Source organism: Heteronotia binoei, chromosome 19 (assembly GCF_032191835.1).
Source record: "Heteronotia binoei isolate CCM8104 ecotype False Entrance Well chromosome 19, APGP_CSIRO_Hbin_v1, whole genome shotgun sequence".
Taxonomy (NCBI): Eukaryota; Metazoa; Chordata; class Lepidosauria; order Squamata; family Gekkonidae; genus Heteronotia; species Heteronotia binoei.
This window is the reverse complement of record NC_083241.1, coordinates 32239161-32295430: the sequence shown is the minus strand read 5'-3', so window position 1 is coordinate 32295430 and position 56270 is coordinate 32239161. Positions and strand designations below refer to the sequence as shown.

The 56270-nt window shown below is 47.5% G+C and overlaps 1 protein-coding gene across 1 annotated transcript; it reads right to left on the bottom strand.

The window, feature by feature from the left end:
* Nucleotides 1-18543: 18543 nt before the first annotated feature.
* On the bottom strand, nucleotides 18544-55366 carry CD276 (CD276 molecule). The gene is made up of 7 exons (XM_060260279.1): nucleotides 55222-55366; nucleotides 41507-41857; nucleotides 39930-40226; nucleotides 27527-27667; nucleotides 25324-25356; nucleotides 22644-22679; nucleotides 18544-19406 (listed from the first exon to the last, which is right to left on the bottom strand). Exons 1-7 carry the CDS (start codon nucleotides 55268-55270, stop codon nucleotides 19384-19386), a joined length of 930 nt encoding a protein of 309 aa, XP_060116262.1. The 5' UTR covers nucleotides 55271-55366; the 3' UTR covers nucleotides 18544-19383.
* Between the last annotated feature and the right edge of the window lie 904 nt (nucleotides 55367-56270).

Sequence of the window (56270 nt, the reverse complement as noted above, 5' to 3'; positions counted from 1 at the left end):
GCACGTATTTGCCTCATCGTCAGCAAAAGTGCTCAAAAAGGTTCTTAAACAGCGGCTAGATTTCCTCCCCGAAGCGCTGGCGTCTTTCTGCAGACGCCAGTTAAAATGATTATGAGTCTTATTATTATTATTTTAAATGGGGCCCGTGATTTCATGGTTGGGTTCTTCTGTCCGGGGAAAATCAATTTGTTTACCCATCAGGGTTATGACACACCACGACAGAAGGTGAATCCATCAAGTCCCAAAATTCATTATAAAACATCCCTATTGATCTTTCGCTGCAAATAAGGGGAGATTTCTCTTTGCGGCAGAAACGAATTGAGTTTCCCACATGCCCCTGTGCATGCAGGCGCACACACAGACCAGAGGAGACATTCAATTAAAAAGAACTTCATAATGGCCTTTGGACTGTATAGAAAATTATCTCCTTTTAATTATTTAATTAGCCCGGGGGATAGTTAATGAGCATCGCAAATGTTTCGTGGTAATGTGCCGCTTACAGCAAGCTCCAGACACAGGTGAGTGAGTATAATGTATACCCGGCTTCATTATTAATACTTGCAAGCAGATTACATTGCCAGCTTCCACAGTCTCCTAATGATGCGGTTATTCAGATGCTGGTGTTTGCAAGCCACTGAAGAATGATAAAATACAAGAATACGGATGGGGGTGGGGGGGGGCAATTTGCAAAATGCAGGGATGCTTGTTCTCTTGTGGCTGTGTAGGTTCGGTGGTGGAGCTAGTTTCGCTCATTATCAAGAGATGTGCACTGGTGCCTGTGGGAAACAGAGAAGCTTCAAGGGGAGATTACAATGGGGGGATGGCAGAATTTGAGTTCATTCACAAATTCAGAACAATGGACCCTCCAGGTTTCTCGTCTTGCTCCTGTTCATCCCCTAAGCATTTCTCTGGGAAGAAAGGCAGCACGATGTAGCCCAATCTCTCCAGATCTCGGAAGCTAAGTAGGGTCAGTACTTGATCATATGTGAAACTGCCTTCTACTGGAATCAATGTCAGTATTGTCTACTCAGACTGACAGTGGCTCTCCAGGGTCTCTGGTGGAGGTCTTTCACATCACCTGCTGCCTGGTCCTTTTCACTGGAGATGCCAGGGATTGTACCTGGGACCTTCTATGTGCCAAGCAGATGCTGTTCCACTGAGCCATAGCCCCTCCCCAAAAAAGGAGACCAGACCACCACGGAAGACTCTTCAAAGAAAGTCAATGGCAAACTACCTTTGTTTCTCACTTGACATGAAAGCCTCTTGCTGGAGTCACCATAAGTTGGTTGCAACTTGACAGCATTCAACACAAGTATTTTGCCTCTGCTCTAATCATGTGCTTTGCTCCTCTGCATCCTGAGTTCTTTCTTTGCAATCCCCCTCTCACCTTCTGACTGAGATATAAGAAGTCAGGGATCTCCATTCCAGCTCGTACAACCGTCCTCTTCCAACTTGCTTTTAAGGTGGAATCCTGGTAATGACATCTAGCCATCTTTATATATATGTATTGAACTGTAGCACCTTCAATTTATACTGGTTTTAATTTATTTACTTAACTTAATTTATGAATTTGTATTTTAACTGTATTTTATTGTATTAACTGTATTTTATTGTAATCATGGTATGCGCCATGTCCTGTGAGCCGCCCTAAGCCTGCCTCGGCGGGGAGGGCGGGATATAAATAAAAAAATATTATTATTATTATTATTATTATTATTATTATTATTATTATTATTATTATTATTATCTGATGAAAAAAGCTTGAGAGCCAGTTTGGTGTAGTGGTTAAGTGTGTGGAAGAACTGGGTTTGATTCCCCACTCCTCTACATGCAGCTGCTGGAACGGCCTTGGGTCAGTCATAGCTCTCACAGAATTGTCCTTGAAAGAGCAGCTTCTGGGAGAGCTCTGTCAGCCCCACCTACCCCACAGGGTGTCTGTTTGGGGGGAGCAAGGTAAGGGAGATTATAAACCACTCTGAGATTCAGTGTGAAGGGCAGGGTATAAATCCAGTGTCATCATCTTCTTTTTTTGTAGGGAAAGCCCAGCATGAACTCATTTACATATTAGGCCACACCCTCTGACATCACCATTGTTTTGCACAGGGCTTTTTGTAGAAAAGATAGAGCTCCGTGGCGCAGAGTGTTAAAGCTGCAGTACTGCAGTCCTAAGCTCTGCTCACGACCTGAGTTCGATCCCCGGTGGAAGCTGGGTTTTCAGGTAGCCGGCTCGAGGTTGACTCAGCCTTCCCTCCTTCCGAGGTCAGTAAAATGAGTACCCAGCTTGCTGGGGGGAAAGATAACTGGGGAAGGCAATGGCAAACCACCCCATAAAAAAAAGTCTGCCGCAAAAACGTTGTGAAATCAACGTCACCCCAGAGTCAGAAACGCCTGCTGCTTGCACAGGGGACCTTTCCTTTTGTAGAAAAAGCCCAGCATTAACTCATTTGCATATCAGGCCACACTCCCTGACACCAAGCCAGATGGAACTGCGTTCCTGCTCAAAAAAAAGCCCTGTCTTCTTCTATTCTAAAAGCCTTGATCAAGCCAGTTTGGTGTAGTGGTGAAGTGCGCAGACTCTTATCTGAGAGAACTGGGTTTGATTCCCCACGCCTCCACTTACAGCTGCTGGAATGGCCCTGGGTCAGCCTTAGCTCTTGCAGAGCTGTCCTTGAAAGGGCAGCTTCTGGGAGAGCTCTCTCAGCCCCGCCTACCTCACAGGGTGTCTGTCGTGGGAGAGGAAGATAAAGGAGATTGTGAGCCGCTCTGAGACTCTGAAAGAGGAGTGGAGGGCAGGATATAAATCCAATATCTTCTTCTTCTTCCTGACCTTACCGTGTCCTAAGAGCAGCCCTGATGATCATAGGTCCAACCTCAGATGGAGATGGATGAGGCATCTTCATGTCATGTGTCACAATGGCAGTGTTTACTCTGCAAGATTAGAACAGTTTTCCACCATGTGGGAGAGGAAGATGGATGGGCCTAGAAGCATTTTTTCCCCAGTGGTTATTCAAGGCTGCTCTGTTGATGTCTCTGCTATTCATCTATGCCTAGCATTCCCCCTACTGAAGCAACTGTGCCCACATAGCAAGTCCCACATAGCAAGTCCTACTGCCTATTTGTTTTGCGGCCCGAGATTTCAGTCTGGGGAAGGATATGACCAACTGGAGATGCCAAGATGGGGAGGGGCTGTGGCTCAGTGGAAGAAGGTCCCTGGTTCAGTCCCCGGCATCTCCAGTTAAAAGGAAGAGGTAGTAAATGATGGGAAAGACCTGTCTCTGAGTCCCTGGAGAGCTGCTGCCAGTCTGAAGATACAATACTGACTTGATGGACCAGGGATCTGAATCTATATAAGGAAGTTTCATCTTCAAATATCTACATGCGACACATGGATTCTGCCAGTGCGTCACAGTGTCTCCTCAAACCTTTACTCACCCCCTGGGTCCTAGGATCTATGGGGTGGGATGAAGGGAACCTCACACACACAAACTCACTCTGAGTTCTACAAGTGTGTTCTCTCTCTCTCTCTCTGGAAGTGGCAAGAAGCACTCAGCAGTTCAGTGGCCTGGTAGATTATATCAATACCTACTCCCTGGTAGGAAAACCAACTACTAGGGGATTTGGTGCTAGGAAGTCTCTAGGTGATACCTGGAGATTTCTCCCAAGATGCACCTGTGACCTGGGCAGACTGTGTCAAGGGGTGGAGGGAGCGATGTAAAATGGGTGGAGACGATGTTAAGAAAACTTCCTTGCAAGGGGAAGTTATCACTCATCCTTGAGATGCTGAGCTGGATAGACTTCTTGTCTGAGGATGCGAGCAGGCAGCCATCGTTTTTTCTGACCATGCAGTCTCCCAAGTAATGGAATGTAGAGAGAAGAAGAAGAATTGCAGATGTATACCCCGCCTTGAGTCAGAGACTCAGGGTGGCTTACAATCTCCTTTATCTTCTCCCCCCCCACAACAAACACCCTGTGAGGTGGGTGGGGTTGAGAGGGCTCTCACAGCAGCTGCCCTTTCAAGGATAACCTCTATGAGAGCTATGGCTGACCCTAGGCCACTCCAGCAGGTGCAAGTGGAGGAGTGGGGAATCAAACCCGGTTCTCCCACATAAGAGTCCACACACTTCACCACTACACCAGACTACACCAAAGGAACCTTTGTAACCCTTTCAGACTATTACTGCCTGCCCTACTTTTACACCAGTTAAGGTATTTCTCGAACAGGGAAAGGGGATTGCGTTTATGACTAATTTTCTTTTGAAATTCATGTGCTGATCTAGTGATGTGCTTATGGATGCTGGTAAATATTTTCTCTTCAGTACATCTTTTTTTTATACTTTGGAGGTTGGTTCTCAGTGTCTGTACCACCCCAATCCCCCACTGTCTAGGACATGCTAGTGCAAGAGGGGCCCCTGGGTTGGGAGGAAAGCAGTCTGTGTGCACATGGCTATTTCTCCAGGGGAACCAGAGCTGGATTAACAAATAGGCCAAGTAGGCACCAGCCTATGGGCCCCCATGCCTTTATGAGCCCTGGGCCAGCTTCCCTCCCCCCCCCTTCACAATTTCCCCCCTGCCTGTAGCCATCCCAGCCTGCATGCATTAGGAGACAATTTGCAAGGGGGCCTCCAAGATTTCAATTGCCTAGGGGCCTCCACAGAGTTTAATCTGGCACTGAGGGGAACCACAAAGCTGTAATTGGTCCCTGTGGTAACCAGGCTCTGGGTAAGAGAGGACATAGAGGTGGGGCCGCAGTTTGGAAAGGGAAGCTAGGGGCCCTTTTCCCACTAGCAGGAACCACCCCCCCCCCCCAAATGGCAGGTTGCAGCAATGAATTGCTCTAGTGGAAGGGGAAAGTACCCTGCTCCAGGAGTGGGCAACGCCCAGGAGGGGTGGACAGAACAAGGTCTGTGAGCCCAAGCAGGCCTCTTCTGTTACTAGTGAGAAAGACAACCTTTCAGCATATTTTCATATAATCTTAGGGAGACTCTGCACACCACATACCTCTCACTTGCTTTTTACTTTAGTAAAGCATGGCAGGCTTCACTCTACCAGCACATTCCTGCTTCTTTTATAGGGAACAACATAGTGCTTAGCTGTAAATGTCATTCAAGTGGTCACCTGGATATTCACACCGGCAGACTTTGTGCTGGCTGGAGTCAAGATTCTGAAACATCTAGAAAAAGGATTTTGGTGGGAAAATATTCTCCCTCCAGATGCACTGCCTAGGATCGTGCAAAATGTCATGTGGGTTGGCCTTTTTCTGAGTGTCTGGCTATGACACGATGCTGGCCTGTAACAATATGCCAACATTTTGGAATAAAATTCTGGAGGAATTCCTGCTCCCCAAGCCTAGCTCTAAACGTTTCCAAATTGTGTTCAGTTTTGAGCACCGCATTTTAAGAAGGATATAGACAAGCTGGAACGGATCCAGAGGAGGGCGACAAAGATGGTGAGGGGTCTGGAGACCAAGTCCTATGAGGAAAGGTTGAAGGAGCTGGGCATGTTTAGCCTGGAGAGGTGATATGGTCACCATCTTCAAGTACTTGAAGGGCTGTCATTTAGAGGATGGTGTGGAATTGTTTTCCGTGGCCCCAGAAGGTAGGACCAGAACCAATGGGTTGAAATTAAATCAAAAGAGTTTCCGGCTCAACATTAGGAAGAACTTCCTGGCAGAAGGATTCCTCAGTGGAACAGGTTTCCTCAGGAGGTGGTGGGCTCTCCTTCCTTGGAGGTTTTTAAACAGAGGTTAGATGGCCATCTGACAGCAATGAAGATCCTGTGAATCAGATGGCCATCTAACCTTTGTTTAAAAATGGGGTGGGGGGGGGAGCGTTTGTGAGTTTCCTCCATTGTGCAGGGGGTTGGACTTGATGACCCTGGAGGTCCCTTCCAACTCTATGATTCTATAAATTGTGGCTCCACACTAGTGCAGAGTCTGTCCAAGTCACCCACAAAGACCAGGAACAAGTCAGATAATGTGGTTGGTCTTGAAGGTTCCAATATCCTCCTGTTTTTCCTTTATGCAATAAATTTCCCTCAGGGGGATGCCTTTCTGGGTACAAAAACCTTGTCAGACTGTAAAAGCCATGACAATGTTCTTGCTTCTGCTGTACAGATCAAAACACTGTCCACCCTGAAGGCTTCACAAGACCCCTTTTTCTTACAAAAGGAAATAATATCTGACCTGTCTTTAGCGTGCCATTACAGTGCCTCTTTCTTTTAAATATAATGAAATCTCCTCTGGCATCAAGCTACCAGAAGACCTCTGCTTATTTCTTTTTTAAAAATTTAATAAAAGTAGATGTGTTATGAAGCCACCACGAGAGCCGATTTGTTTAATATAGAATAAATGTTGTCAGGTTTAAAGCCCAGCACCTCTTTCAGGTAGATGCAATAAAATCTTGTATGCCATGAGTGGCAATTTCTGTTCTCTTTAAAAGGAAATAAAAACAACCAAGAGAAAACCCTGGTTAGTTAGTTACCGGTAGCTATTTCTCCCAGTGATTAGTTAGCTAACTATTTCTCCCAGAAGTTAAGGGAATCCTCTTATATATTTTAAACAGTCATATATTACACCACAAAAATCCTTTTTGAATAACTGAAAAAAATCCTCAGTATTCTGAAAAACCTCACGCGAGGAAACAGTTCCCTCATGACAAAAGAGAAAATAGCTGAATTTTTGTTCAGCGTACCCCCACATTTTTCTTTTACAATAATTCACAAAGTCCGCAAGTATTTTCAAACTCAGCATTGTGAGTGAGGAAAAACATCTTTGGAAGCATTTCCCTCATGACAAAAGAGATAAGTTTCCATGAGGGTTTTCTTTATTTTAGAGGTTTCCCCAAATGTCCATATTTTTGTTTTGGAATATTTGAAAAAGTCCTCGGGCTTTTCAAACTCAGCATTTTGAGTGAGGAAAAACCTCATCTAAGAAAGCAGTTCCCTCGTGACAAAATAGTAACCCCCAAAATAGTTTCTTAGTAACCACCACCACCCTTCTCAGTTTTTCTATTAGAATAATTGATAAAATCCTCAGGCTTTTAAAAAGAATAATTGACAAAAAAAAAATTGTGTATAATATACTCATGTCATTTTGACTGAGGAAAAGCCTCGCCTTGGGAAGTATTTCCCGCACATGACAAAAGACATAGCAGTTCCCATGAGAGTTCTTTTCTTCCCAGTGCTCCTCCAAATTTCTGTATTTTTCCACTGGAATACTTGAAAAAGTCCTTAGGCTTTTCAAACTCAGCCTTTTGAGTGAGGAGAATCAAGAAGTAGTTCCCTCATGACAAAAGAGAAAATTGTTTCCAAGGATTTTTAATCAGTACTGAATCAGACCATTGGCCCATCACAGTTGGTATTGCTTACTCAGGCTAGCAGCAGCTCTCCCACCTCCTAGAACCTACGGCCCTGGTGTGAGTAAAGGCGTGGGGAGATTCTCTGGCACAGCAGCAGGATTCATGCGCTGCATGCAGATATATTAAGATGAAGCAACTTTGCATTGAATTTCCCAGCTTTGAGTTAGCTACCCTAGGGAGGGTGGGAAGGCAGCTCAATGTGTTTTCAATGCGCTTTCCCTCCTTTTTAAAATGTGCCTCTAAATACACTGGTGAGGAAAGGGCTACATATTACAAACAAAACACACAAGGAGAAGCGGTTTGATTGTGTGACTAATTTCTTTCTTTCCAAAGCCGGAGACACCTTAAAGACTAAGGACATTTATTTCAATATGAGCTTTCGTGAGTCACCAGCTGCTCACTTCTTAAGATACGTGGAAGGAAATTAAAGTGGGGATTCTATTTAAAGGGACGATTACACGGGGAGAGGAGGAGAGGGGATGAGACAGAGAGGTGGGTGTGAAATCTCTCCTGAGCCTTTCTGGCGTAAATGACTTGGAAGAGGATCATGTATATGGCTGCAATCCTAGACATAGCTGCCTTGGCAGTGACCGTACAGAATAAAAAAGGCTTACTTCTGTTTAGGATGGTTCTTTGTGTATAATATAATCATGTCATTATTGGATGTCCCATCCTCCCAATGGCACCTGGGTTTTGGCCACCATGTGACAGTGTTGGGTTAGATAGTCCATTGACCTGATCCAACATGGCTTCTCTTATGTTCTTGTCCTGTTGACTGCATTGATTTACACTGTGTAATCCATCTTCAGTCTTAGTGGGAAAAGGCAGGCTATGCATAGATTTTTTTAATGAAGTAAATAAACCAGCTTTTTAAAAAAGGGAATTAGAGACATTAAAATTTTAATAAATTCGTGAAAGTGGCATCCATCAATAACTCTTAGCTGCTCTAGCTCAATGGAACCTTCATTCTTAGGGAAGTATACCTCAGAATGCCATCTACTGAGTCTGAAGCATCCTGGTTCTATAAAGTTTTCCCAGTAGAGGGGGCCACTCCTGCCAGTTTTGTCTAGGCTCTGCCAGTGCTTCACAGGCCGGTGGAGGGGGAAATGCCAGAGTCAAACAAAACCCAAAAGTGATGTCATCATATTGGGCTCACACACTAGCATTCAACTAAAATGAAATGGTTTCACCACAGAGTTTAGAACATATCTTAGAACATAACTTTAATGTGATGATACCACTTCAGGTTTTGTGCCGGAAATGATGTCATACACCAGCCCTTCTGTCCCCACCTCCTACTTCCTCCCAGCAATTTTCCAGTCATATATATTGGACAAAGTGAGCTCTGAGTCATGAAAGCCTGCTAATGCTGGAGCCGTTTTTAAGGTGCCACTTGATCACTGTTTTACCTTACCCACTGTTAGAGGAGGCTGGCTGCAGAATCTCTGCATGATTCCCTACTCAGAGCCTGCCTTCCAACTACCCTGTGCTGGGGAAGATAACTGGGATAATGTGATCAGCTCATTCAGTGACTTTTGATATACAGCAATAGCAAAAGTTTCTGTCATCAGAGGAGGCTCCCTCAGAAGAGTTACTCATTCAGGAAAGCAGCAGGAACACTCCTTGGAGTTGGGTAATTTCTTTTTTGTTGTTTTTGTTGTTCAGTCACACAGTCAAGTCCGACTCTTTGTGACCCCATGGACTAAGTCATGCCAGGCCCTCCTGTCTAACACCATCCTCCAAAGTCTGCTCAAATTTATGTTAGCTACATCAGTAATGCTGTCCCCTTCTTCTTTTGCCTTCTGTCTTTCCCAGCATCAGGGTCTTCTCCAGTTAGTGCTCCCTTCTCATTTGGTGGCCAAAGTATTTGCACTTTAGTTTCAGCATCTGACCTTCCAGTGAACAGTCAGGGTTGATCTCCCTTAGGACTGACTGGTTTGATCTTGCAGTCCATGGGACTTTAAAAAGTCTTCTCCAGCACCGCAGCTCAAAAGCATCTATTCTTGTAATTTCTTACACCTGCACAAAGTACAGCTTCTCAGTTGAACAAGTAAAATCAGCCTCCAGTTTTCTATGTAAAAGAAAGTGAGCCAAACTAGACGAGGAACAATATCGGTAAGTAGACCCTCCAACCGAAAAGCAGGGATGAGCCATTTTGAATTCTGTTGCTTGATAAATGGAATGTTATTCTGACTAGGATAGCGAATGGAACTTAATAACGTTTGTATGATTTGTTTTTATAAGAACCGAAGATGACCGTGGACATAAATGTTTTAAAAAACAAAACAAAAATCCATGCTGTAAATTCTGACTTGATATCTGGTGAAATGTTGACGTCCCCCCATAATTTATTTATGTACTTTATTTATATCCCATCTTTCCCAAAGCAGTTTACATCATTCTCCTCTCCTCTGTTTTATCTTCACAGTGACCCTGTGAGGTAGATTAGGCACACCCTGCCCCCAGATTGGCAGTACAGAGAACCTGAGAGCCAGCTTGGTGTAGTGGTTAAGAGTGGTGGACTCTAAACTGGAGAACCAGGTTCAATTCTACACTCCTCCACATGAAGCCAACTGGGTGACCCTGTGTCACGATCCTGGACCTAGTGAGGCCTGCAGGCCCCAGGGAAGCCTGCTTAGGAGTTACTTGGAAGAGCCTACATTTCCCAGCATCCCTCCTGTCCCTCTGATTGGGTAGCAAGGGTTTTGGAGGGAAACAGGCCCAGAGAGGGGTGGAGCCTGGGAAGCGAATATATAAAGGCCAAGCCCAGGGAGGGCGCAGGAGTGTTCTTTTCCTGGAAGGCTGAGCTGGTTGGAGGCTGTAGCCTGGAGAGCTTGAAGCAGAGGAAAAGGTCCCTCACCCAAGGGAAGTGGTAAGTGTTGGTTAGTAGTTTAGGGACTGTAAGATAGACACGTTAGGGCATTTGTTTATTTTCCCTTCACCCTTTTACTGGTTAATTATATTTCACTAAAATAATTTTGTTGTTGTTCACTCTGCCCGTTCCTCACGCCTATTATTTGGCCTAAGCTACAGGAGGCCTGAAGGGCTTGGGAGGGGACTCTGGGCCTTCTCAAGAGGAACTCTTAACCCAGAGTGGTGGCAGCAATTGGCAATACCCCCCCGAGTCGTGACACCCTGGGTCGGTCACAAGTTCTCTCAGAGCTGTTCTCTCAAGAGCAGTTTCTGTCAGAGCTCTCTCAGCCCCACTTCCCTCACAGGGTGTCTGAGAAAGGGAAGGAGATTGTAAGCCGCTCCGAGACTTCATCAGGTAGTGAAGAGCAGGGTATAAAACCAATTCTTCTTCTGAAAGAACAAAGAGGTTTTGTGCGGCGTGTGGCCTAAGCCCCCTTCATTTCCCAACTGTATTCCTCAGTCTGCCTGCATCCCCCAAGTCCCCCCACCCAAGGATCAGAATTTTTGAATCTCAGAGTTTTGAAATGGAAGAGCCCCCCCCCCTCTGGGCCATGACAGCCAACAGCTGTTTTGCTCAAGATGTCAATATGTCAATGAACGGTAGATGGTGATTTAAACAATTTGAAGCCAACAAAGCTCTCTTGACTACTACTTGGCTGGCAGACAGGTATTAAGCCGCCAGACTAGTGCCATTTCCCCCCAAAAAACCAACCCGTTAGCTGTCACACAGGGAACTTTTTTTGTACACCCAGTAATCCAGTACAACCCGTCTTGGTTCCAGCCTGTGAATTCCGTCTTCTCCCTTGTTGGCTTGTAAATCAGATGCTCGGCTCCTCTGGATCATTAAATACTCTAATACGCTGTGTCCTCTGAGGCCGTGTTTGTCTTGGCGTATGCTTCCAAAACAAAAACAACCTCTTAGCGATAACCCCCATCGCACACACAGAGAGAGGCAATGTTAAGTATCACGAAAGCTCTACTTCCTCTCATTTCTCCGTATGGTCAAATCCCTTCCTCCCCCACTCAAATTCCAAGAATTTTGTATGCATCGCCTTGAAATTCCAGTGTCTAACCTAATTCCAGTGTCTAACCTAGCATATTGATACACTGATGTTATTTACTTGGGGGAGGACTCTGGGGGGGGGGAGGAATCACTAATTGCTGCTATTGTGAATGCTCTCTGTACTTCTGAATTTCATCTAAGCCTATTTCAATGTCATATCGAGCGCTATTCCCTGCTGTTTACAATTCTTTTTCTGGACATAATGAGAACCCATTATGCACATCTGATGAAGTGACCTCCAGTCCAGGAAAGCTTGTGCTAGAACAGGGGTGGCCAACTGTGGCTCGGGAGCCACATGTGGCTTTTTCACACATATTATGTGGCTCTTTAAGACCCCACTGCCCTGTTGGCCGGCTTGGAGAAGGCATTTCTCTCTTTAAATCACTTCTCCAAGCCAAGCTTGCTGGTGGCTTGGAGAATGCATTTAAAGTAGCTTTCCACCTCTCCCTCCCTCCCCATTTATTTTCCTTCCTCCCTTCTCTCCCTCAAACATCTGATGTTCATATCTTGCAGCTCTTAAGCCTCTGACATTCATGTCTTGTGGCTAGAATAAAATCTTTAAGATGCCACATTTTAGCAATAGTGAGTTGGAGATACGGGAAGCTTGTTAGCACCCTCTGCAATGAATAAAAATCTGTAATATCTTGGACTCTGTTAGCACCACAAAGAGATCCCATAGGGTATGTTCCCCTCTGAGGAACCCTGACCATATTTAGATTTTTAAAAAACAAAAAACAGTTCCTCCATACAGGGCAGCATTTCTGCTTGCAAGATTCAACTCTGTTCCTTCCCAAGTCATGCAAAGGTTGTATGCAAAGGACCCCATGCTGTGACTGTGACTGTGCTTTTGGATGGATAGAAACTTTGGAGCAGTGCTTAGCAGTTTTCGGGACTTGTGGAATACCCCTCCTTTCTCTAATAACAAGGGCTTGCTAACATCAGATAAACTCAAGAAACTTTTGCCAGGCATGGATTTCAGAGGTACACTGGCTGTAGCCAAATTCTGTGCTCAGGTAATTAAATCTAAAGCGCAGTAATTGATTGGTTATTTCAATGTTTTGTTGTTGTAGCTGTATCTAATGCGCCATTGCTCAAAACCTGTGAGCTAAATGAGCAGTATCACTAAAGTAAAGTTTAAGATGTGACAAGAGTTCTACGTATTTAGGGACTTGTACATGGTAACTTTAGATTTAGAATATTGCACTGATGTCCATTATCCAGTTCTTCTCTTCAAGTCTGCCACTCATTGCTCACCCAGATCTCGATACTATTCTTTCTTTATATTTCTGCACCTCCCCTCTTGAGACTGAGGGCTATGTCTCCTTTTTAACCTGCTCATTCAGCAGTGGAATAACTTTGTCTTTTCCCATGTATATTCTTCATGCAAGAAACACTGGTGGTGACAAGCACAACAGTCTTTCGTTATACCAGGGGTCCTCAACCTTTTTGTGCATGTGGGCATCTCTGGAATGTGGAAACAGCACAATGGGCACAGCCACAACATGGCTGCCTCAGGAGGCGGAGCCAGCCACAAAATGGCTGCCACAGCTTGCCTCCAGTCACTCAGTGAAGATCCTTGTGGTGTGGTGGCAGCTGCTGCCAAAGCAACTTTTTAAAAATTGGCGCAGCCAGGGTTTGTTTCTTTGCAGCAGGAATTCCTTTTGCCTATTAGGCCACACACCCTTGATGTAGCCAATTCCCTGCTGTTTACATTTCTGCTTGCAAGATTCAGCTCTGCATGCAAAGGTTGTACGCAAAGGAACCCATGTTCTAACTGTGACTGTGCTTTTGGATGGATAGAAACTTTGGAGCAAGAGCTTACAGGGTTCTTATTACAGAGTGTACTGTAAGCTCTTGGAGGATTGGCTACATCAAGGGTGTGTGGCCTAATATGCAAAGGAGTTCCTGCTACAAAAAAAAAGCCCTGCACACAGCCAATCAGAAGCCTCGCTGGCCTCACCCACTTTCTAAAAATCCTTGGTAGGCACCTGGAAAGGGTGTCATGACATCCAGATGGACACCACATTAGGAACCCCTGTCTTATATTGTCCAGAAGCCACCAGTGTGAGGCACCAGCCTGGCTATGCCTGTAAACGGTGGAAGCCCCAGGGCTTTTCTTGTAGCAGGAACTCCTTTGCATATTAGGCCACACCCCCAGTGTAGCCAATCCCCCTGGATCTTACAGTAGGCCCTGTATTAAGAGCCCTGTAAGCTCTTGGAGGATTGGCTCCATCAGGGGTGTGTGGCCTAATCTGCAAAGGAGCCCCTGCTAGAATTCTATCCCTGGACCCTGTACTAAGAGCCCTGTAAGCTCTTTGAGGGTTGGCTCCATCAGGGGTGTGTGGCCTAATATGCAAAGGAGCCCCTGCTAGAATTCTATCTCTGGACCCTGCACTAAGAGCCCTGTAAGCTCTTGGAGGATTGGCTACATCAGGGGTATGTGGCCTAATATGCAAAGGAGTTCCTGCTACAAAAAATGCCCATATATGCGCAAGGAATAGGGGCAACAAAGGTGTAACACTGCAAGACAGCCAGCAGAACCTCTGGAGAAAAACCAGCCAGGAGCTCTCCGAGAGAAATAGCCCATGCCACCAGAAACAGAAGGTCCTTAACAACAGCCAGGATGATGCAGAGAAATCAAGAGGCAGGTGGTATGCCCTTATCTACAACACAGGCCTCACAAGAACACCTGGCGGGGGACAGACAAAGAGAATACACCGTAATGCCCATTATACCAATCTGCTACAATTAAGATGGAGAAAAGCTCTCCGACGCATTTCCTAGCTGATCCAGCCCACCAAAGATTTTCTCTGTTAAATGGAATTGATTTATTCATTATGCACAAGATGCCAATTTTTTTTCCTGCCTCGGCTGTGGAAACACAAAAACACACCAAAAAAAAAAAAAACCCTTCAAAGCTGAATTTGCAAAGGGCAACGTGACATCTGGTAAGAGGAACTCTTTAACAAGATTTGTGCTTTGAGGGATGGATTTTTTCCTTAGGTCTAAGATGGTACATTCATCGATGAGGGCCAAACATCCCCATGCCCGTCCTGCACGCCTGAAAAAGCTCAATGGGCAATGGGGTGCTTTCAAAACTGTGCACACACCTGAGAACATAATCACGCAGGTACCTGCCCCTGACCTGGACAGCCCAGGCAAGCCCAGAAATCATACATACCTTGGCAGATATCAGAAGCTAAGCAGAGCTGGCCCTGGTTTGTATTTGGATGGGAGACCACCAGGGCTTTTTTTTTTTGTAGCAGGAACTCCTTTGCATATTAGGCCACACACCCCTGATGTAGCCAATCATCCAAGAGCTTACAGGGCTCTTAGTATAGGGCCCAGAGATAGAATTCTAGCAGGAACTCCTTTGCATATTAGGCCACACACACCTGATGGAGCCAACCCTCCAAGAGCTTACAGGGCTCTTAGTACAGGGTCCAGGGATAGAATTCTAGCAGGGGCTCTTTTGCATATTAGGCCACACACCCCTGATGGAGCCAATCGTCCAAGAGCTTACAGGGCTCTTAGTACAGGGTCCAGGGATAGAATTCTAGCAGGGGCTCCTTTGCATATTAGGCTACACACCCCTGATGTAGCCAATCCTCCAAGAGCTTACAGTAGGCCCCGTACTAAGAGCCCTGAAAGCTCCTGGAAGATTGGCTACACATGAGGGGTATGGTCTAATATGCAAATGAGTTCCTGCTATTAAAAAAAAGCCCTGGAGGCCACTGAGGAAGTCCACGGTTGCAACGCAGAGGCAGGCAACTGCAAGCCACCTGTGTGCCTCTGGCCTTGAAAACCCTATGGGGTGGTCAGACGTCAGATGCAACTTGATGGCACTTTCCACCACCCCCACCTGCTCCTGAGGACATAAGAAGAGCCCAGCTGGGTCAGACCAATAGTCCATCTAGTCCAGCATAGTAGTCAACACACACAGGTCTTGCACAGTAGTCAGCCAGTTCCTCTGGATGACCAACAACAGAGCATAGAGGCGGAGACCTTGCATGATAAGAACATAAGAAGAACCCTGCTAGATTAGACCAGCAATCCATCTAGTCCAGCATCCTGTCTCACACAGTGGCCAACCAGTTCCTCTGGAGGGCCAATAACAGAGAGCCAGTTTGGTGTAGTGGAGGAATAAGAAGAGAAGAAGCAGGGCTGCTGGGGTCAGGCCCATGACCCCTGGGAAGATGGGGCTGACACACAGCTAACAGTTACCCCTTTTGGTAATAATAATAATAATAATAATAATAATAATAATAATAATTTTATATCCCGCCCTCCCCCGCCAAAGGCTAATAGAAGGGTAAGTCAACCCAGCCTACCTCTCAGGGTTGTTGTCAGGACAAAACTGTGAAATTTTTAAACAGGTTTTCAAACAGAGGCTAGATGCTCTTAAGGGTGCTGCCGGGTTAGATTGGATAAACATATGGAGCAGAGGTCCATCAGTGGCTATTAGCCAGAGCATATTGTTGGTGTAGTGGTTAAGTGCACGGACTCTTATCTGGGAGAACCGAGTTTGATTCCCCACTCCTCCACTTGCACCTGCTGGAATGGCCTTGGGTCAGCCATAGCTCTGGCAGAGGTTGTCCTTGAAGAGGCAGCTGCTGTGAGAGCCCTCTCCAGCCCCACCCACCTCACAGGGTGTCTGTTGTGGGGGAGGAAGATAAAGGAGATTGTGAGCCGCTCTGACACTCAGAAATTCAGAGTGGAGGGTGGGATATAAATCCAATAACAACAACAGGGCATAGAGGCTGAGGCCTTCCTCTGATTAGAACATCAGAAGTGCCCTGCTAGATCAGGCCAGTGGTCCATCTAGTTCAGCATCCTGTCTCACAGTGGCCAACCAGTTCTTCTGGATGGCCAACAACACAACATAGAGTCTGTAATCACACACACTAAATAATGCACTTTCAATCCACTTTACAATGGGATTTTACTGTGTGAACTTGCAAAATCCAGTTGGAAAGTGCATTGAAAGTGGATTATTCAGTGTGTGTGATCACAGTCAGAGAGTGAGGCCTTGCCCCAGTTTTGCCTCCTGGAGTCTTACTGTCTCTGAAGATGGAAGTTCCCTTTAGTCATCATGACCAGTGGCTACTGATAGACCCATTCTCCATGAATCAGTTTAATCCCTTTTAAAGCCATCCATGCAGATCTACTTTCCCCATAAATTACTCCTCCCAATCTCCTCCAGTCTCCCTGTCAAGTTGATGGAAACAGTAGTTTTTGAATGTGTCAGATGACAAAGATCACGCATGGTTTGTGTTCATATGCTCTCGGAGCTAAATCAAGCTGGTCCAGAGATGCAGAAGATCCAGAGCAGAAAAATGCCAAAACATGATCAAAATAAAAATAATAATTTTCTGCCTCCCACTCTGCCCTGGCATCAAAAACTCCAGAAATCAAACATCCCTTCCCTGGAAACAGGATACATTCTCCAAAAGAACTGAATCCAAAAGCCACCAAGTACTCCAAATTCTATCATTTTAAATATTTATTTGTTTTGAACTTGTAAAAAAAAACCCTAAACAGCAAGTTACTAGCCCTCATTAGTCCAAAAAAAAAAAAAAAACCCTGAAAAGGTTTGCAGCATAGAAGTTAGAAACAGGCAGGGTTCTGGGCCAGGGTGGAATTCTAGCAGGAACTCCTTTGCGTATTAGGCCACACACCCCTGATGTAGCCAATCCTCCAAGAGCTTACAAAAATAAACCTTGTAAGAAAAACCTTGGAGAGCCGGTTTGGTGTAGTGGTTAAGTGTGCAGACTCTTATCTGGGAGAACCGGGTTTGATTCCCCACTCCTCCACTTGCAGCTGCTGGAATGGCCTTGGGTCAGCCATAGCTCTGGCAGAGGTTGTCCTTGAAAGGGCAGCTGCTATGAGAGCCCTCTCCAGCCCCAACCACCTCACAGGGTGTCTGTTGTGGGGGAGGAAGGTAACGGAGATTGTGAGCCGCTCTGAGACTCTTCGGAGTGGAGGGCGGGATATAAATCCAATATCTTCATCTTCTTAAGCTCTTGGAGGATTGGCTCCATCAGGGGTGTGTGGCCTAATACGCAAAGGAGCTCCTGCTAGAATTCCACCCTTGGTTCTGGGTAAGGCATATGGTAATCCATGAGTCAGCTGACGTCATGATTTCATCTAAACATTCCTATGTATCTACTCAACTGTGAAGGGCTCTGTAACAGGCATCCCCAAAATGATGCCCATGACTCTGAGCACCATTCCAGGTGCCCGCCTAGTGTTTGCAGACAGTGGGAGGAGCCAGGTGGGGCTTTTGTCCAGTAAGGCTTCTGATTGGTTGTGTAGATTTTTTTTTTTAATGTTGCTTTGGCAGCAGCGGCCACCACAACACACGAATCTTTACTGCATGACTGGAGGAAAGTTGCAGCAATCATTTTGTGGCTGGCTCCGCCCCCTCTGGCAGCCATGTTGTGGCTGCACCCACCACCCTGTACCAGAACTCCCAAGGTGCCACAGGCTCGAAAAGGTTGAGGACCCTGTTCTATAACATGAGGCTCTCCTATCTCTAGTTCTTTGAAAGCGGGGGGGGGGGGAGGAAGATTTTTAAAAAAGAAAACTATTATCAGACTAGTAAAATTGCTAAATTGAGAAAGAAATTTAACTCAGACTAGTAAAATTGCTAAATTGAGAAAGAAATTTAACTCAAACTACTGGCAACTGTTGGGGAGCATACAGCAATCAATGTAAAGGCACTTACAGAGTTAGGTAATCTCCATGTAGGCATCCCTAACAGCATAATGAAAAGAGCAGAGGGGGAAATCCATGCAGCCAGCAGATTTCCCCAGCCACACCCATTAGCACCACTGGGAGTTGTACAAATGCATAAGTAGACGGAGTTCTTTGTATCCTTCCTGACAAAGGGGTTGAACCCAACCAGGAGTCACCCTGCAGGCACCAATGGTTAAACACCTAGGATGGGTGGAGAGGACCTAAAAAAATCAAGGCAGAATAGACTGCTACAGCGGCACAAGCACCAGTATGGCTTCCTGCACTGGCAGGCAGGCTGGCGGTCATGTCAGGTGAGGAGCTGGGAGATCCAGGTTCAAATCCACACCCTGCCAAATGAAGTTCACAGGCTGACCTTGGCTCAGTAACTCCACCTCCGCCTAACCTACCTCACAGGGATAGTTGCAAGAGCAAAATAAGGGTAGGACCGTGTTAACCCTTGCGGTTCTTGCGACAAGAATGGAGACAAAATTCTGCCCTTGAAAGTACAATTGCATGATTTATCCCCAATTGCAGAAAGGGGAGAAAGAGAGAGATAAGCAATTGTACCTGTGACTTCTCAAAGCCAAAAATGTGCTTCCATTGTATGTGAGAGCATCGACCAACCCTGTATCGGGTTGCCATTTTCCCCTGAAAGGAAGTAAAAGTATTTGCATACAATCGTCATTGTGTAGGACAAATTTCTGGCAGCTCTCGCAGCTAAGTTTCATGCTGGCAAGGGAACCCTCCCCTATAGAGACAAAGGCAAAAACAGTCTACACAAGATCACAGACAATATTCAGGGAGCAGATTCGAGCCTTCCGATGCTCAAACGGCTCTAAGTACCGCCATCTTGCTTCTTGCTGCGCTAAGATACTCTCCACGATCACTGCCGTCTTCTGTAGTACACGGAGATCCAAATTGCTCCCATCTGAGCAGAACACGGTTCCGCTTTGTATCCACCGATGAGGCCCATCAGTGATAGTGAACCGACAGCACAGTACAAAAGATAAAAACCAGGAAAAAGGGGCGCTGGGAATCCACGTGTGGCGAAACAGAACACGGAGTGTTCCACTTGGTTTCTAGAAGCAGGACAACACCCCGACATCGAGGTAGCCGGGTGGATCCAGGGTTTATCTGCGCATAAGAGAGAGGAGAGGACCCTGCAGCCAAACGGTACCAAGCTGCAAGCTCCAGACGAGGCCGCACTTCTCATTTTGTCCACCGTTTCCCCCACATTCCATCACCGGAGAAGGATCCGAAGGGACACAGTCTGGGAGCTCGGGAGTGTAGTTAGCGACTCTCCTTCCATTTGCATCAGTCGATTTCTTCTCCAATGTCTAGAAAGAACAAAAGAGAGCCCCATGAGGAAATAAGCAAGCTGATTGAAATGGGAGGAAATGAAGGTTTTAGAAGATGGATGAAGCTGCTGCAAACCCACAATACAGTGACCAGCGTGAAGTTCTTTCGAAGCCCATCAGTCATGTCTTCATCACCGATGTGGTTTGGGAACCCTGATGTGCAGGCAAAGAACAAGCCAGGGTTTGTAGCCCAGGGGTAATAATAAACTATGGGCTCTTCTGCATTCTTGTTTTCATCCCTTATGTGTCCCAATTACTTCAGGGTTTCCCCCCCCCCCCTCTTTTCTGCCTGTGTTTTGCTCCCTCTTGTGGTCAATTTGATATAACGTCGCTGTAGGCCTGGTACATCTCCCTGCAGATTTAAATTACAGGGTTTTTATGCTGGACATGCAGTGATGTGATATCAAATCAACCACTAGAGGCAGCAAAACATGTGGAGAAGAAAAATACCCAAAGCAATAAGAACATACAACAAGAGAGCCAGTTTGGTGTAGTGATTAAGCCTGCAGACTCTTATCTGGGAGAACCAGGTTTGATTCCCCACTCCTCCACTTACAGCTGCTGGAATGGCCTTGGGTCAGCCAGAGCTCTCACGGGACTTGTCCTTGAAAGGGCAGCTTCTGGGAGAGCTCTCTCAGCCCCATCTACCTCACAGGGTGTCTGTTGTGGGGGAAGAAGATAGAGATTGTAAGCTGCTCTGAGACTCTGATTCAGAGAAGAGTGGGGTATAACTCTATGGTCGCTTTTTCTTAAAGAAGAGTTGGTTTTTATACCCTGGCTTGCAATCGCCTTCCCTTCCTCTCCCCACAGATGACACTGTGAGGTAGGTGGGGCTGAGAGATCTCTGAGAGAACTGTGATTGACCCAAGGTCACCCAGCTGGCTTCATGTGGAGGAGGAGTGGGGAATCAAACTGGTTCTCCAGATTAGAGTCTGCTGCTCTTAACCACCACACCAAACTGGCTCTCAAGTGATGAAAATGAGAATGGTTAGTTGCAAACCAGGACATCTTTATTATCTGAGCTGTGCAAGGGGGGAAGGGGGAGAGGTCACATGTGGAGGACATGATAATAAGCTTATATTATGCATGGGGTGTGGATAGAACATCTTCTCCCTATTCCATTGAGCACCCAATGAAGTTGAAAGGCAACATTGGAATGCAACCAACACTCTTAACCAATGTTCCCTCTAAGCTGCAGAGTCTTGTGAGCAAAAATTCTACTTTGTGAGCTACCGGCATTAAAGTTGTGAGCGACTGCATAAATTAGTGTGCTCTGGGGTCATCCCTTCTGAGCTAAGACCAAAATGTGTGAGCTGTAGGCTAAAAACCTGTGAGCTAGCTCACACTAACTCAGCTTAGAGGGATCACTGCTCTTATATTAATATTTTTGTTCACGTCCACTTCCTCTTTGATTACACCTCTGGCATTTGGGTGTACTGCCTCTCTCCATCTTATCCAGCTGCTTGCTATCAAATGCCCAGCATAAAGTACTTACTCGTTCTTTTTCTTTCAAACGAAATAAACAGGAGGAGGGGCTGTGGCAGAAGATCTGTTTTGCAGACAGAGGATCAGTGTTCCCTCTAAGCTGAGTTAGCCTGAGCTAGCTCGCAAATTTTTAGCCTCCAGCTCACACATTTTTGTTTCAGCTCAGGAAGGATGACCCCACAGCACAAGAATTTATGCAGTAGCTCATAACTTTCATGCCAGCAGCTCACAACCAAGAGAGATTGAGAGAAAAAGAGAGAGTGAATGAGAAAGAGACAGAGAGAGCCAGTTTGGTGTAGTGGTTAAGTGTGCGGACTCTTATTTGGGAGAACCGGGTTTGATTCCCCACTCCTCCACATGCAGCTGCTAGCATGGCCTTGAGTCAGCCATAGCTCTGGCAGAGGTTGTCCTTGAAAGGGCAGCTGCTGTGAATGCCCTCTCAGCCCCACCCACCTCACAGGGTGTCTGTTGTGGGGGGAGAAGATATAGGAGATTGTAAGCCGCTCTGAGACTCTGAAATTCAGAGTGGAGGGCGGAATATAAATCCAGTATCATCATCGTCTTCTCTCCTTTAATGCCAGTAGCTCACAAAGCAGAATTTTTGCTCACAAGACTCTGGAGCTTAGAGGGAACATTGCAGAGGATCCCTTTTTTTTTTTTAACCAACAGCATTTTTTTTTTATTCAGTCAAGATAAATGCAAGATCTTCACAGTAACTGTAATCTGTCCACTGGAAAAACTGCTGTGGATCCTAACCCTTTCTTCTATTTCTACAGCCTATCCTCCATTGCATAGGAGGGACATGCTAGGTAATGGAAGACATGCTGCAAAAATGAAGGGGGAAGTTAGGATACAAAATGCCCAAACCCAATCTAGCTTTTGATCCCCTCCTTGGTTGCTATAGCAACCAGCAATTTAAACACCTGAAAGACATCCTTAGATGTAATTATTTTGTGTCCATCTCAAAGAGCTGCTATTGAGAACTGCCACCTCGATGTAAATGAGGATGATGGAGAAACATCAGGGTCCAAACATTTCTTAAAAGTTGTTAAGAGAGCCAGTTTGGTGTAGTGGTTAAGTGTGCGGACTCTTATCTGGGAGAACCGGGTTTGATTCCCCACTCCTCCACTTGCAGCTGCTGGAATGGCCTTGGGTCAGCCATAGCTCTCGCAGGAGTTGTCCTTGAAAGGGCATCCTCTGTGAGAGCTCTCTCAGCCCCATCCACCTCCCAGGGTGTCTGTTTGGGGGAGAAGATATAGGAGATTGTAAGCTACTCTGAGTCTCTGATTCAGAGAGAACGGCGGGGTATAAATCTTCTTTTTCTTAAAACCTTCCCAATGGGTCAAGCCCCCCAAAAATAAAGCTACCTAACTTAGCAGCTTCCGTGGGTCACAACTTCAGTTCACAGGCAGGCGCAGAGCATTCGGGGAACTGTCTGAGGCCCACAAGTAACTTCCTAAAGTCCCACCCTGCTTCTGAGAGGTCTCACATCTATTATACAAGTGTTTTGCACCATGACAAAATTAGCGACGTGAGTTCTTGTTGCCTGCCTTGCTGCAACAGAGCTTTTTCCCATGCTCACAACATCGAGGTGGGCTGGGGCAGAGCTCCCAGAAACCACATTACCAGAGGTTCACAAAACTGCATAATGGGCCACAATCATAGGATAAACCTAAATTCTGGCTGCAGTAGTGAAGGTGCTTGCCCCCACCAGGCGCGAATATTCTTTACCTTCTTTGATTTCCATGTTCTTCAGAGGCTGCAGAGCTGAAAGAGGAGAAGGGGAGGGGGGGGGAACACAGAGTTTATTAGTTCCTACAATACAATCCTGAGCAAAACAGGCTGAAGAGGACACCAAGCGATTGGGCTGCTCTGAACTTCGATCAGCAAATATGAACTCCTGTCTCACCACACAGCACAGCCCTCCCCAGATGAAACAGCCAACATCAACAAGTGTTGTACTGCGCTCTGGTGGACGCTGGCAACTCTGGCTGCCTCTCTCCCCCCTTCAAATCCTCTCAAGACACACATTTCCCCATTAATACCTTGTCACCAAACTGAATTGCAGCCTAATCCTCTGGGGTCATCCTTCCTGAGCGAAGACAAAAATGTGTAAATTGGAGGCTGAAAAATCTGTGAGCTAGCTCACGCTAACTCAGCTTAGAGGGAACACTGGTTTTTACCTCACTTTAATTCCCAAGTGTAGACTAAAAAACTCACAAAGAGGATGGGGAAGCTACCTAGGGATTGAGTGGGTTAGTTTCTACAAGCCTGGACAAACCTCCAGATTTGGAGAAATACATGAAAAGCAAACAGTGAAGGAAAACCCAAAGGGAAAAAAAATGAAAACAGAATAAAAAAAGAAGGAAAGCCAGAAGGGGGAATGGAACCACTCCCTGGCTAAGGGAAACTCAGCCCTCTATTGGCTGGAAAGCCCATTAATTGGAATGAAGGCAGCCAATAACAAGCCCTGCCTTACAGTGATGTCACTCGCTTCCCCAAAAGCTCACTAGGCACCGGTGGAGGTACCGATGGATGCAAAAGCCACCCATGGGTGCAACACCGGGGAACCCTGCCTTGAAGAATCCAAAATAATTAACAGTTTCAGTGAACATATTTGCCAACATCACCCTCCGTTTGCCCCTAATCCTGCCGCCAGCGCTGGTGCCGTCACGCCAGGTAGACCATAACGCCCACAGCTCCTGTCTCCTCGAGGCGAGATTAAAACCCAGCCAACCTGAGCGCACTGCACCTATTGTTATGCTCGGAGCAGATAAAGGGAATTGGCAAGCTTATAATTAATCCGTTTGATTACAGCAGAGTGCAGCTATCACGTTTTATTAAAATGATAATCCGGTTTATCGTGGGCCTGCCCAGCTGCCAGCTTGCGGCAAGGCACGAGAGAATTTCTGCACCGCAGGGCAATATCGGCCCGAGGTAGGAGGTACCTGGGCTGCAGCAGAGCACCTGCTTCACATGCAAAGAAAGAAAAAAAATCCGTGGTACAATCCCTGGCATCTGCCGTTCAAAAAGGATCTCATGTGCTGGGAAACAGCTTTCTCTACCCTGAGGCTTTGGAGGGCAGCCAGGAATCAGACTAGACAATACCAAGCTAGAGGAACCAATGCTCTGATGTAGCTTCAGATGTTTATGTAGAGCCAGTTTGGTGTAGTGATTAAGTGTGCGGACTCTTATCTGGGAGAACCGGGTTTGATTCCCCACTCCTCCACTTGCAGCTGCTGGAACGGCCTTGGGTCAGCCATAGCTCTGGCAGAGGTTGTCCTTGAAAGGGCAGCTGCTGTGAGAGCCCTCTCAGCCCCACCCACCTCACAGGGTGTCTGTTGTGGGGGGAGGAAGGTAAAGGAGATTGTGAGCCGCTCTGAGACTCTTCGGAGTGGAGGGCAGGATATAAATCCAATGCCGTCGTCTTCTTTATGCACAATGGCGTTAAGAAATCACTGCAAGGCAGGCCCATATCTAGGATTTGTTTTTCTGGAAGGGGTAGTGGGGGACGCTAATTTAATTAAAGAAGCATAAACAAAAGGGGAGGGGGCAATTAGGGCACCTGGAGAAGGTGTGTCTGGCAGATCTGGGAGGGGTCACTTCCACAGCCTCTGCCTAGTTATGGCCCTGCATGAGCCTGTTTTATTGCATTGCCTGTCAATTTTGCCGTTCAGCTGTTACACAATTTGTGTGCATCAGGGCTGTTTTTGTAGGGGCTCCTTTGCACATTAGACCACACACCCCTGATGTAGCCAACCCTCCTGGAGCTTACCGTAGGCCCTGTACTAAGAGCCCTGTAAGCTCTTGGAGGATTGGTTACATCAGGGGGTGTGGCCTAATATGCAAAGGAGCCCCTGCTAGAATTCTATCTCTGGACCCTGTAAGCTCTTGGAGGATTGGCTCCATCAGGGGGTGTGGCCTAATATGCAAAGGAGCCCCTGCTAGAATTCTATCTCTGGGCCCTGTACTAAGAGCCCTGTAAGCTCTTGGAGGATTGGTTACATCAGGGGGTGTGGCCTAATATGCAAAGGAGCCCCTGCTAGAATTCTATCTCTGGACCCTGTAAGCTCTTGGAGGATTGGTTACATCAGGGGGTGTGGCCTAATATGCAAAGGAGCCCCTGCTAGAATTCTATCTCTGGACCCTGTACTAAGAGCCCTGTAAGCTCTTGGAGGATTGGCTCCATCAGGGGTGTGTGGCCTAATATGCAAAGGAGCCCCTGCTAGAATTCTATCTCTGGACCCTGTACTGAGAGCCCTGTAAGCTCTTGGAGACTGGCTGCATCAGGGGTGTGTGGCCTAATATGCAAAGGAGTTCCTGCTACAAAAAAATTCCTGGCCCTGCTGCAAGAACACACTTGCTTAGCTATTCCCATTAAGGAAAGAAAGAGTATCAATGTCGGACTAACCTGTCTTGGGTCCTTCTCCGTCCTCTTGTTCCTCTAAAAAGACACAAATCAAAGATATCTTTAAAAATAAGAATTTCTTAGCCAATATGCTAGTTTACTGCGGCACAGCAGGGGGGAGGGTCTCTGCAAGTTATGGACAGCCACATTTGCAATATCCTTCAACCCAAAAAAGAAGAGCCCCGTGGCGCAGAGTGGTAAGCTGCTGTACTGAAGTCCGAGCTCTGCTCACGACCTGAGTTCGATCCCAACAGAAGCTGGGTTCAGGTAATCGGCTCAAGGTTGACTCAGCCTTCCATCCTTCCGAGGTCGGTAAAATGAGTACCCAGCTTGCTGGGGGGAAAGTGTAAAAGACTGGGGAAGGCAATGGCAACCCACCCCATAAAAAGTCTGTCATGAAAACATCATGAAAGTAGCGTCAACCCAGAGTCAAGAAACAACTGGTGCTTGCACAGGGGGCTACTTTTACTTTTACCTTTACTTCCACCCCAAGCATGAAGCTGGCACCTCAGAGAGACTCATGGCTTACTCGTTCCTCTGCTGTTTCAAGGTGAGAACCACCTGTCAATCAAAAGCCCCCTTGGGCAAGAACCACGCCCACCTTCCTGAAACATGGGGCAGGTGACACACTGGAGAACGATGCTCAGAAGAACCACAGGAGGAATGTTAAAGAGCCACTGGGTGAGCACTGAGAAGTCCAGCAGGGCCTTCAAGACCAAAACATCTATACCGACAGAACTTTTCAATGTCCCAGAGTTATGGCATCAGATGCATGAATGCATGGGTGTGATGGAGAGGCCTCTGGCACTGCAAAAGTTCTGCCACAACAAATGAGCTGGTCTTTTTCTTTTCTTTGTGTTTTATGTTGGGGAGGGAGGGAGGGACATCCATTTCGCAACTGACTTGCTCAGCAGTTCCTATCAAGAAGGAGAGGATCGATGTGAGCCTAACCTGTCTCAGGAAAGAGATTAATTTCATACCTTTCTTCTGCAAACTCTCACTTTCAGACAGCCCCAGAAGACGCGGCTCAGTGGAAGAGCCTCGGCTTGGCGTGCCGCAAGTCCCAGGTTCAATCCCCGACATCTCCAGTTAAAAGGATCAGGCAGGAGGTGATGGGAAAGACCTCGGCCTGAGACCCTGGAGAGCAGCTGCTGGTCTGAATAGACAATACTGACCCTGATGGTCTGATTCAGTATAAGGCAGCTTCAGGGATGTTTGAAGAAATTAAACCCCAAAAGACTAGTGAGTTTTTGTCAAAAGTCCGTGCAAATTTTGGAAGAAAGACACAGCTTCCAGCATGGTGTAGTAAAATGGCAGACTCTGATCTGGAGAACTGTTCCTCCCCATGAAGCGTGCTGGGCAGGCCTGTAGCCACAGGGGGGCCTGTGGAGGCACTGCCCCCTGACTTCCAAGCAAGCCCCCAGACCCTCAGGGGGCCCTCCGAGGTTGCAGCCTGCTTTCTTTTCTTTTTTGACATGGGTGAGCCAGCGAAGCATCATCAGCAGCAGCCAGAGCTGGGAGACCTGAGCAGGGCACAGTGCACTGCAGCAGCAAAAGGAGTAGGTGAAGAGGAGGAAGGTGGAGGAAGCCACGTGGAATGGGCCAGGGAGGATGGATGGAGCTGCTGGCTGCAAAGTGCCAGGGTGGGGAGACGGAGGTGGAAGGAAACCCTTCTGCTTGCACACGAGGTGCAGTCCCTTCTTGTCTCCAAACTTTTAGGGTCGGCTGCCTGGACTTGACCACTTTCAGAGCCTCCAGCTTTTGCTCCTACCCCAAAAAGCTTCTGAGAAGCGGCGAGCCCCACAATGGATGGGAAAGGGTGCCCACTGACTCTTTAAAAAGCCCCCCGACTTCTAAAATCCTGGCTATGGCCCTGCTGCTGGGCGACCTCAGGCCGGTCACGGTTCTCTCTGAACTCTCTCAGCCCCACCTGCCTCACAAGATGAAACTTGTGGGGAGAGGAAGGGAAGGCAACTGTAAGCCTTGAGACTCCCTGAGGTAGAGAAAAGCAGGGTATAAAAACCAACTCTTCCTGTTTCAAGATGTCAGGGTATAAAAACTCTTCCTGTTTCAAGATGTCAGGGTATAAAAACCAACTCTTCTGAACTGTGCTCCACTTTGAGCTGGCGGGGAGGGGGAGCAGGCTCTGAAAGGAACACAGTCAAGCTTGGAACAAAGCCCGCCCCCCCCTCCGCCCCGTACTTACCAGCCCTCTCTTTCTCTTCTTTGCAGCTCTGGCGGATTTTCTTCTGACACACGTAGGCCAGGGCGCCCAGCAGGAAGAGGAGGCATACAGCCAACCCCACGCTTACCCAGAGAGCCACAGCTGGAAACACAAGATGTTGGCCTGAACAAAGGGGAGACAGATAAGTCACTAACAGTGCCCTTACTGGAAGAAAGAAGCAGACTGCCTTTGGAGCGGGAAAGCAGGTAACTCCACAGGTGTTCTGCAAGGAGGCACACTGGTACGAATACTACAGCTCTAGCACACTCACCCTAGGATTTAAAGCTGTTATGATATCGTCTTCCAATTTTTTTTTTAATGAGAACCTCTGGAGTACTCTGTATAATTCTGGTTACCACACCTCAAAAAAGATATTATAGCATTGGAAAAAGTGCAGAAAAGGGCAACTAGAATGATTCAAGGGTTGGAACACTTCCCCTACGAAGAAAGATTAAAATGCTTGGGGCTCTTTAGCTTGGAGAAACGATGACTGTGGGGTGACATGATAGAGGTTTACAAGATTATGCATGGGATAGAGAAAACAGATAAAGAAATACTTTCCCCCCTTTCTCACAATACAAGAACTCACGGGCACTCAATGAAATTGCTGAGCAGTTGGGTTAGAATGGATAAAAAGAAGTACTTCTTCATCCAAAGGGTGATTAACACATGTAATTCACTGCCACAGGAGGCTGTGGCAGCTGCAAGCATAGCCAGCTTCAAGAGGGGATTGGATAAACATCTGGAGCAGAGGTCCATCAGTGGCTATTAGCCACAGGGTATTGTTGGAACTCTGTCTGGGACAAGTGAAGCTCTGTATTCTTGGTGCTTGGGGGCACAGTGGGAGGGCTACTAGTGTCCTGGCCCCACTGATGGACCTCCTGATGGCACCTGGGTTTTTTGGCCACTATGTGACAGAGTGTTGGACTGGATGGGCCATTGGCCTGATCCAACATGGCTGTTCTTATGTTTTGTTACTTTCACAAAAAGGCTGCAGGATAAACTGCTAAGATGGAATTCATTTGCAAATTTGGCACTATCTGTCAAACAGTGACTGGAATTGGTTAGCTTAATACAGAACACAACAGCCCTTCCTTAAGAAGTTTAAGCGTGCTATTCATCACAAGTTTGGGCAAGTGATACAGAATCTAGCAGGATTCTCCACATCCTGAGGCAGTCAACTTCAGAATACCTGTGCTAGAAGGCCACACCTGGTCTCTATGCTGTTTGCTGGCCCTCCACAGGATGAAGCAAGATGTCAGCCTAGACAGACCTCTGGTCTGGAAGAGCACCATTGCACTTTCATATAAATTTGGCATCTTGGGGCTTCAGGACGTTTTCTATCTCTTCATACATTTCTTTCTCCCAGCTCTTCCTCCACAGAGCTCTAGGCTCCCTCCTTCATTTCATCCTCCGGACAACCAACCCTGTTCTGACCCGAGTTCACCCAACAACCCTCACTAGAAGCATGGGGATTTGATGTCTTCCACATTGCAGTCAGACACTCTTAATGCTCCACATTTCATCAAAACACCCTCTCTTCTCTTCTCTCTGTACCCTAAGCAGCCAAAGTCCTGCAACAATGAATGTCCTACAAACAATTATAATCCCAGTTCTTCCATTGAGAATTTCAGACTGCGTGCCCGCCCCCCCCCCCCCCCCAAAAAAAGATTCCTATCTAGGCTTGATCGCTTCCTTCCGTTTTAACTATGTGATCAAATAAATCTATAAAAAGTTCATTGTGGTGTGCTGGTTTGGGTTGGAGGGAGAGGCCTGGATTCAAGTTGCCCCTTGGCTGTGAAGCATCCTGGGAAACCCTGGGCCAGTTGCTATCCCTCACGGTATGGTCTACCTTGCAGGGTTGCTGTGAGAATAGGAATGAGAACCAAGGACGCCACCCTGACTTCCTTGGAGAAAAGGGCAGGATAAAAATGTAATGCAAGTAGGACCAAAAGACTATTATGCATTTTTTTAAAAAAGTATCACGGTTCAAATGAAGATAGTTTCAGAGGGTAGCAATGTTAGTCTGCAGTAATTAATTATCGTATGTCAGTTTGTATGGTAGAGCTGGGAGAGCTGAAGATTGTCTGGCAGCCAGAAGTTCAAATTCATTTATTATGACCAGATCTGACATAAATGGGACCTTGTTTGTCATAAAATGTAATGCCAGGTAGCGGAGATATAAACTTTATAAAGGGCATAAGCACAGTTAAAAGATTTTTAAAAAACTTAAAATAAAATATGCCTAAAAGATTAGCATTCTTGCAGTATTCTGTTTAACAGCTTCTGATAACTGAGCCCTCTTGCTCTGAATTATTGCATCAAAATCTGGAGACAATGTCCGTGCTGTAGCAATCTTGAGTATACTCAGATTCAGGCGTGTGTCTGTAAATTGCAAACATACTTTTGATTTATGGGCATTCATTACAGAAATCTCATGGTCAATGCTTTCCGCCTAAGATCCAGGGGAAAACATGAAATGGCTGGGCATCGAGAGCTTTTGTCAATACGTTGCTTCATGTCCTGGTCATATGTTGCTCTGCAGCTCCTATGCAATTGAGGAAGCCTGGCAAAGCAAGCTGTGATGCAGCAGGAAACGAGAGAAAGGAGGAAGCAGATGACAGTGAGTTGATCACTGGCCTGACAGGAGCCCTCCGAGGGCCTGATCCAGTCCAAGGGCTGCACATTTGACACCTCCGATCTAGATCTTTTAACATTATGCACCACTAGATGGCAAACTAGACTTGTTTTTAAGGCAAGAGACATTTCAGAGGTGATTTGCCATTCCCTGCCTCTGCATCCCACCTGTGGTATTCCTTGGCGATCTCCCATCCAAATTCTGACCCTGGCTGACCTTGCTTAGCTTCCAAGTTTTGATGAGATTGGGCTAGCCTGCGTTATCCAGGTCAGGGCAGTAGAAGAGCTAGATTCGAGTCTGATGATACCTTACAAACCAACAAGAGTTTTGAAGTATGACATTGTGAACAAAACAGAGCGTATGCCCCCAAAATCGTGTTGATCTCGAAGGACTCAGATCCAGCAGTTCAAATCCATTATGCGGATGGAGGGCTTTTTTTTGTAGCAGGAACTCCTTTGCCTATTAGGCCACACCCCCTGATGTAGCCAATCCTCCAAGAGCTTATAGTAGGCCCTGTACTAAGAGCCCTGTAAACTCTTGAAGGATTGGCTACATAAGCTGGGTGTGGCCTAATAGGCAAAATGGTTCCGGCTACAAAAAAAGCCCTGAGCAGATGTGTGTTCACAATGGAAAGGTTTCAGTTTCCTGACAGCACAACTTGGTGGTGGTGGCGGTAGTAGTTTGAACTTCTTGGCTTTTGGTGATAAAAGACGAGATGCAAGATTAAGTCTAGGAGAAGCAGGGGACGGAACAGTAACTGGCCACTCCCCAGGAATCCTGGCCCGGCCAGCGACCTGCAGCGCACAGTTTCACGCCTTGCCCAGCCGAGCCGAGATCGTGCAGCGGCTCTCTCCGGCCGTTCTGACGCACAGAGGTCTAATGATGCCAGCGGACATTCCAATTGATGCTTTTCCACGGGGCGCTGGAGGAAGCCGGAAAAACAGCAGGTTGAATTACCCCATAAAACACTTCATTAACCTTTAAATAATTATGCTAATAAATTCAAATCGATGCTGAGCTGTCACTTTGCTAGGAGAGGAGGTGGCTCGGATTAAAAAAGGTACTTTTCAGCATGACAAACCCGTCTGGGGTTGGGCCTCCATATTGGGGGTGGGGACAGAGGCAGAATGTAGATTCCTGACCAACTCCTGGGATAACCACATAAGCATCCATTGCTCTATGTTGTCGAAGGCTTTCATGGCCAGAGTCCATTGGTTGTTGTAGATTTCCCGGGCTGTGTGGCTGTGGTCTTGGCATTGTGAGACCTGACGTTTCTCCAGCAACTGTGACCGGCATCCTCAGAAGTGTAACCCCAAAAAACTGGAGTTCTCTCTGGGTCAAATTGAGAAGAAGTTGGTAGGCAGGTAATTTTTATCTACTCAGGCAGGTGGGGTAGGGCTGAGTCATTATCTTGTGGCTCAATCCGACCCAGAGAGAACTCCAGTTTTTTCTGGGTTACACCTCTGAGGATGCGAGTCACAGTTGCTGGCGAAACGTCAGGTCTCACAATGCCAAGACCACGGCCACACAGCCTGGGAAATCTACAACAACCAATCCACTGCTTTGCATGCCCACACAGGACTGTGGCCTCTTGGGCTTGCTTTTCCAGGCTAACTTTCAGGGGAGGAGCAATAAAGCCCTGGCTGGGAGAGAACCCAGGCCCTTGGTGGAAGAGGCAGGGTGTCCCTGCTCTCAGATATGCTGTCAGGTTCACAAAAACAGATTTGTTCGGTGCTAATTTGGTTGGATGGTATTATACCAATTTTGTTCTTGTTTCAAGGATTTTGCAGTGATGCGTGCAGGAAGGGACTGCGGCTCAGTGGCAGAGCCTCTGCTTTGCATGCAGAAGGTTGCAGGTTCGATCCCTGGGATCGCCACTTAAAGGGGTTCATGTGATGTAAAACAGTGGCTCCCAACTGGCTTTTTGGCACCAGGGACAGGTCTCATGGAAAACAGTTTTTCCATGGACCTGTGGAGGGGTGGTGCTGGGATTTCTGCCATCCCAGGCTGCCTCCCACACCCTGTCCTTGCCCCCCATGGGGGTCTTTAAATGAGGAGTAGGCAAAAGTCACTGCCTTGCTGCCCCTTCCACCTACCCGGGACCCAGGCGGATGAAAAAGGTGGTGCTTTGGAGCAAGACTGCTGCCTCTTTCATCTGCCCCAGGTGGGCGGTAGGAGCAGCAGGGCTGGTTGCTAACAGGCCACGGACCAGTACAGGTCCGCGGCCCATGGGCGGGCTATACAGCATTGTACCCTGCTGAGGTCCCTCCCCTCCCTGAAACCCCACCCTCCCCCAGCTCCACCCCAAAATCTCCAGGTATTTCCCAACCCAGAGCTGGCATCCCTACTCAGCAAAGCAGTCAGGTGGGCTTAATTTGCACGCCAGGAAATCAGAGCCTCGATGGGCACAGGAACGCATGAAGCTGCTTAACACAACATCAGTAAGTATCCAGGCTTCTGGCTCCATTCACCCTCCAGGCTCTCCTTTTCACTCCCTGTTCTCTCTTCCTCCCCACACCGGGCTTTTCTTATTATTTATTTATTTCATTCGATTTAAATAAATAAATAAATAAAATCTTCATTTGTTTTATTTTCTTCCCTCTCCCGTGATTCTTTCACAAAGCAAGCGGGGAGGCATTGTGTTTGGCCTCATCTCCTGCAGAAGCCATTTGGGGACAATCTCCAAAAGGCTGGGCAACCTTCCTCTTATCAGTACACCACACCGGCTCTCATTTCCCCTGGTTTAAAGGTGAAACTGTGCACAGGAGCTGTGAGTGGAGCATCCACCTGAGCCTGCTACCAAGGGGAGGGGCAGAGCTAAGCTCCGCCTCCAAAACGGTGGCCCATTCACGTCAAAAGGGAAGCATCCGTGACAGATTTTTTTTTTTAAGCACGCTTAGCTTAAAGCTATTGAACACACCTAAAAATGAACAATAATGCTTTTTAACAGTAAGCATGCAGAAAGGTATTAGCATCATACCAAAAGGACTCTCTCTGAGAAACCTGCTATTCTCTGGGCAACCATTTGCATACGAAATAAAGGAATACCCAGTTGGCCACAAATGCCTCTGGTCGGACTAATTCTTTTAATAGCTTAATGAGTTTCTCCATCAATGCAGTACTTCAAATCCTTGGATACTACCAAAGGATATCTGGGGGAAATCGACTGTTTTCCAGAGATATGATGCGATCAGGAATACTTATTTTATTTTAAGAATGAAAAGTTCTGATGCTTTATATCAAGGGTGGCCAAATTCACTTAACATAAGAGCCACAGAGAATAAATGTCAGGCGTTTGAGAGCCGCAAGACATGAACATCAGATGTTTGAGAGCCGGAAGGAAAAAAATAGATGGGGAGGGAGAGGTGGAAAGAAAGCAACTTCAAATGCATTCTCCAAGCCACCGACTGGCTTGGCTTGGAGAAGTGATTTAAAGACAAATGCCTTTTCCAAGCTGGCTGACGGGATGGTGGGGACTTCGAGAGCCACACAATATGTGTGAAGAACCACATGTGGCTCCCGAGCTGCCATTTGGCCACCCCTGCTTTATATGGACTTAAATCATTTTTTTAAAAGCCCTTTAGGTGAAGCCAAAATGGTGGGGAGGGCTGGTGGCTCAGTGGTAGAGCATCTGCTTGGGAAGCAGAAGGTCCCAGGTTCAATCCCTGGCATCTCCAAAAAAGGGTCCAGGCAAATAGGTGTGAAAAACCTCAGCTTGAGACCCTGGAGAGCCGCTGCCAGTCTGAGAAGACAATACTGACTTTGATGGACCAAGGGTCTGATTCAATATAAGGCAGCTTCATATGTTCATATGCTCCAGTGCCTCCAATGGCCCTTCGCTGATTACAGCTCTCTGCTTATGAGGATTATGCATGCCAGGAAACCGTGGCAAAGGACACCTCCTTAGCACAGGTCCATAGCACAGTGGCTCATACAGGGCCATCATGCATTCAGATTGATATAACATTAGCCACCAGGGACCTGCCCCGTGTTTGAAACAACTCCAGTGTTTTCTCATGTATTTTATTAGCACGAGGGTCTCCCCAGTGAAGCCCCTTGAGTACCACCACACCTGCCAACACTTTTCCTAGTGCCCACCAAGTGTTTTTAGAAAGTGGGCAGAGCCAGTTGGGGCTTTTGCCCTGCGGGGCTTCTGATTGGCCACTGGAAATGTCATTGGTTGCTGTGGCAGCAGCTGCCATCACAGCATGAGGATCTTTACTGCATGAAAAAAAATGTATGCACAAAGGTATTTTTAAAACAATTTGCTTGTTTTTAAAATGCTAAGCAGAGCTTCTGCTTGAAATGTTGGAAGAGTTGCTATTAAAGTTGTACATGACCTCACTCCCTAACAGTCTGCTGTCGGTAGACATTTTGCGGCTGTATCCACCACACTGTGTGGGAATCCTGTAAGTGCCCAAAGGCTCAAAAAGGTTGGGGACCTCTGGTTTAGGACACCTCATGCTAAGGCCATGTGGATCAACCCCACAAACCACGGTTGGATTTGAGTGCTGAGAAAGACGGGGTGAAAATTAAGATTCACACGGACCCACAGCATTCCTCACTCCACCTATTCCTCGCCCCACAGCTACCCTAAATTTTCAATGTTGTCCGCAACTTCTGGGGGGTTTTAAACCCACAAACTGTTCTTTTAAAAAAAAAATGGATAAGTATTGCCAAATCCTAAACTGTAGCTCTGGTGTATGGATTTTCAGCCTATGGTAGGCGGATGAAGAAAAAGAAGAGACTGGATTTATAGCCTGCCCTTCACTCTGAATCTCAGCGTAGTTTACAATCTCCATTATTTTCCTCCCCCACAACAGACACCCTGCGAAGTACGTGGGGCTGAGAGAGCTCTGACAGAAGTTGCCCTTTCAAGGACAGCTCTGTGAGAGCTATGGCTGACCCAAGGCCATTCCAGCAGGTTCAAGTGGAGCAGTGGGGAATCAAACCCGGTTCTCCCAGATGAATCCACGCACTTAACCACTACACCAATCTGGCTCTCAAGATGACCTTGGATAGTAGATATAAGGATTACCAATCAAGGGACAATTGAAGGTGGAATAGAAGGAAAAGGCTGGCATGAAGTAAAAAGAAAAGGCAAGAAAGACTTTGAATGGAAATAAACCTCAAATTTTTGGCAGTTTTTTAAAAAGTATACCAAACAACCTGAATTTCTGCATGCTTAATTTGCACAATTTCCCCCATTGCAGAATTTAGAAGTGCAGAATGCAAGAGGATATCTTAGTGCAGAACTCCATGGACACCCCCACACACACACACACCAAACCATTCCCATGTGGATTGCGAGACCGACATGTTTCTAACAGCAGCGGCTACCGTATTGCTTTGTCTCCCCCTCCAGGTGTAGTGCACGCAGCTGCGCTCTGTCACTGTTCAGGTGGCGCTGTGCGTTTAGCCAAAAGGTTTATGCTCCTGGAGGGACCCTCTTTCACAAGCCAGCAATTGCTGCGCCAAGGATAATTAAACACTAATTAATGTTACCTGCAGACGTACAAGGTTACAAAGAGCTCAAGGGTATCCATAAAACCCAAGATAGCGTGAAGTCAACTGGAAGCCACTTAGAACCAAGGCAAGTTCCTCCAAATGAGGGAGCCGGCTCTATAAACCATTTTACAGGGAGATCAAACTTCACCAAGAAGTTTCATCGGTTAAAAAGGCATTAACTTTAAGCATGTTGAATCGGGAAGGAAATGGAAGGGGAATCGGCAAGGGTTTCTTCAAAGTAAAAATAAAAGTTTCCTCTGTATCGGAGCGACGTTGCCCAAGAGGGCCCAGGGCCCTTTTAACGGGAGACAGACTAGTTTTATTACATGGCACATCTTCACTCTTGCATCTCAAACACCCGTGTGATTTATCGCCTGCAGTTTTCATGCTATTTCTTTAGAGAGCGGCATCAGCATAAACGGGACCAACTATAAGCAAAAGGGCAAGTTTTGCCCCAAGGAGTTTCCAATCTGAATTTCGATGGAAGGTGGGCAGATGGACAGGATAAAGCACAATCCTCTGCTAAGACCTGGGTTCTCTTTGTCATACTTCATGGCATACTCCCCAAACACAGAAACATAAGATCTGGAAGGAACCTCAGGGATCATCTAGTCCAGGGGTGCTGAACACATTTGTTATGAGGGCCGGATCTGACCTAAATGAGACCTTGTTGGGTCAGGCCTGGCCATGTCGGGCTGGGCCGTGTGTGTTCCTGTAGCAGAGGATTCTGTAGCAGAGATATAAACTTTTTAAAGGAGACAGACTTAACACGACTAAAGATTATTTTTAAAAAAAAAAACTCTTAAAATAAAACATGCTTACAACATTAGCACTTGCTGGTCCTAAAGGTGCTTTCTTTGTCTTTCTCCTGTGGGATCCAGGGAACTAGGCAAAGGAAGCTCTGGCTCTTTTCTTCCCTCCCCAGGGGACCAGAAGGTGGAGGAGACTCAAACAATGAAAATCGAGGTTTTGCTCTGTAGCTCCTGTGCAATTGAGCAAGCCTTGCAAAGCAAACTGAGATGCAGAAGGAAAGAGAGGGAGTAGGAAGCAGACAAGAACCAGTTGCTCAGAGCCCTGATAGGAGCCCTCAGAGGCCTGATAGGAGCCTGAGTTGGCCCCCGAGCCGCATGTTTGACACCCTTAATCTAGGAAAGTCACAACTCCTCCTCCAGTGATTCCTGCTCAACACCAAAGGAAGGCAGAAAACCTCCAGGATCCCTGGACCAACCTGGCCTGAAAGAAAATTACTTCCTGACCCCAAAGTGGTGATCAGCATTACATTTGGCATGTAAGATACAGGGCTACAAGAGTGGAGAACTGGATCGTCCCTTCCCCCACTCCCCCCACAATCTGTCTCAATTCACAGGATCCACATTGCTGTCAGATGGCCACCTAGCCTCTGTTTAAGAACCACCAAAGGAGGAGAGCCCACCACCTCCCGAGGAAGCCTGTTTCACCGAGGAACCGCTCTAACGGTCAGGAAGTTCTTCCTAACATTTAGCCAAAAACTCTCTTGATTTAATTCCAGACCATTGGTTCTGGTCCAACCTTCAGGGGCAATATAAAACAACTCTGCACCATCCTCTACATGACAGCCCTTCAAGTACTTGAAGATGGTGATCATTTTTGTTGTTCGTTCGGCTCTTTGCGACCCCATGGACCAAGTCACGCCAGGCCCTCCTGTCTTCCACCATCCTCCGAAGTCTGCTCAAATTTGTGTTTGTTACATCAGTAATGCTGTCCAGCCATCTCCTCTTTTGCCATCCCCTTCTTCTTTTGCCTTCTGTCTTTCCCAGCATCAGGGTCTTCTTCAGTGAGTGCTCCCTTCTCACCGGGTTGCCAAAGTACTTGAGCTATTTGATCATATCACCTATATTTGGTGACCAAAGTATTTTAATATTTGATCATATCACCTCTCAATTGTCTCTTCTCTAGGCTGAACATTTATTTAATTAGATTTTCCCAACCACCCTCCCCCAGAGAACTGGACTCAGGGCAGTGTACAACATCATCTTGATTAGAGCAGGGGGGAAATTTAGAGGCGGAAAATTTGCATCGGTAGTGAGGCGAGAATCCTATGTCACACTGAGCAGCTTTGGCATTGCACCGCTTCATCAGGACTCCCTTTCTTTGCAGCACCCTTCCTTCTTTCGGACTGGGATGTAAGGAATCGGGTATCTCCATTCCTCCTAAGGGAGTTTTGATTCTCAAAAGCAGGGGTGGCCAAACTGTGGCTCAGGAGCCGCATGTGGCTCTTTCACACATATTGCGTGGCTCTCGAAGCCCCCACCACCCCATCAGCCAGCTTGGAGAAGGCATCTCTCTCTTTAAATCACTTCTCCAAGCCAAGCCAGCCGGTGGCTTGGAGAATGCATTTAACGTTAAAGTTAAAGCTTTCTTTCCACCTCTCCCTCCCTCCCTCCCTCCCTCCCTTCCTCCCTCCATTTGCCTTCCTTCGTTCTGTGCATTTCTCAAACATCTGACATTCATGTCTTGTGGCTTTCAGTCATCTGATGTCTATTCTATGTGGCTCTTAGGTTAAGCAAGTTTGGCTACCCCTGCTCAAAAGCTTATACCCCCAAAATCTTCTTGGTCTCTCAGGTTCTCCTGGACTTGAATCCATAAACCAGAATGCATTCAGTATTTATCTAGCATTATGCAATAAATGAAGAAAAAGAAGACGACTGTAGATTTATACCCCACCCTTCTTCTCTGAATCAGAGACTCAGAGCGGCTTGCAATCTCCTATGTCTTCTCTCCCCACAACAGACACCCTGTGAAGTGGGTGGGGCTGAGGGAGCTCTTACAGCAGCTGCCCTTTCAAGGACAACTCCTGCAATAGCTATGGCTGACCCAAGGCCATTCCAGCAGGTGCACATGGAGGAGTGGAATCAAACCTGGTTCTTCCAGGTAAGAGTCCACACACTTAACCGCTACACCAAACTGGCTACCACTACCCACACCTGGATAGCTCAGGCTAGCCTGATCACGTCAGATCTCAGAAGCAAAACAGGGTCGGCCTTGGCTAGGATTTGAATGGGAGACCACCAAGGAAGCGCAGAGTGGTGACACGGAGGCAGGCAGTAGCAAACCACCTCCGTTAGTCTCTTGCCTTGAAAACCCCACGGAGTCTTCAGCTGTGACTCAATGGCATCTTGCTGCTACCGTCATGCAATAAAAAAGTACCAGTTCTGTACCAGTGCAGCCCCTGCCCTCCTTTCCCCAAATCAGCTGCCCCCTTCCACTAGGCCTGCTGGTGATAAAACAGAGCTGGAAAAGTCTTCCTGAACTAGACATTGATTGTCAGGAAAGCAGCCCCACTGACTGATGATGCCGGTGTAGCAGGGAGCCTCCTGTACAATAAACAGAGCTTAATAAACCGGGCCCGGCCATCTTTATGATCTGTTTTTGCATCGCCCTCTCCCCGCTCTTATTATTGAAGGCTGTCACCAGCCAACAGAACAACCCTGAGCTACACGAGAGCCATCAAACATCTGTTCCCAAACTCCTGGCTTTTAGCAGGGCTGCTGGGGCCTAGCCTGTGAGCCCTGGGAAGATGGGGCTGACACACAGCTAACAACGGCCCCTTTTGGTAACAAAAGGATCTCTCAACCTGGCCTACCTCTTAGGGTTGCTGTCAGAACAAAACTGTGAAATTTTTAAACAGAGGTTTTTAAACAGAGCCTGAATGCTCTTAAGAGTGCCGCTGGATTGGATTGGATTGGATAAACATCTGCAGCAGAGATCCATCAGTGGCTATTAACCGCAGCGTATTGTTGGAACACTCTATCTGGGGCAGTGTGCTCTGTGTTCTTGGTGCTTGAGGGGGCACACTGGGAGAGCTTCTAGTGTCTTGGGCCCACTGGTGGACTTCCTGATGGCATCTGGGGTTTTTGGCCACTGTGTGACACGGAGTGTTGGACTGGATGGGCCATTGGCCTGATCCAACATGGCTTCTCTGATGTTCTTAATTTTGTTCTACTGCTTCAGACCAATACGGCTACCCACTTGGATCTATCTCCCCATAACGGTCACGTGAGGTAGGTGGTGCTGAGAGTGTTCACAGAGAAGAGTGACTGGCCCGAGGTCACCCAGCTGTGACTGGTTCGTGTTTCCTTGTTTTGTCTCCTACTTTGTGTTCTCCTACCTTTGTATTATATTATCGCTCCGAAGCATGCACGAAGATCAGGTTTCCCACTCTGAATGCGGCCCTCCACTCCTCCCCTGCCCACAACGAACCTGTGATGGTGACGGAAGTGTGGGTCTCCTGTTCCAAGAGGGGGTTCTTCACCAGGCAGCTGTAAGTGCTGTGCGGCTCCAGCACCACCCGGAGGATGCTCTGCACGTCGAAGAGGCCCTCATCGTTGGCCACCTGCGAGGTGGTGACGTTCTCCGTGAGGTTGTTGCCCCGGCCGTCCTGCCAGAGCACCGTCGCCTCCGGATACCCAGAGAAGGCGTGGCACGTCACAGTGACCAGGTCTCCCGGCTTCAAGTTTCTGTTGGGTTCCAGGCTCAAGTTGGGCTTAGAGTAGAGAGCTGGAGGGGAAGAAGAACAGGGAGGAGGGTTCGTGGATAACGTGGATGCAGCCAGGGGCCAGTAGATCAGGAGAAATAGCAGATAGGTAAAGCTGGGAGGAGTCAGGTGGGGGAGATCGGGGTGCTATTATTTGGGGGAGGGCAACATTCACTGGCTCATTCATCTTTAAGGCAGCTAACAGTATTAATAAAACACTTAAGACTAGTTACGTAAAAAACAGAAACTCTCCTCCCCTTAGTTTGTATGTGAACCTGCAATTTCCCCCCTTTTTTGTTGGCAGATCCCAGGTACTCCAGGGAAAGAGGGAGTAGATGTCCTTCCCCTGTGGTAGGAGGTAGATTCCAAAACATTCTGTAGGGGGAACTTCCAGACCAAATTTGAGATGTAATGTTGACCCTGCCTACCTTGATTCTTTGTTGATATTGTCCTCGGCTGTAGAAGTTTTTCTTTTTATGAATTTTATTGTTAAAATTTACACCACATCCCAGAATACTTTGACTTTTCCTTTCCCCCACCTCTTTTTTGGGGAATGGTATGTATGTGGCATGTGCTAAATAAATAGAAACGCCACACTCTGAAGTCACGATGCAGGACTGCTTTAAGCAAACTCAGTCCTAAATAAAACTACCTTCCGCTGCCTCCTAGAAATCAAAAAGGAGGGGGGCCAGGTGCACCTCCCTGGGAAGGTTGTTCCACAACTGTGGGGCTGCCACTGAAAAGGCCCTCTCTCAGCTACCCACCAAATAAATATATTTAATTGATAGGGGCAGGGCTTTTCTTGTAGAAATTTGCTTATTAGGCCATGCCCCCTGATGCCAAGCCAGCTGGAATTGTGTTCCTGTGCGTTCCTGCTCAAAAATAGCTCTGAATGGGGCAATCAGGAAGGCCTCTCCCTATGATCTTAATCCCTGGGCAGGAACGTATAGGGGAAGAAGGCCCTTCAGATACCCCCAGTCAGAAGTTATACAGGGTTTTAATGTCAAAACCAATACCTTGAGTTGGGCTCAGGAGTAGATCTTTAGCCAGTGTAATTTTTCCCAATAGTTGGCCCAGACCAGCAGTCTAATTGCAGCATTCTGCACTACCTGCAGCTTCCAAACAGTCTTCAAGGGTAGCCCCAATCAGAGCAAATTGCAGTAGTCCAGTCTAAATGTAACTAATGCATGGCTCACTGTACAATCAGTAAGTTGTGCTAGAGGCCAGAACGAAGGACTGGATTCCCTGCGGGGCACAGCCTTGCCTCACAAAACCCTCCCACCTTCCTCCCACCCACCCTCACCTGCAACCTGAAGCGCCACCGCAGCACTGCTGTAGTCACGGACTCTGACAAAGCAGGTGAAACTCCCCTCGTCAGCAATCTGCACACGGTGCAGGAGGAGGGAGACGTTGCCCCGGGGCAGCTGGTCGTAGAAGAGAGTGGTGCGGTTGGCGTAGCTCCTCCCTTGGTTGGCCAACTGGTCCCGCCCCTCTGCAAATTTGTGCACCAGCCGCTTGGTGTCTGTCAGCTGCCAGATGAGGCTGAGGTCAGCCAGACTGAAGTTGGCATCGGGGGAGAAAGAACAGCGCAAGGTGGCGTCACGGCCAAAAAGGGCGATCACTGGGTCATCGGGGACTTGGATTTCCATGGCACCTGAGGAGGACAGAAGTAAAGCACAGTGCAAAGAGGTCCTCCATGGTAAGTCTGTCACAACCACCAACGGCATAACACAAAGTACTTCCCTTTTGTGCAGCAGACACCTGTCCAGAGTATTTATTTATTTATTTGATTGCATTTATATCCCGCCCTCCCCTGACAGTCTCAGGGCGGCTAACAACAGTTAAAATAACGGAGTATTAAAATCAAAGTACAATAAAATCATTCAAACATTTTAACAATTCATACAGTTTAAAATACGTAATACGGTTCCAAGTTCACTCGCCAGGATCCAGATGGCGGGTTTTTATTCTTATTGGACGCCACATATAATAATATTATAGGATGTTATTTGGAGCTCTGGATTTGTACTGGGATGGTTCAGGTGTCAGTGCTGTGGGATGGTGGGATAGTGGTCGCCTCCCCGTTATTTGTTAAATGCCAGTTTAAACAATTCTGTCTTACAAGCCCTGTGGAGTTGTGGCAAGTCCCGCAGGGCCCTGATGTTTTCGGGGAGGGCATTCCACATAGCAGGGGCTGCCTCTTAATCTGGTAGTGGCCAGTCGTGGTTCTTTTGAAGAAGAAGATTATATTGGATTTATACCCCGCCCTCCACTCCGAAGAGTCTCAGAGCGGCTCACAATCTCCTTTCCCTTCCTCCCCCCCCCCCACAACAGACACCCTGTGAGGTAGATGAAGATAATTGATTTATATCCTGCCCTCCACTCTGAAGAGTCTCAGAGCGGCTCACAATCTCCTTTACCTTCCTCCCCCACAACAGACACCCTGTGAGGTAGATGAAGATATTGGATTTATATCCCGCCCTCCACTCCGAAGAGTCTCAGAGCGGCTCACAATCTCCTTTACCTTCCTCCCCCACAACACACCCTTTGAGGTAGATGAAGATATTGGATTTATATCCCGCCCTCCACTCCGAAGAGTCTCAGAGCGGCTCACAATCTCCTTTACCTTCCTCCCCCACAACACACCCTGTGAGGTAGATGAAGATATTGGATTTATATCCCGCCCTCCACTCCGAAGAGTCTCAGAGCGGCTCACAATCTCCTTTCCCTTCCTCCCCCACAACAGACACCCTGTGAGGTGGGTGGGGCTGGAGAGGGCTCCCACAGCAGCTGCCCTTTCAAGGAAAACCTCTGCCAGAGCTATGGCTGACCCAAGGTCACCCAGCAGCTGCAAGTGGAGGAGTGGGGAATCAAACCTGGTTCTCCCAGATAAGAGTCTGCACACTTAACCACTATACCAAACTGGCTCACCTGGGGGTCATTCGGAGATTTTGTGCACTTGATCGAAGTGCTCTCTGAGGCTCATATGGGAAAAGGCAGTTAAGCTGCAGGCTCAATAAAGGGTTGGCTATCACTAGGGGTATCTGAATGAACCCTATTCCTTTTCTTCCTCCTTCTGTACACTGGGTGGGGTCCCCAATGTGATGCCTCTGGGCACCACAGCTCCTGCCAACGCCTTCCCTGGCAACCGCCAAGTGTTTTTAGGATGGGGGGGGGAGGTAGGGCTTTTGCTCAGCATGGCTTCTGATCAACAACTAGAGATTTGATTATCTGCAGATTTTTTTTTCTTAAATGTTCCTTTAGCAGCAGCTGCCACCATTGCATGAGGATCTGCATTGTGTGACTGAAGCCAAATTGGGGCAATTGTCTTGTGGCTAGCTCCGCCTCTTGCGGCAGCCATTTTATGGCTGTGCCCACCAAGTGGTGTCAGAATTCCAAATGCGCCTGCAAGCTCAAGAGATGATGATGATGATGATATTGGATTTATATCCCGCCCTCCACTCCGAAGAGTCTCAGAGCGGCTCACAATCTCCTTTCCCTTCCTCCCCCACAACAGACACCCTGTGAGGTAGATGAAGATATTGGATTTATATCCCGCCCTCCACTCCGAAGAGTCTCAGAGCGGCTCACAATCTCCTTTCCCTTCCTCCCCCACAACAGACACCCTGTGAGGTAGATGAAGATATTGGATTTATATCCCGCCCTCCACTCCGAGAGTCTCAGAGCGGCTCACAATCTCCTTTCCCTTCCTCCCCCACAACAGACACCCTGTGAGGTAGATGAAGATATTGGATTTATATCCCGCCCTCCACTCCGAGAGTCTCAGAGCAGCTCACAATCTCCTTTCCCTTCCTCCCCCACAACAGACACCCTGTGAGGTAGATGAAGATATTGGATTTATATCCCGCCCTCCACTCCGAGAGTCTCAGAGCGGCTCACAATCTCCTTTCCCTTCCTCCCCCACAACAGACACCCTGTGAGGTAGATGAAGATATTGGATTTATATCCCGCCCTCCACTCCGAAGAGTCTCAGAGCAGCTCACAATCTCCTTTCCCTTCCTCCCCCACAACAGACACCCTGTGAGGTAGATGAAGATATTGGATTTATATCCCGCCCTCCACTCCGAGAGTCTCAGAGCGGCTCACAATCTCCTTTACCTTCCTCCCCCACAACAGACACCCTGTGAGGTAGATGAAGATATTGGATTTATATCCCGCCCTCCACTCCAAAGAGTCTCAGAGCAGCTCACAATATCCTTTATCTTTCTCTCCCACAAGACACCATGTGAGGTGGGAGGGGCTGAGAGGGCTCTCACAGCAGCTGCCCTTTCAAGGACAACTCCTGCCAGAGCTATGGCTGACCCAAGGCCATGCTATCAGGTGCAAGTGGAGGAGTGGGGAATCAAAGCCAGTTCTCCCAGATAAGAGTCCGCTCACTTAACCACTACACCAAACTGGCTCTCCAAGAGGGTTCGGGGTTCCTACTGCACACTGTTAGCAAGGGAGCGGGGGACAGATTCTGTCTCTACCCTTCCCCTCCCTTGAACAAAGCTGATTCATATCTTCTCTTATTTAAAAAAAGAAGACTGCAGATTTATACCCTGCCCTTCTCTCTGAATCAGAGACTCAGAGCAGCTTACAATCTCCTATGTCTTCTCCCCCCACAACAGACACCCTGTGAGGTGGGGCTGAGAGAGCTCTTCCAGAAGCTGCCCTGACCCAAGGCCGTTCCAGCAGCTGCAAGTGGAGGAGTGGGGAATCAAACCCGGTTCTCCCAGATAAGAGTCCGCACACTTAACCACTACACCAAACTGGCTCTCCTGAAACATTTGTAACCTATCAATTTTCCTTTTGGCTCAGGTTTGAAATCTTCCTTCAAACTAGGAGAGCCGGTGTGGTTAAGAGTGTTGGACTAGTATCTGGAAGGCCCAGCTTCGAATCCCTGCTCTGCTGTGGAAGCTCGCTGGATGGTCTTGGACAAGTCACATGCTCTCAACCTAACCTACCTCACAGGGTTGTGAGTGCAGATGAAATGGAGGAGAGGAGACTAATGTAAGCTGCTTTGGGTCCCCATTAGAGGAGAAAGACATGGTATAAATGAAATAAACAAATCTCTCCCACTGAGAGCCCCTTAACTTGGAGGAAAGCTACATGGAGGATGGTTGGATGGATTCCATTGTTACCTGGGATCCAGTTTTCGCTCAGTTCCCTGACCTGGATAGCCCAGGTGAGCCCAATCTCATCAGATCTCAGAAACTAAGCAAGGTCGGCCTTCACCAGTATTCGGAAGGGCAACCTCCAAGAAATATCTGGGGCGTGACCCAGAGGCAGGCAATGGCAAGCCCACCTCTGAAACATCTCTGGCCTTAAAAACAAGTCTAGCTCACCACCTAGCGGTGCAAAAATACTCCTAGAGCTAGAACTTCTGGCTGCCAGACAATCTTAGAATCTCCTAGCTGTACTACACACACTGCCATAGCTCAGTGAAAGAGCCTTTCTTTGGCATGCGGAAGGTCCTAGGTTCAATCCCCAGGATCGGGAAGCAGAAGAGGGGAAAGGCCTCTCCTTGAGACCCTGAGGAGCCTCTGCCGGTCTAAACAGACAACACTGATGGCATTGATGGACTGCAGACCCAACTCAAAAGACTGGACTTCGGCAAGCTGAAGGTAAATTCCATGACACTCAGAGGCAAGGCTCCTGACCAAACCGGCCTCAAAGATCAGCCTCTCTCTAACAGATCAAGGCAGAACCACACGGCTAGCCCCACAGGATGCCCAACAGAGCAGCTTCATGGCTTTAAAGACATTCCCTTCGAACAAAGACAGAAGCGAGATCAACCCCGCAGCAAAAACTGTTAAGGAACCAACAAGAGTTACACAAGAGCACTGCTGCCCCCATCTGTCAGCATGAGAGACTTTACCTTCTTCTCTCGCTACTGTGCAAGTTTTTAAAGCAAGTCATTGGTGGGTAGCCCAGTCTCTTTGGATCTCAGAAGCTAAACAGAGTCGGCCGTGGAGAGTATTAGGAAGGGAGACCACCAAAGAAGCCCAGGGTTGTTATGCAGACGGAGGCAGTGGCAAACCACCTCGAAACCTCTCTTGCCTTGAAAACCCTACAGGGTCCCCATAATTCAGCTGTGACTTGATGGCAAAAGGGGTGGGGGGTGGCATGTTGATTAAAGTGATTATAGAAGATTTGCACTGGATTTATTTATTTCATTTATACCCAGCCCTTCCCCACCACCACCCCCAATGGGGAACTAAACTGCATTACATCATTCTCTCTTACATGTTAATCCACGGGGCTGACAAGAAGGGAACATATTTCAAGAATCTCTCCAGGACCCAAGAAAGATACACTGGACTCTGTGCCAGTACTGAGCAGGGGGGCAAGGGGCAATACCCTTAAAGTTGATTTATTTTCGAAGTTTGCATTTCAGAAGCCTTTTCTCTTTTATTTTAATGAATGCTGGCCTCATTTTTCATCGCTGTGTTTTGGTGTAGTGGTTAAGCCAGTTTGGTGCAGTGGTTAAGAGTGATGGACTCTGGGAGAACCGGGTTTGATTCCCCACTCTTCCACATGCAGCCAGCTGGGTGACCTTGGGCCAGTCCCAGTTATCTCTCTCTCTCAGAGCTCTCTCAGCCCCACCTGCCTCCCAGGGTGTCTGTGGTGGGGAGGGGAAGGGAAAGGAGATTGTAAGCCGTTCAGAGACTGAGTGAAGGGAGGGTATAAATCCAATCTCCTTTTCTTCTTCTCGGGCAAGACAGTATCCCCAACGTGGTGCCCGTGGGGACCTTGGCACCCACCGATTCCTTTCCTGGTGCCCACAAAGTGTTTGTAGAAAATGAATGGTTCAAAGTGGGGCACCTGACCAGCAGGATTTCTATTCGGCAATGAGAATGTGCTAACTGGCTGTGTAGATTAAAATAACAGGGCTTCAACCAAAGCTGCCACCAACATCAGTTTGATTTTCTCTCACACTTCTCTTTACCAGTGTATTTTTTTAAAAATTACCCTCTCATGCCTCCTGCATTTGGACTCTCTGTGTGTAGTCAGTTCCGTCTCCCATGGCAGCCATTTTGTAGTTGGCTCTGCCTCCTGTGGCAGCCATTTTGCAGCTGTGCCCTGTGTCAGAATCCCAGAGCTCCCCACAGGCTCAAAAAGGTTGGGCACTCCTGTAATAGCCTACCTGAGTTTGATTTTTAGCAGTGCTTTTAACCCATAGGTCTATTAACCTCATGTTTTATTGGCTGCTTTCGGAGTTTCATTGCTTCTTATTGCTTATCTATTGATTTGGCCATCCTGGATCTTTTTGGATGCTGCTTTGTGCTTTCCTGTGTATGAGGATGCCATATTCCAAAATCCAGTGGCAAAAATATGTGGCAACTTTAAAAAAAAAACACCACACAAACACACTTTTCTCCCTCTCTCCAGATTTTCCCTTTAAAATCAAAACCGCTCAAAACAGAAGCCATGGGAAAGAAGAACCAGCATTTCCAAGAAATCCCAGACTGTTTTCCTGAAACTGTGACCCTGTTTTTCATTCTAGCACAGGACTCTGCTGCCAGTGGTATCGGGGTCAGCCATGAAGAAAGGTCAATCCCAAGAGGATACGGTTGCCTAGAGAATGAAGAAGGGGATGAAGCTACCCCGCAATTGTAGAGCGTTCCTCGCCAGCGGCTGCCGCAGTTGTAATTTCTACTGGAAGTCCATTGCTTCCCGATGATTCATCAGGGAGCCCGAGCGTGTGCCCTGCCGCTAATGGAAAGCGTCAAGGATATCTATTGTCTCGTTCCTTTCTCACCCCAGAAGCATTGCGCAAGGAACAATACTCTTTCCACATCAGAGGGACAGGCTGTGTGGGAGGGGAGTTGAACGCAACGGACCGCTGCCTACACAGCAGCCAGGGGCTTGTCGGCAATCGGAGCTGCGGGAAGGAGATTCTACTGCATAGGTATGCAGGGTGAGGGTGTGTGCGCACACACGGGCCATTGATTGCATGTGGCATGAGAGCAAACAAAAAGGAGGGGGGAAGAAAAAAAATTCACTTCAGGACAAACCAGATAACCCAAAGTGGTTGGGGAAAAAAAGAAAAACCTTGTCTGTAGAAATATCAAGGTCAGTTCCCAAAAAACCCTAAAATGCAGTGGTCATAGAATCATAGAGTTGAAAGGGACCTCCAGGGTCATCTAGTCCAACACCCTGCACAATGCAAGAAACTCACAAATAAGGTAAAAGGGTAAAGGTAGTCCCCTATGCAAGCACCAATCGTTTCTGACTTTGGGGTGACGTCGCATCATGATGTTTTCACAGCAGACTTTTTTACGGGGTGGTTTGCCATTGCCTTCCCCAGTCATCTACACTTTCCTCCTAGCAAGCTGGGTACTCATTTTACCGACCTCAGAAGGATGGAAGGCTGAGTCAACCTTGAGCCGGCTACCTGAAAACCCAGCTTCCGCCAGGATCAAACTCAGGTCGTGAGCAGAGAGTTCGGACTGCAGTATTGCAGCTTTACCACTCTGCGCCACGGGGCTCTCTCATAGATACCTCCCCCTAAATTCACAGGATCCTCATCACTGTCAGGTGGCCACCTAGCCTCTGTTTAAAAACCTCCAAGGAAGGAAGGTGATGCCCGTGGGCGTGAACACATCAGCTAATTCTTTTCCTGGCGCCCACCAAGTGATTTCAGAAAGTCCGTGCGACTAGATGCGGCTCTTGCCCAGCGGAGCTTCTGACTTCCCACCGGAGACCCAACTGGCTGTGCAGATTAAAATAAACCTGTTTCAGAGGCAGCTGCCTCCATGCTGTGGGGGTTTCATTCTCTCCCTCCCCTTTTCCCAGTGTATTTTGTAAATTTCTCCTCTAGTTCCCTGACTCCTGGGGCAGCCATTTTGTGGTTGAGCCCACCCCCATCACAGAAATCCAAAGATGCCAACAGGCTCAAAAAAAAAAATTGTGGGCTCCTGGTCTATAGAATCGCAATCTTTAATCAAGTTGTAAGTATTAAATCTTTGCATAAAAATCCATCAACTTATGTGGCATTGGGAGTATCAGAAATATGATTAGCAATTCTTTGCTTCATATTGCCAAGCTCAGAGCAGCTTATAGCTACTTTCCCAAATGAATTTTTGTCCCCAAGGAGCTCACAATCTCAACAATTCATCATAATGTTGTTATTGTAGAAAGCCCAAAGACCGGGCTAAGTCCCAGGTGAGGTGAGAATGGTGTTTCTGAAGGTCTCTCTAGAAAGCAAATGGGGCTTCACTCCCAGAGCCTGGACTTGTACAGCAGATCCCCAAACACATGCTACTTAGAACGGGGGATTTTTGTTAAGTTGTAACATGAATTTGTCCCAGCCTGAATTGTTCTCTGGCATAGAATGCAAAACCAGAATCCCATGCATGCACCATCAGGGTTTTGGTCAACTATGCTGTTTGTCAAGAAGACAAAAGTTATGACTACTGGGGAATTAAACAACTTTAAGGCTGACTATGAAGAAATTCGAATTGTTCACGATTTGCTTTTCCTCTTGGCTCCATCCAACCAAAAGGGACATGACACTCAAGAAATTAGAAGGCATTGGGAGACTGAAGGCATGACGGAGCTGGAAAAGATTCTTCAGTATAAAGATGCGCTGCTGACAACGCAGATCAAGATAAATCATATCGCAGTGTTCCCCTGTACTTTGTATGGGTGTGAAAGTTGCACCAGGAGGGGCCACTGGCCTGATCCAACATGGCTTCTCTTATGTTCTTATGTGACACAGAGTGTTGGACGGGAGGGGCCACTGGCCTGATCCAACATGGCTTCTCTTATGTTCTTGTGTGACAGAGTGTTGAACTGGATGGGCCATTGGCCTGATCCAACATGGCTTCTCTCTGGGGTCATTTTGTAGAAAAATAGGTGGTGGAGCTCATCCAGGGATTGTTATGCAGCTGCACATTCTATTCAATGGACAAGGAGGTGGAACTCTCAGAAGGAGGAGGTGGAACGCTCATAAAGATTCAGGAGCTGTGCTCCTGTGAGCTCCCACTGAATCTGAGGCCTGGCTTCTCTTATGTTCTTTACTACTTGAAGGAATCTCGAAGCGTCTTACAGTCTCCTTCTCTTCCTCTGTTCACAACACCCTGTGAGGCAGGTGAGGTTGAGAGGGCTCTGAGAGAACTATGACTGACCCAAGCTCACCCAGCTGGCTGCATGTGGAGGGGGAGTGGGGAATCAAACCCGGTTCTCCAAATTAGAGTCAGCCAAATTAGAGTCTTAACTACTACTTAACTACACCACAGCTGGCTCTCAAGATCAGTATTGTCTATTGTCTATTTGGATTGGCAGTGGCTCTCCATGGTCTCAGGCTGAGCTCTTCCACATCACCTACCTCTTGATCCTTTTCGCTGGAGACACTGGGGATTGAACCTGGGACCTTCTGCATGCCAAGCAGACCACTGAGCCACGGCCCCTCCACTGCCCCACCCACCCAACTTATTTACTTACTTTACTTATGTCCCATCTTCTCCCCAAAGGGAACCCAAAGTGGCCTGCATCATTCTTCTCTCTTCCACTTTATCCTTACACCAACCCTGTGAGGCAGTTCTGGGCAAGAGCATGTGACTGTTCCGAGGTCACCCAGTGAGTTTTCATGGCAGAATGGGGATTTGAACTCGGGTCTCCCAAATCCTAGTTCGATCAACACTTTCACCACCGCAACACGCCAGCTTAGTTTAGAGGACTACATTTATACATATTTGATTTCCCGACCCTCCAATTTATGGCCTACAAACTCCCAGACTAAGCCTTTTTCTGCAAAGTGATGCTGTCGTTTCCTTGGTTTTGTTTTTCGCTATGTAGAGGGTGTTACAGCTCTCCACGATGCACTCCTCCAATAGCTAAAGACAAGAGCCATTCTGCGCGCCTAAGAAGGCATTCAGTCTGTTGCCCTCCTCTGCCTACGCTGAGTAAACACAGACGGGATCAGGTTGGCGAGACCATGGGTCCCCTCAACAACCACAAGAAAAGGGGGAAGCCGTAAGCGATCCCAATGCAAAGTCTGCCCAGCGAAAACCAACATAGCCTGTGCACAAAAAAAGTCCTGCTTCACTAACCTCTTGGAGTTCTTTGTGTAAGTTAACACTACTTATGTGCCAACTCCCAACTCCTGACCACGCATCTTTAATGCCAGAGCAGACAGTCAAGGGTCCGGGTGTGTTCCTGGATGCCTCCTTGTCAACAGAGGCCCAGGTCACAAACATTGCCAGGCTGGTGTTCTTTCAACGCCAACTGGCCCCCTACCTGTCTTGCCCCAACCTAGCCACTGTAATCCACCCAACAGTCCCCTCTAGACTTGATTACTGTAACTCGCTCTATGCAGAGCTGCCCTTGAAACTGATCCAGAAGTTAGAACTTGTCCAGAATGCAATGGCTCGGGTCCTTATAGGGACACCCTGGGCTTTTTTTGTAGCAGGAACTCCTTGCATATTAGGTCGCACCCCCCTGATGCAGCCAATCCTCCTGGTGCTTCCAGTAGGCCCTGTAAGAAGAGCTCTTGGGAGGATTGGCTACATCAAGGGGGTGGGGCCCAATATGCAAAGGAGTTCCTGCAACAAAAAATGCCCTGGGGGCACCAATAACAGCACTGGTACAACCTGTGCTTTGCCCAGCTGCACCAGGTCCACATTGAGTACTGGGTCGGGTTCAAGCTTCTGGTTTTGACCTTTAAGGCCCTAAACCACCAGGTACTAATGTACCTATGGGATCGCCTCTCCTGGCACGCTCCCTGGAGAGCACTGCGGTCAGGAGATGGACACTTACTGGAAGTTCCTCGCCCAAAGAATGTTTGGCTGTCCACCTTGGTGGAACTCTGCCTCTTAACATCAGGGCTCTGTGCGATCTATTACATTTCTCCAGGGCCTTCAAGTCAGAAATGTTCTGCCAAGCATACGGTTAAGAACAGCAATGGTTTTTAGTAACTTTTTTTTTAACAGTTTTAACAACAAATGGTTTATTAACTGTTCTTCCATCCCCTCATGTAAATGTAAATTGGGGAGGGGGGTTCCGAAAACTTGTGCTATGGTGCCATCTAGTTGTTAGGTTTTATGGTTTTGAATTTTAAATTGCTTTAATCGGGGCTTTTTTGAGGAAAAAGCCCAGCAGGAACTCATTTGCATACTAGGCTACACCCCCCCGATGCCAAGCCAGCCTGAACTGCGTTCCTGTTTTTAAAACAAGAAAGAAAAAGACCTGGTTTTAATGTATTTTGTATGAATTTATTGTACCCCACTCTGCACTCGCTCGTGGGGAAGGTGGTATAAAAATTTAATGAAATAAATAAATCCATGTGGATAAGTGCCATCCAGTAGACATCATATGCTCAGATGGCCAAAAGGCTTTTGATGAGGTACCTCACCAAAGATTCCTTAGTAAGCTTAGCAATCGTAGGATAAGAAGACAGGTCCTCTTATGGAGTAAAAACTGATCACATGGCAGGAAGCAGACAGCAGGGATAAATGGACACTTCTCACAATGGAGAGAAGTAAGCAGCAGGGCTCTTCCGATGTTCTTACGACGGCTTCGGCCTCTCTGCCCTGTTGTTGGTCCTCTGGAGGAACTGGTTGGCCACTGTGTGAGACAGGATGCTGGAGTAGATGGACCCTCACTGGTCTGATCCAGCAGGGCTCTTATGTTCATATGCAGGCATTGGCCTCTATGCCCCCATTGTTGGCCCTCCAGGGGAACTGGTTGGCCACTGCGTGAGACAGGATGCTGGAGTAGATGGACCCTCACTGGTCTGATCCAGCAGGGCTCCTCTGATGTTCTTGTGAAGGCCTCGGCCTCTGTGCCCCCATTGTTGGCCCTCCAGGGGAACTGGTTGGCCACTGCGTGAGACAGGATGCTGGATTAGATGGATCCTCACTGGTCTGATCCAGCAGGACTCCTATGTTCTTATAAAGGCCTTGGCCACTATGCCCTACTGGCCCTCCAGAGGAACTGGTTGGCGACTGTGTGAGACAGGATGTTGGACTAGGTGGACCACAGGTCCGATCCAGCAGGACTTTTCTGTTCTTAATCACAGCCAAGTTTTCTAGGTGTTTGGGGCAGGAAGGCAGATAATGTCTCTTCTACATTCACGTAAGGTAGGGGCCACAAAGTCTAAAACACTCTTATCAAGTTTACCCTTTCATTTCCTCCAGCAGAGAGGGGGGGAAACTGAAAGAACTTGCATTTTTTCTATCCAGGACATAAAGCTGAATGCCAGAGAAAGAGGAAAGATCCTTTCCCTACTCTACCTGATTGCTTACTCCAACAGGTTTTAAAAAAAAATTGAAACACAATGCATTTACGTTGTGTTATAAAAAACAAGAGCCGGATGTGTCCCTATTTGGCCACTAGATGTCACCCTTAGCCTGATTTTTATAAATTCAGAGACTTCTCCAAAGAAATTTCTCCCTTACTGGCATTTAACATAAAAAAAAAAAATTGGGAAAGGGTGACTTGGTTCTTTCCCATGGACATTACTGGGCAAATGAGACTGTCTCCCAGCTCTGCCCTTTCCTGGTTTCCCCCTATATACTGTGAGCCCCAGAACTGCACAGATTTGGGAGGGGATTCTCAGAGAGAGGGGACTGTGACTGAGCCAAAGAGCATCTGCTTTGTGTGCAGAAGTTCCCAGGTTCAATTCCAGCCAACTCCAGTGAAAAGCATCTGGTAGGAGGCAATGGAAAAGACCATTGCCCAAGAGCTGCTGCCAATCAGAGTAGACGGTCCTGGCCTTGATAGATCACTGGTCTCTGACTCAAGAGGTCAGCTGCATGTGCTCACGTAACATAATGCACAGATGGCAGAATGGCAGGCAGGAAACTCATTACTGGAGAATCAGTCAAAGAGCACCTGGGGTGGGTGAAGGAAAAGGACTTGGCTCAGTGGCATGCAGAAGGTCCAGGGTTCAATCCCCGGCATCTCCAGGTTAACAGATCCCAGATAGCAAGTATTGGGGGGGGGGGGGGGAATTATCTGCCTGAGATCCTGGAGAGCCACTGGAAATCACCATCAACAGGACAGAGTCTAAATGAACAAAGGTCTGACTCTGTATGGATCACACCACTTATGCCTCAGCAAAATGAGTTTCCCCCGGACATTTCAGTTACAAAAATTGTAATGGATCCTAGGCAAACAAATACACCTTTTTTAAAAGCTAAATTCCTTGTTCAGGCCACAAGAGTTGGGGCAGCTTGTGACAAGATATCCTCTCTAACACAGTATAGCTCAGAGGTGGCCAAACTTGCTTAATGTAAGAGCCACATAAGAATAAACATCAGATGTTTGAGAGCCGCAAGACATGAATGTCAGATGAGGAAGGCAGAAAGGCAAATAGATGGGGGAGACAGGTGGAAATTTTAATTTTAAATGCATTCTCCAAGCCACTGGCTGGCTTGGAGAAGTGATTTAAAAAGACGAATGCCTTTTCCAAGTCAGCCAGTGGGGTGGTGGGGGTTCACAATATCTGTGAAAGAGCCACATGTGGTTCCTGAGCCACAGTTTGGCCACCCTTGATATAGCTTGTCCTCTATGGTTGGTTTGTTGTTCCCTTCCTTTTATCCTTAGCTGGGATAGATCAATACAACTCAAGGCCAGTAATTCAGAGGGGGGAGGGAGGAAGGAACTTACTGTATTCAAAAGGAAAGTCTGACTGCATACAAAAAGAAGGTCTGACTTCATACCAAAGGAAGGTCTGACTGCATACAAACAGCTTACTATATTGAGCTGCTACAGTTCTGGTCACAAGAGATCCTCAGCCTTCCCGACTAGAAGAGGAGGGAGGGCATATTAAGATCAGAGCCTAGGCAGGACTTTTCACCCAGGTGCCCACTGCCTAGCAGAAGGGCCGGAGGACAGACATATTTCGTGCCGCACCCTGCACAAACTGGAACAGCCATCGACAAAGGACATCTCCCCACTTAGAGAGGAGATCTGCACCCTTCGGACTTAGTTCATAGTGCCGGCCAAAGCACGACCACCCAGCTGCCCACGCAGGGTCAAACCCTCAAAACCACGTCACCTACTTACCAGCCAGCGATGATACCAGAAGCATCCAGGTTACTACCCAGAAGCGCATCTTTTTCTCGCAAAAGAAGTTCCCCGAGACACGGAAGAAACGCCGTCGAAACTGGCTTGGCAAAACCTGCTGTGGCTTCAGAGACACCAGTCTTCCCTCGGGCTAAAACAAAAAGCAGGAACTGCTGTTTATTTTGATATTTATGCCTCCCTTTTCACCTCCATGAGGAACCGAGGCAGCTGACATGAAGCAGCTTATGTACAAAAGCTCACAATGCCCAGATGCTTCATGTTTTCCTCTAGGTCTGAGGAAAGAGATGTGCACAGATTTCCTGAGCTAAGACAAAAATGTGTGAGCAGGAGGCTAAAAATCTGTGAGCTAGCACACTAACTCAGCTTAGAGGGAACACCAGATGGCACCTGAGGTTTTTTGGCAGAATGCTGGACTGGATGGACCATTGGCCTGATCCAACATGGCTTCTCATGTCCTTATGTTAACGCATCTGGAACCGGGAGATTACCCAGAATGCACACACTTTCTATGCCAGTCTGGTTGAGGGGGGGGGGGGAACGCCCTTGGGGTAGCTGTGTTAAGTCTGTGGCACCAAAGATGACCGAGAGTCAAGACTAGCAAGAGTCTATTCCAGCAGAAGGGTGTGCAGTCAAGCAGGGCGAAGCCTGACTCGCTGCAAGCTTGAAGAAAGCATTCTTCTGCCCTCTCCAAAAACCCCAGAGGACGACTTCAACGGATGTCCTTCCACACAGGCTCACAGCACAGGATGCTGCCCAGCGCAGCTGTTTGCTCCTCACCGTTTCCTCTGCATCCACAATATCCTGCCCCCAAAGGGATCGCTGCAAATAGGGAACCCGAAATAAAACCGTCCAGCTGTGCAGTTTCCTCAGCTGGGATTCCCCTGCCATGCTCTTTCTGTTGTTGTTTGTTTCGAAGCAGCTGAACTCAGTCGAAACGCAGCTTTAAAATCCCGGCTGGCAGAAAGCCTTCCCGGCTGAGGGCAATCATTTGACCGGTCAAACCCTGCCAAAGGGAACAACCAAACACA

Excerpts from the sequence above, each read along its gene's own strand:
- CD276 (XM_060260279.1), bottom strand. The coding sequence starts at position 55,270 with ATGCGCTTCTGGGTAGTAACCTGGATGCTTCTGGTATCATCGCTGGCT. Across the intron at positions 27,668-39,929 it reads CACTTCCGTCACCATCACAG|GCCAACATCTTGTGTTTCCA; the intron begins GTTCGTTGTGGG and ends CCCTTTGTTCAG. Across the intron at positions 22,680-25,323 it reads CGGAGAAGGACCCAAGACAG|CTCTGCAGCCTCTGAAGAAC; the intron begins GTTAGTCCGACA and ends CTCCTCTTTCAG.